At 46.2% G+C, this 72,089-nt stretch overlaps 1 protein-coding gene across 3 annotated transcripts; it reads right to left on the bottom strand.

The window, feature by feature from the left end:
- Positions 1-29,392: 29,392 nt before the first annotated feature.
- Positions 29,393-67,474, bottom strand: LOC132388297 (NACHT, LRR and PYD domains-containing protein 3-like). Of its 3 annotated transcripts, XM_059960634.1 has the most exons (11): positions 67,324-67,474; positions 53,156-53,437; positions 45,987-46,280; positions 42,774-42,870; positions 40,528-40,688; positions 37,572-37,743; positions 37,408-37,473; positions 32,232-33,969; positions 31,160-31,246; positions 30,839-31,006; positions 29,393-30,018 (listed from the first exon to the last, which is right to left on the bottom strand). In XM_059960634.1, exons 4-11 carry the CDS (start codon positions 42,781-42,783, stop codon positions 29,931-29,933), a joined length of 2,490 nt encoding a protein of 829 aa, XP_059816617.1. In that variant the 5' UTR covers positions 42,784-42,870; positions 45,987-46,280; positions 53,156-53,437; positions 67,324-67,474; the 3' UTR covers positions 29,393-29,930. The 3 variants fall into 3 exon arrangements, with proteins under 3 accessions (XP_059816617.1, XP_059816618.1, XP_059816619.1); XM_059960635.1 differs by lacking the exon at positions 45,987-46,280; XM_059960636.1 differs by lacking the exons at positions 37,572-37,743; positions 42,774-42,870; positions 45,987-46,280; positions 53,156-53,437; positions 67,324-67,474 and having other exon boundaries at positions 40,528-40,666.
- Between the last annotated feature and the right edge of the window lie 4,615 nt (positions 67,475-72,089).

Genomic DNA, 72,089 nt, shown 5'->3' with positions numbered 1-72,089 from the left:
CGCTCGTAAGATTTTGCGAGTAAAACATGCCCGTGACTGTTCAGTTCATAACCAAACTCGGAGACCTTTACTTTGATTTAAATAAAACAAAACCAATCGTTCTGAACTTTCGTTATTAGGTCAGGCACCGCCTCGTAAAGTGAACACAGCAATTCTATGATGGAGTTTGTGAATGATGTCCAGCATTTCCTTTTACGAACAGCTTGTGTCATTTGCATCAGTTTACATTGCCCCACAAATGTTTCGTTACAGTGGGACTTATTGCGTCGGAGGGGACAATCATTGTTACACAACGTTCATATTAGTGATCAGAGCACAGTCACTATCCAGTCTCCTCCTGACTCGAGTCCTCCCCTCCCGGAAACAAAAGACCTGAATCCTTAACGCGCCTGTCTAGGTTAATTACGTCCTTTCTGAGGCGGGAGACACGGTACTCCAGCTGAGGTCTCACCAAACCAGAAAGGGACAGAACGGGAACAGGCATTTCCGATCACTGCGAGTTCTGAACCAGTTGAACTGGTAATTTAATGCCGAGCTGAAAAAATCCCGACTGCCCACACAAGGTCTACATCCCTGCATTTTCCTTATATTCCCGTGGATTCTAATATCCTCCATCGGCTCGGCCTCGACCATCGCCCCTGAAACACATTGCAGACACTCACCAGTATGAGAATGAATAAAAGACTTGCATCGCGCATCTCCTGAAAACATTATGGGTCAGGTTTAACATTACTGCGTTTTACAGGTTGTTTTTTTTTCTCTCTCTCTCTCGGAACAGTCTCGGGAAAAGATACAAAATGACACTAAATTAAAAATAAATAAACAAGTATGCGAATAAAAGTACCTGCGTTTGACCCATCTCTCTTGGGACAGGAATTGGCTCAAATATACCCCCGTCGCTTTGCACATGCGCTGAAACGTATTTTTCCCAGCCGTCGGTGTGTATAACCAAACCTTCACTGTCCTGCAAGCATACAAAACCATGAAGAGATAAAAAAAAAACGTCTTTTAAGACAGTATAAGCATGTGGCTGTTAAGGAGGTCGTTTTGGGTCTCTTAAGGAGCATTAAGCGAGATATGTTTCCAGCGCCTGAAGGGATTTACTGCACATTATTGAGACGGAGGAGATGGGTATACTGCGGATTTGACCAATGCATTTGGGTTCTGCCTACACACAAGCAAGATTCCAGAAAGCCAATAATAAATGTTATTGTTAATTTAGAAGCGCGATGGGTACTCTTGAAAAACATAGACCAGCCCCACGTCAGGGGTAGGTGAGTTACTCGACAGGATTCGTAAGGAGAGATTATAGAGTTATCGAACAACATGCACACAAACTGACCCTGGGAAATTATAGGCCGGTGAGTTTGACGTCAGTAGTAGGTAAATTATTGGGAGGAGTACTAAGAGATAGGATCTACAAGTATTCAGATAGACAGGGACTTATTAGGTAGTGTCAAAATGGTAGGTCATGTTTGACAAATCTATTAGAACTTTTCCGGGAGGTTACAAGGAAAGTGGATGAAGGCAAGGCAGTGGATGTTGTCTACATGGACCTTTGACAAGGTCCCGCATGGGAGGTTAGTTAGGAAGATTCAGTCGCTAGGTATCCATGGTGACATAATAAATTGGATTCGACATTGGCTCAACGGGAGATGTCAAGAGCGGTAGTGGAGGATCGCTTCTCTGAGTGGAGGCCTGTGACTAGTGATGTGCCACAGGGATCAGTGCTGGATCCATTGTTATTTGTCACCTATATCAATGATCTGGATGAAAATCTGGTAAATTGGATCAGGAAATTTGCTGATGATACAAAGCCTGGAGGCGTAGCGGACATTTATGAAAAAAAGCTTGCAGCCGGATCTGGATCAGCTGGAGAAACAGATGGAGTTTAATGCAGGCAAGTGTGAGGTATTGCACTTTGGAAGGAAAAAACAAGGTAGAAGATACAAGGTAAATGGTAGGACACTGAGGAGTGCACTAGAACAGAGGGATCTATGAATAGAGATACAAAATTCACTAAAAGTGGCGTCACGGGTAGATAGGGTAGTAAAGACAGCTTTTGGTACTGTTACGTACCCCGTAACTGGGATAACAGACCAGCAGAGATGGAATGATACGTTGGAGTCTGGTGGTACTGTAACTAAAGGTGTTTATTAGTAAACTAAGCAATACAGTATCAAAAATGCAAATATACATATAAAACAGGTTAGCAATGATAAATACAGTGTAGGAATAAGTATCAAAACCAAGCTCTATCAAAGTCTAGGGGTAAATGAATAGTCATAAGGGAATATAGAGTTCAGTTCAGTTCAGTTGTTGTTGTGTTGCAAGGTTGGAGAGAGAAAGAAAGAGAGAGAGAGAGAGAGAGAGAGAGAGAGAGAGAGAGAGAGAGAGAGAGAGAGAGAGAGAGAGAGAGAGAGAGAGAGAGAGAGAGAGAGAGAGAGAGAGAGAGAGAGAGAGAAAGAGAGAGATGAGCAGCTGCAGCAGACAAACCTTCCGTCGTCTTCTTGTTTCGTTTTGCCGTTGGGGTCACCGATTATGACCCTTCCGTTCCAGGCTAGATTGTTGTTCAGTGATGGACTCGTCACCCAGGCAAGGGCGGATACACACATAAGTCCCCACCGGTCTGCCTTCATCCACCGTGCTCCGGACCGATTCTCCTGAACCGATCCTCCAGGCCCCGACCTTCCTGTGGGTGCCCAACACTCTTTCAGTGTCCACTGGTGTGTCTGAGGGTGTCTCCCCAGTCTCGTCTTTTATCCCCCCCTTGATGGGGTATCAGCTATCCATCAACTCAATATGTCCATGTCCATCAAACTAGTCCACTAACTGCTGTCTCCTCAGGAATGTTAACGAACAAAGAAGTGTCCTTTTAGCAAAAGATTGTTTACCTTTTCATCAGTGAAGAAGCGATAATACTAAATCATCCGACTCTTTCTCTCTCTTATCTGTGAGATGCCCCCACCTCTGTTCTTCGTCTCTCTCTCTCTCTCTCTCTCTCTCTCTCTCTCTCTCTCTCTCTCTCTCATTAGCAGCAAAGTTCCCAAGGGGGGGTGTGGGTTCAGCTCTTGACCCCATTTCCATCTGGTTTGTTCAGCAGACATAGCACCCCCACGCTTCAAAGATTTTTTACCGGGGAAAATTCACTAGTAAGGCACATTACAGAGTCTAATATAATACAGTAGTGGTCATTAACTACCAAAATAACACAGATATACTTTCGAATTAACACTTGGATAAACAATCAGCAATTACATTGTCAGTCCCCTTTACATGTTGTATTTTAATATAGAATTCTTGTAACAACAGACTCCAATTTAATAACCGCCTATTTTTATTATTCATGTTAGTCAAAAATACCAATCGGTTGTGATCAGTATAAACTATCACTGGTTTCTGTGCCGGACAAATGTAGACCTCAAAATGCCGTAACGCCAGAATAAGTGACAGTAATTCTTTTTCTACTGTGGAATTAATTCTTATCTTAGGTGGATATTACAAAATTGGAACGATACATGTGTTGTTATAATGTAGTACATTACAGAAGTTCGTGCAAATACTAATCTCTATTTTACTTTTAAACTTAACATTCAATCTACTATGACACTGTCTTTCTCTTTCACAAGCCTCGTCAAAAAATAAGTCAAATCCCGCAAAACCAGATCCTGTTATTCAATGTGGCATTTGGTAAACTCTTGCCTCTTTTCCACTTAACTCTCACGTGGTCAGCTGGCTCACCAGCCCAGATTAGGCTTTCACAGACCCCCTTCACAAGTGCCAGCGTATCACCAATGTTTGCCCAACTAGGCACCTTTGTTGTACTTTCACACCACTCGTTAATTTTAAGCAGGTCATTCATTTTATCTTCTGGATCTTTAATTATATTAGTTTCTAGTTTAACACCTGCAGGTGATCCCTTGTGTTCAAAACAACACTTCAAGTTCTGCCCCTCCAAATCACATACTTTAACAACATCAAATTGTTTATACTTCAATTTCAAAACAAACTGTAATTGATTCGCAGGCACATTGTTAACAAACCATTATTTAGTTAAAGATCCCTTCACTTTGATCAACAGTCCTGGAATCAAACCCGACTTTAAATTTACTTTATTCAAAAGTCCAGTTACACTTTTTCCCTCAATATCTTCAATAACATCCATCTCACCAGCTTTCATCTCATCACTAACTTCTAGCACAAGTGACTGAGAATTCTCACTTTCCACTGGTGCCAATTTAACCCCTTATTCATTGAACCAAGTCCATTTGACCCAAAAGGATAGCATTCCTTTTTAACCAAATCAGACACCTCAGACCTTTCCTGAGTTTCAACACAAGGTTCAGTACCTGAATCCACAGGTACCTCCACAACCTGAACACAGGCAAACTGGACATCTGCCTCTTCTATGCTTCGAATACCAGTCCCCATTTCAAATTCCAAGTTCCCCTGATCCTCCCAGGTACTCTCTGGGCAACTCCGCTCTGGAGTAAACTCCACCTTGCAGGTTAAAACAACCTCGTCTGCTAACCCAGCAGACTCCCTCAAGGTAGCGGCATGCTTTTCATCTCGGACTGCCCTCGCATCATTGGGAACACACTTAAATTCTTCAACTACAACCAGCTCTTTCAAGCTGTATAAATCATCAGTGTTCAATCCTGGACCTTCTCGCCGAAACATATTTTCTCATCTTGGCTCTGTGCCTCCATAAATTCCTTCCTCGCTCCAAAATGTTCACCTAGGGGTCTCTTATGGGCAAGATTCAAAATTTCGTTCCTTGACAACACTAAATCTGCTTCGTCTCCCATAGTTTCCTTAACCGCACTATTCCCCGCTTGACCATCCTCTAACCTCTCCTGGTACAGGGCTGGTAAAAACGTCTCAGCTAAATCAAGGTTGGACTCAGCTAAATCAGCGGTTGTTTTAGCAGCTTACCTCGACATCCGTCTGGTGACTGCGCCTCCGGGATTAACTTCAGAAACTATGGGTGGGTGCTCAGTCCTGGCAGGCTTACTCGTGAGCTGAACTGCAGAGAACACCCCCCCCCCCCGGCCAGGTCATTCCCGAGTAAGACATCTACATGGGGTATCGGGAGTGCAGACCGTACCCCGATCGTGACTGGTCCGGATACCAAATCACACTTCAAAACTACTTTACGTAACAGTACGACCGCAGTCCCTTTTCCAACCCCTTGTATCACATTTACCTCCCCAGTCTCGGTCTCAGCACCGAATTCTAACACCTTCCTTAGGATCAATGACTGACCAGCCCCAGTATCTCTCCAGATTCCCACAGGAACTGGGATTTCTCCCTCCTTCACGGAGACCATTCCTTCCGGAATAAACTTCTCGCATCCCAATTGGGCTCTATCTAACCTCGCCTACCTCATCGGTCTGTTGACCGGCTCACTGCAACCAGTCGGGGTTGTCGTCTTTCCTTTCCCTGTCTCCTTCTTCGGAGCAAAGCTTTCCCCCACGTAAAGCTGGGAGACTTATTGCCAGCCTGCTTTCCCTCCACCCTGCCTTTTCCGGTAGTCCCCGGCTTATTCTCTGACTTAGTCGGTGGGCTTTCCCCCCATCATAACACGTAAAGCTGGGAAACCTATTGCCTGCCTGCTTTCCCTCCTCCCTGCCTTTTCCGGTAGTCCCCGACTTATTCTCTGACTTAGTCGCTGGGCTTTCCCACAATCATAACTCGTAAAGCTGGGAGACTCATTGCCAGCCTGCTTTCCCTCCTCCCTGCCTTTTCCGCTGGTCCCCGGCTTATTCTCTGACTTAGTCGGTGGGCTTTCTCTACCGTCCCTACTGCCTCTCTGGTAGCGCTTATTTGAGGAAAACATTGTCTTGTGGATTAAGGCATACTCGGCTGCTAACTTGGCAGTCGCGCACAGAGTCTCTGCCTCCTTCTCATCTAGATAGGTCCGCATTCCTTCAGGGACACAACCTTTGAACTGCTCAAACAGCATTAGCTATAACAGTTTGTTATCATCCCCAGTGACCCCTTTCGAGGCGCACCAACGCTCACAATGCATGTGCATCGCATGGGCAAACTCTAAATACGTGCGGTCCCACGGCCTTCTCAAATTCCGGAACTTCTGCTGGTATGCCTCTGGAACCACCTCATAACTCCTCAGTTTATCCCTTTTTACTTCGTCATAATCTTTAGCCTCCTCCATAGACATTGCCGAATAGGCTTGCTGAGCCTTCCCCTTAAGTACACTCTGTAACAGAACAGCCCACTTCCCCTTAGGTCAGTCCTGATTCATACCAACTTTCACAAAATGGAGGAAATACCTATCGACATTCATCTCCTCGAACGGGGGTACCAACTTAACCTCCTGACCAATCTTTGGCACCTTGTTTGGGTCCGCTGCCTGGCCCCCTCCCTTCGATGCCTTTACCCTTTCTTTTTCCAGCTCAAACTGCCTCTCTTTCTCCCTGTCTTCCCTCTGCCTTTCAGCATATTCCTTCTGCCTTTCAGCCGCCTCTTTTTCCCCCTCTGTCTCCAGCTTCCTTATCTGGAACTGATGCTCACTTTTCCTTTCCTCCTCATCCAACCTTATTTTCTCCAGCTGAAGCTGAAGCTCACCCCCGTCTGGTTTACTCTCAGGGAACAGCTCCAACACCTCTACCGGGAACACCTTCCTGGATACATAATACGCGGCTATTGCTCTCTGTATCTCCGACTTCCGCGTCGCCGGTTTCACCACCGAGAGTTTCAAGCGTCGCGCAATATTCAACATTACCAACTTTCTGGCATCCTATAATGCCCCCGAAGTTGTTCCGTTAAAAATTGGATCATGTGCCTCTGTACCACCATTTGCAACTGGATACTCGACTGAGTAACGGGAAGACCACCATCTGTGCAGATTGGAAATAACATCTCCACCTGGCTGATAATCTGCACTGCGCACCACAAGAATGAGACCACTGCTCTGCCCTCTGTACACCCGTCACTGTGTCACTCAGCACAGCTCAAATGCAATTTGTAAACCTGCTGATGATACAACTACTGTTGCCAGAACCACAGACGGTGACGAGAGGGCGTACAGGAACGAGATGTACCAGCTGGTGGAGTGGTGTCGTAGCAACAACCTTGTACGTAATGTTAGTTAGACCAAAGAACTCATTGAGGTTTTCAGGAAGGTTAGAACAAGGAAACGCAAACCAATCCACATAGAGTGATCAGAAGGGAGAGAGTGAACAATTTCCATTTCCTCGCTGCCAATAGCTCTGAGGAGAATGCCTGGTCTCCATGTAGCCATGAGGATGGCAAAAGAGCGGATATATCTCTTTCGGAAGTTGAATATATTTGGTTTAGCCACCTACAACACAAAAACCTCTAGAGTTGCACCGTAGAGAGCATCACGGTGTTGTATGGTGGGGAGGGGGGAGGAACGGCCAATGCACAGGATCGATATACGTTGCATGAACTTGCAAAATAAGTCAGCTCACTCACTGTCACAAGCCTCCGTAGTGTCCAAAACATCTTCAAGAAGTGGTGCTTCAGAAAAACAGCGTTCATCCTTAAGGACACCCTCCCCCACCTAACATGCCCTTTTCTCAATGTTACCATCAGAAAGGAGGTGCAGAATCCTGCAGGTGCATACCCGGCGATTCAGGAACAGCCTCGACCTCTCTGACAGTGGATTTCTGATTGGACTCTGAAGCCATGAACACTAAACTACTAGTTTTAAAAAATATTTCAATTGTTGTAACATGTGTTTTAACTTAGCAGTTTAATGTACATACAGGGTATTATTATTACAATATGGTTTAACGACATATGTCGATGATATCCTGGTTCTTATTCTGAGAAACTACTGTGGCTACTGCTTCCCCTGACCCCTCATGGATTCAACAAGTCGAAACTAATCGCAGAGCCGCCTGTGATGCAACGCAGGGTCAAGCTGTTGTGATGAGTCCAGCTGCAGTTCATATACAGAAATACAACAGCGCAGAAATAGACTATTCTGCCCGAGCATCGAGCATTGCCCACTAAGGGGCTTGAGCACATTTCATCGTATTCATGAAAGTTGACCCGGTATTTACGGCATCATATTAATCTTCAATTACTTCCCCGCCTTTATCAATATCACAGAGATTTGGATTCTAGTATAAATTCCGCGATGTTATTTCCTGTCCACTAACTCCGTTACTTCTCTAATATTACCCCACATTCTTTTGCCGATGACATCATTCATGGAGAAGCAACAATGTAGAAACAAGGCCGTGCCGAAAGTATTCAGACGGCCTACTCTGATTAACATGCACCGGGAACATCTCTACTATCCATGTACCTATCCGAAATTTTCAAACGTTGAGATCGAGCATGTATACACCACTTGTGCCGGCAGCTCATTCCACACCCTCGCGATCCTCTGAGTGAAGAACATCCCCCACTTCTTCCCCCTTGAACTTCTTATCTTTCAAATTTACCCCATCACATCTGTTTGTAGTCCACACGAACCACAGTGGAGAAAACTTTTTTTTTGTATTTGCCGCATCTGTGCCCTCATGATTTTCAATACCTCTGCCAAATCTCCTCTCCAACTTCTACTTTGCAAAGAATGCAGTCCTAACCGATTGAAACTTGCCCTATAATCAATAATTCCATACGAGTCAATATCTTTGTGAAATGTTGTTGTACTCATTGAACCCCGTGTATACCTTTCCTGTAGAGAAATAACTAAATCTGCACACGATACTCAAATTAGGCCTCATCAAATCTTATATAACGTCACCCATGAGACCGTTTTGTCCAGCAACCAACCTATTAACCCTGGCCAACCTATTAACCCTGGCCTAACCACTGGGACATTTAGAATTATCAATGAAACTAATAAGAGGTAAATCTTTTTATTGTGAGAGGAAATCGGAGACTCCCGAGGATCCCGTGCCGAATAGGAAGGAACATATAATCCTTCTCACAGAGGACGCCGGAATTAAACTCCGACGTCCCGAATTTTACTATCGTTATGCGAACTGCTACTGTACCTTTGCCTCTATATATCTTGAGTCCACGTCGCCTATCTCTAGTCACTAGTCATAAGTTTGTATCGCATTGGCCGGTTTGGTCTCTTTTTTCCTATCAGTACTGTACCAGCCCTGATGAATCACACTGTTTTCCAGCCCTGTTTTGCATTTGCTTCCTTTTTCCATTCCCTTCAGCATGTCTGGTGCGGTGTTTTGTATCAATAGTTTCATGCGCGCCGATCTCGGAACTGATCAAGGGAAATGAGAATCCCAAACGCGGAAGGATAAATAAGTAAATGCAGAACACAATCCAGAATATTTTTTCAAGTGGTTCCGGTTAAATATCAGAGAATGCCTACAGTATGCAATCGGAAAATCTTACTGTCCGTTGACATCCATGAAAAACAGACGAGGGCACCGAGGAATGAGAGACATAAATTATCTGTGAAATTTCCTCTTACAAACCTCAATGCATGCACACTGGTGATGGCCATTTCAACCCTGTCGGACTGATACTGACTCTCTCGTCTAACCATGACTCTGAATCTCATAAATCTATAAATCCACTCGGTTATACAAATAAACGAAACCTACTTTTGTCGGAAATCGCCGAAAGCGCATGTTTTGTAATGCAGGCATCATCTGAAAAACATCACTTGCACCGTTATCAGACTCCCCATATCCTGACTGAAATACAGACCTCAATGCAATATTTCACATGCAGCCTAATTATAATTTTATAAAGAATCGTCAGAAATTTGTCGATTCCCTAAAAGTCAATTCATCGACTGATAAATGCAATCATCCCACAGCGCCTTCTCTACCAGCCTACCAACATGTGTAGCCGTTTTCAATACGGTGTGAACTTGGATCCCGAGAACCGTCTCCTCATGAATATTGTTGTGAATCTCAACCTTACGAGCCTAAGGTACAAAAAGAAAGCAACAGGACGCCCAATCATTAGCAGGACGTAGAGATAGATGTATATAGGGAGGTAAGGGGAGGATACATTAAAAATAATAGGGTGTAATACTTGATGAATTTAATCTCCGAAATACTGCGCGGGACCGCCCAAGCGTCAACAACTTCGATTGGCTGAAGTGCGTTCATTGCTCCCAGGAATGCTTTGTGAGGTTAAATAAAAATGATACTAAAAGTCAAATGGTTGAATTCGATCACCGTTGAAGGAATTAGTTTGTTCGATTGGCTGATGTGTTAGCGTGGAAGTTGTTTGGGACCGAAGGCCATCACTCTGCTGGTTTACAGGTGTTTAGACAGAAAAGATAGAACTGATTGCAGACATTGAAGTCCGAGACCTTAAACGCGCGGACCGTAATTGAGGTGACATGGGGAAGGAAATCGGAAATGACGCCGGGAAAGTGTGCAACCTTTAGGAGAACAGTGGAAGAATGTTCGTGTTCGAATCAAGGGCAGTGATGACAAAATTAAGGCAGTTCTTTTGGCAATGGTCATGGACGGTGTGGCCAGGAAGAAATAAACAGATATGTCCAGATACAGGCAGCTTGGATCAAAACAGGTCCTTGTGACGTCAAAGGGTCATGGCAGCACTTCAGTAGATCCATGAATATTCCTTTTTTTAAAAATATAGACGAGAAACGTGAAATCCTGTCTTTAAAATACTGTACGAAATTCTTGAGCATATGTACGTAGTAGGTATGTAGGGTGCCACCGACTTTTGCACCGTACTGTAATAATTTTATGCATTGAACTGTACTGCTGCCGAAAATAAATCATGACATATGTGTGTGATGATAAACCTGTTTCATACATTGACTTCTATCGTAGACTGAGAGTGGGGAGGGGGCAGGGTGAGAGGAGATTCATAATTGGGAAAAGGGGTTGGGTGAGGGGAAGGAGCGGGAAGCACCAGACAGATATTCTGTAATAAACAATAAAGATTTTTTTTTAATCAATTCTCATTGCCGGGTATCTTAGGGATCGGTGTGACCAGGAATTACATTCCTGCCACTTATCCCACAATCCTCCCGTGGCGATCCATCCTCCCCATTCCCAACATCTCTGATCCCGAGAGATTTACAAAGACATAAGAGACACTGCAGACGGTGAAAATCTAAAAAGATACGCACAATGAGCTGGAGGAGCCGAGCAGGACAGGCAGCATCTTTGGATGGGAGTAAACAGTGGATGCTTCAGCCAGAAAGCCTTCGTCTGGACTGGAAAGGCACAGGGAACGGCTAGATGTGAAGATTTCCAAACTCGTTCTCCTCTTCACATTGACAAATACAGTATTGTGCAGCGCTCTCAGGCACCCTAGGTACATATATTTACTTATGACGTTTGCACAGGACTGACTGTCTGTAGTTGGGGTAAATAGGTATCTTCAGGCTTGGTATGGAACAGACACCGTCAGCGCCATGGGTCCTCTATGTGCAGAAGCACAGAAAATGATGGAGTATTAAATGAATACATCACATCTCCATTTACTCGTGAGACGGACGTAGTTTGTGAGTTCGGTGGAGGGGACTGAGTTGCCTGAGGCAGAATGGATGAATTGTTGGAGTACTTCATGACTGTACTCAAATCCTGGACACGTTTATCCCAGGATATAATGAGATACCGGAACAGTACAGTGTGTTTTTGACAGAGATCCTTCTGTGTCCTTATAAAAAACAAATGGGTTGAAAGTGCAGGAGATAGCTAATGGTGTGTCCTAATATAAGATACGTGCCGGGGACTATTAGTTGAAAAGCTTTTCAAAGGTCGGGAGTCGGCTAATGGATGGGATTCTGGTGGGCAGGATTTACCTGCAGACACGGGTAGATTCGCCAACATGGAGTAAGTTTGAGAGAGTGGATGAAGAAGTGACAGGTAGAATACAACTTATGGAGGTGTCAGACATGCACTTTGGAGCGAAAGATTAGTAGGTCGAATAGTTTCCAACGGGAAACGATAAATACATAGGGACTAAGGAGTCTTTGTTCCAGATTCCCCGAAGGCGAGCTTACAGGCTAATTCGGTGTTATGAAGGCAGGTGCAACGCGGGAACTCATTTCCAGAGGACTCGAATTCGCTGCTTCGGAAAGTGTGGAGGTCAAGTCACTGGGTCGAACCAGGATAAGGGTTTAAGGATTTTTGATTGGAGAAGGTGCTAACGGTTTCTAGCAGGAAGGAGATTGTGGCTGAGGAACAGACCACCCAAAAAGGATAGGAGGAAGAATTAGATGGAACTCCCGTGGATTAATAGTTTAATTCCATGTCAGTTGATTGTCTCAATCAGTCATCTGGCCTTCGCCGAAAGCCTTACTGAAGTGCTTATCGCCCGGCGCCTTCTTTTGCATTGCGTTTATTAAACCTATTTGTTACTGACAAGTGAATTCCCCCTTCTCCGGATGACGGCAGTATTTCCGCTCGGAGACTCGTTTCCTTTCCGTCGCCGAGATGCAACTGCTTTGAAGGTCACTTGAGCCTACTTGAGCCACTTGAGTTGAGTATTTACGTTGTGATGAAGGATGTATGATCAAAAGGAGGGTGGCGGTAAGGAGAGCGGGAACATGGGGGAATAAATATAAGAAGTTGGATGTGTTTAATAACTGGTAGGAGGTCGGCGTCGCGAGTTGCGAGGCTTTCCCGTGCTGTCTCTCGGACACGAAAACCAGTTCTATTTTCCCCGCAACCCCACTCACAATGACAGCCCGTTCTGTAGTGTCGAGATGGAAAACACTGCCATTCCCTCTGAGAAGAACTTAAATAGTTTCTTTATTAATTAGTTGAATAATTGGCGTGAGCGGATACTTCGTTGCGCTGATAAACTGCTCTCTAAACTTGCTCTGAGTTATTCCATAAATAAAAGTGTTTGTGCAGCAACTGAATACCAGTAGTATGTCTCCAGTATGTTCAAATATGTATTCCGAATCATTGTAATTATTCTGATCCAATCCGGCGATGGTGTAATAAAGGAATTCACCAACACGCACCGACCACAGGATGATGAAGCTTCCGGAGATGGTGAGAAGTAAGATCACAGACCTCCTCCTGCTCTCCATCTCCGGGTCACTGCAGTTATCCGCTATCCCTTGACCCCTCAGCCCCTTACGGACGCGACTCGTCACTAAAATGTATCTGACTGTCAGAGCGTTGAACAGGAGTATTAACACGAACGGGAGTAACGGCGTTAGAACTGTAGAAAGCCAGTTATATCCCACCCACCCGGGATCCGTATAGTAGCCCGGCTTTGTAATACAGTCCCAGGGTATATTGCCGATCACTTTCACAGGACGATATCGAAAGAAGTAGGGCACATCCTTTAAACAGAGCAGAACGCCGGTTGTTGTCAGAACCACAGCCGCAGTTTTCCCGGTGCAATACTTTACTTTCTGCTTCTGCCAACAGATGGCGACAAACCGATCAAAGGTAAAGCTAACGGTGAACCAGACAGAACAGTCCGTGGCTGCCACTCTCACTATAGAGATCACACTGCACACGGGGGTGATGTCCAGGAATGTCCCGGGGAAGTAATAATAACTGACCCGCCACAATATGACCTGAAAGATGATGGTTAGTAGATCCGCCGCTGCCATGGCCACCAGGTGGCGAGTGGTGCAGGTGGAGAGGCCGCACTTTCCCCGGGACAGGATCACAATCGCCACTAAATTCACTGGGGGAACAGCGAAAAGAAAGAGTGAATTACTCTCTCGCCTCTCCGTGAGTCTCAGGGCAGAGTTATGCAGGAACTTTCAGGAGGTTTAACATTTTCAAAGTGGGAGACGCAGAAGCCTCAGACGTGTGCATGCTGGGTGCAAGGTGACAGTTTTCTGTACTGATAAAATGATACGTTTGGGAAGGATGCAAAGTCAACTGATCACTGAGAGCGCTTTGGACAAATCAACGTAAACCTCCTGCCATCAGCTTTTCGACTGATGTGTAAAGGCTGGATACCTCGGCAACTTTCTCAGGGGTTGTGTTCACGTCCTCATGTCCTGACACATTCTTCATAGCCTCTCCCTCCGCCTCGGTCGATTTACAAAATTGAAAGCGTTGATTTCACCTGTTCGCATGTCTTCGTCTCCGCCTCGACTCTCCTTTGTCACCCACCCACAGGCTCCTCCTCCACTCTCCTTTGTCACCCACCCACAGGCTCCTCCTCGACTCTCCTTTGTCACCCACCCACAGACTCCTCCTCGACTCTCCTTTGTCACCCACAAACAGGCTCCTCCTCGACTCTCCTTTGTCACCCACAAACAGGCTCCTTGTTTTAAATTCTGCAACTGCTCTTACCCGCGATTCCTTCTCATTGTATCAGGGTATTGGATCGGAAAATACCCAGTTTCGTTTTTTAAATATTCTGGACTTTTTAGATATCTTTCATTTAGTGCTTAAAGCATCTAATTTCTGAAGCAACGCCAATGTAGATGCTTCGCAACAGCTTCTCCTTTGGAATTTGCCTCAAAACACTGCAGCAATATTCTGAATTATTTTCGTTTCTGAGCCGAGTATCACATAAACCACAGACCCTCTGACCCTTAACAAACACCGCTGGTTTGGCTCTTAACTCCCACCCCACTTCACGAAATATCGAATATGCAAACTAACCCTAGTACAGTAAAACACCCACGGCCACTGATTTGAATTTTCTATGCTCCCGATGGTTCAGAGTTTGAATCACCAACGATGTTTATCCGTTTGCCCTGAATCTCGCCGGGGATTTGCTCTACCCGTTCCATTCAAACTTGCAGCAATTCCTTAAAACACAGTGCAATGCACTTAGATTTGAATTTGAAGCATATTGCAAGATCAATACGAAATAACACCAAGAAGGCCGTAAAGGTTCCGGTAACGATGGATTATCAGAGTTTACTTTACCAGCGAATTTGCATTGATAAATCGTAACTGTCTTCTATGAATCCAATTCCCAGATCTTACACTCTACATCTGTTTATGCTGCCGGTTTGTTTTCAGCGAGACCACCGATTAAACTGCAAGGGAATTTCTGAATGAACTCAGAGTTTTGTCACAATGTCTGCACCGCACTCACTGATACACCGGCATCACAACGCTGTCGGTAATTGACCGAATCCAAGTACTGTGCACACAAATCTGCAAATGTTAGTTCGCCTCTGTTCTTACCAGGAACACCGATAACGGAAACGATCAAGTAATATATCTTTCTCACACGGTAGAATGTTTCAAGCATGCTGTGTGCGATTCAGCCTTTCTTCCAGCTGCCCGCGATTTCGCTGAAGAAACTCTAAGCTGATGAATCTCCACGGTCATTCATTTATACTCGAACCAGCACACTGATTATTCAATGCTGCACAAGGCTGACGTTTTATTTCCCAACAGATAGGGTAAAAATAAACATGATTTCATTCAAGTGAAATCCCAATTGCGATGAGTTTTGGATAGCTTGACACAAAATTGCAAAACCTCAAAGACTATTCGAGAAGTCAGTGAACGTTGTTGGGAAACGCTCTCCGGCTCATCTCTCGGTTTCATGATTGTTGCTCATCTGGTCCATTCCAAGGCTTTGCCGTCCATCGATTTCGTCATCAAAGGTGCAACGTCATGGTCTGCTCTGTTTCACTCCAGAAACTGCCTCGGTTACAGGTCACAACAATAGAAATATGGCGTTTGTTTGTTGCTGTTAATGTAATAACCAACATAATCTATCTTTCCTCTGAATAAGGAAACAAAGAAAGAGCGGACGAATTCAATAATTCCTGTCATTTCCCAACGTGAGAGACGCCAGCAGTATGCCAGTCGAACGAGACTATCAAGCCATAGACGTTGCTATTGCTGAAGAGAAGGTGCCTGGGAGGCTGACAGATGTGGAGTTAAATTTGTCATCTGGACCAGACGGAAGAGACTAGTATTCTGAAACAGGGAAACAGGGATCTGACAGACTGTGGAAGCATTAGCGGCGATCTTTCAATACCAATTGGATTTTGGAATAGTCCACATGACTAGAATATACGAAATGTCAACCGACCCAACTCGTTAAGAAGAGAGGTAGTCAATAGACAGAACATTATCCGGCAGGTAGCCTGACCTCAGAAGTTGAAAAGACGAACCTGTGTGAACGATGAGGTCTCGGTTACATGGAGACACATAATAAAATCGGCCGAATTACGGGAAGTCCAACCTGAAAGCTGTTGGAATTCTTTGTCAAAAAGAAAAGGCAGATGAGATAAAGGGAGATTAATGGATGTTGTTTCACTGGATTTTCAGAAAGCCTTTTACAAGATGCCACACACGAGAGTGCTAAAGAAGGTAGAGCGCCATAGGTATTACTGGAAGGTGCTATGGTGCATAGAAGATTGACTGAATGACAGGAAGCAAGGAGAAGAAATAAACAGGACTAATTCCCGTCGGCGTCGTGCGAGAAACGGTCAGTCCTGAAACCCCGAGAACGGGTCCTATTCCTCGAAGAACCGAAGTCAGCGTGTAACTCCAGGACAGGGTCTTCAAAAATATTCAAAGGGAAGGAAAAAACATATTAAAGATGGAAATAGAACTGTTTCCGAAGATGCAAGCAAATGATTCGCCGTTTAGAGCGACCTTAATTTCGCTACGTACTCTCGATTTACTCTAGAGCACAGCATACTTTAGATTTTCTGCGACGCCGGCTCTCGTAACCTTGCATGATCGCAGATGTATGTCGGTTTATCGATACCTGACTTCAGTGTGTCCAAACAGCGGCTTTCTTACCTCCTGCGGTGCCTAGCAGTACCTCGACGCTTAAATTCACACAACGCCATGGATTTCCTAATAGGTTTTCCGCCTTCCGATCGGGCCACATGATCATGAGAGTGGTAGATCAGTTGTCCAAAGCGGCCATTTAATTTCCCTACCAAGGCGTCCTACTCCGCAATGGGTATGTCACCCTTTGATGTCTTCATGGATACCAACCTCCACTGTTCCCTGCGGAGGAGCCAGCGGTGAACGTTCCGTTGGCCAGAGCCCTGGTTCGCCGCTACCTCAGTACTTCGATGAGGACATGGAGGACCATCCTAGCTGCCAACTATGACAACTGCCTCCATGCTAATTGCCCTGCAGCTCAACCAGACTTAACAGGTTTGAGGAATTAATTGGCTGCTGTCCACTAGATATCCGCCCCTGCACAACTACTTTCTCTCTCTGGTTTGAAGGTAATGCAACGCATCATCCCAGTCACTTACCGTCTCCAGCCGGCACCGTCCCTCAAGATCACACCTAACAACCACAAGGTCTACCCCAAGCCGGCTGATTGTTGATCACTCAACCTACCCGATTCTGCACCTCCGGAACCTCGGACGGTGAAATGTGCTCCAGTGTACACGACTCACAGGTTGTTCAATGCACCTTAACATGGATGATCAAACAGAAGAGATGCTGTTTTTTGGGTGCCATTGTTGCATCTTGGATCCTTCGCTCAACGGTGAGTTCCATCGAATCGATCCGATCTTTTGGGACCGGCCGTCGTTGCGGGGATGCTATCAGGTCTGCTCCCGCTGACAACTCCTAGCCTGAACATGCAGGCATATCCGTGTATCTACCCGGCTAGTAGGTTTACCCTGTCACTCCCGAATACTCGTCATTTGCCGCCTATTTAACCCCAGTTCTCAACCACCGTCATTGTTCTATCATCGAAGCAGCCGTCCGCAACCGGTCGTTCCTTACTTTCACCCTGCCTACATAAAGTATACCTGGCTGCTCGTTGTGTTATTTGCATTTCACTCTTGTTTCGTGGCTCCTCGAAGTTTTTTTTTTTATTTTGTCGACTATTATTAACATGACTTATCCATTTCGAAGCGAGATCAGTTTCATTCTGACAAACTGGAATCTACTTGCATTGGGATAGCGACTTAGTTACACATGGAATGTGAAAGCCGATGCAGGGGGAAGACAGTGATCTTCCATTAGTTGCTGGCGGTGCAGTTGCAGGACAGGAGCATCTGGTCTAACCCTGGAGCTGTTATTTGCGCTGTCGCTTGGGGAAGTAATGGCAGTGCGGTCCACGAAGACAACAACTAAATACAGAAATGTATAAAATACAGGACTGCACTTACTTGATCTCTTTGATCTAGCTCGTGGGCGATCAGCTGACTGACTGTAACGATCGCTCAAGGATTTGTATAACCAGCTGAATATTCTAGAGAGGAAAAATTAAAATATGGATTCTTAGGGGTGCATTTCAGTGAATGACCAGCGTACGATATGGCATCATCACTTTGGTCAGCGACTGTGAATATCTTTATCATAATGGTCAACAATGGGCGTGGATTAGTAATGACGCTGTCAGCGTTGCCGGAAATTATATCATCATCTCAGTTTAGTGATGGCTGAAAAACAGAGATAACATCGGAGTGGCACGTGTTAATGAAAGCGCGCTGCAGACCATTCAACATATGTAACGGAAGTATCTATATTACCAATAAACCAGACCCGTCATCATTCAAACAGTTCAATATTACAGTCAGGGTGTCCGCTTTATGCCAGCTGTCGTGCAATCCCAGTCCAGGTTGAGACACTCCAGAAGACCAGACAGATGAGGGTGAGGGAAAGCGGACAGAAAAACAAACGGACTAAAAAGATCAGACAGTAAACGCCCAGTGAAGGAGTTGAGATTTGAGGCTTTGACTCCAGAGGCTTCGACAAGAAGAGATGGAGGACGAGCTTATTCCCAGTTAGTCTTTACAATGCCCCCTGAGACGGTGATGTGCCTCTCCTCTGAGATGTGGCAGACTTGGGGGATCTCCCCTCTCCCGCAGAGACAAATCTGCCAGAAATGCATACGGCTGGGTGATCTGAAAGACCGTGTGCTGAATCTGGAGCAACAGATGGATGACCTTCGACTCATAAGGGAGAATGTGGCAGTCATAGATGAGAGCTACAGGGAGGTAGTCACACCTAGGCTGCCGGAAGCAGGTCGTTGGGTGACAGTCTGAGGGGGGAAAGCGAAGGAGAGTAGACAGGTTGTGCAGAGCACCCCTGTAACCAATCCCCTGAATAATAAATTTACCGTCCTGGATACTGTTGGCGAGGACGACCTACCAGGTGTGAGCCACTGCGACAGGGCCTCTGGCAGTGAGTCTGACCCTGTGGTGCAGAAGGATGGGATGGAGAAGAGGAGAGATGTCGTTATTGGAGAGTCTATAGTCAGGGGGGCAGACAGGGGATTTTGTGGACGAGATAGGGACACCCGCGTGTTTTTTTTTTTTTTTTTGCCTCCCGGGTGCCAGGGTCCTGGATGTCTCTGACCGGGTGCATGACATCCTGGTACGAGAGGGAAAGCAACCAGAAGTGGTGATACATGTTGGTACCAACGACGTAAGCAAGAAGAGGGATGAGGTCCTGAAGTGTGAGTTTCGGGAACTTGGCAGAAGGCTGAAGAGCAGGACCTCAAGGGTGGCTTTCACAGGATTGCTGCCAGTACTACGTGATAGTGATGGTAAGAATTGGAGGAGATAGCAGTTGAATGCGTGGCTGAGGAGTTGGTGCAGGGGGCAGGGTTTTAGATTTTTGGACCATTGGGATCTCTTCTGGGGAAGGTGGGACTTGTACAGATTGGATGGGTTGCAGCTGAACTCGAGGGGGAGCAATATCCTTACTGGTAGGTTTGCTAGCATGGTTTGGAAGGGTTTAAAATAATGTGCAAGGGGGATGGGTCCCGGAGCTCTAGAGCAGTGACAGATTTACATGGAGTAAAGCCAGATCTGACATATAGAGAGGTTTTGAGGAAAGAGAAGCAGAATAAAGGGTGTAAAGGTAGTAAGGTACAAGGGCTAAAGTGTGTGTACTTCAATGCAAGAAGCATCAGGAACAATGGTGATGAACTGAGAGGTTGGATGCATATATGGAATTATGATATACTGGCCATTACGAAGACTTGGCTGGCAGCAGGGCAGGAATAGATTCTCAATATTCCTGGATTTCAGTGCTTTAAAAGGGATAGAAATGGGTAGAAAGGGGAGGAGGTGTGGCATTACTGGTCAGGGATACCATTACAGCTACAGAAAGGGTGGGTAATGTAGCAGGATCCTCTTTTGAGTCAGTATGGGTGTACGTCAGGAACAGGAAGGGAGCAGTTACTCTTCTGCGGGTATTCTATAGGCCCCTTGGTAGCAGCAGAGATATCTAGGAGCTGATTGGGAGGCAGATTTTAGAAAGGTGAAAAATAACAGGGTTGTTATCATGGGTGACTTTAAATTCCATAACATTGCTTGGCACTTGATTAGTTCCAAGGGTTTAGATGGGGCAGAGTTTATGAATTGCGTCCAGGACGGATTCCTGTCACAGGAAGTTGACAGGCCGACTAGAGGGAATGCCATACTAGATCTAGTATTGTGTAACGAACCGGGTCAGGTCACAGATCTCTCAGTGGGTGAGAATCTGGGGGACAGTGAGAATCGCTTCCTGGCCTTTAGCATTATCATGGAAAAGGATAGAATCAGAGAGGACATGATTTTTTTTAATTGGGGAAGGACAACTTATGACGCTATAAGGGTAGAACTTGCGGGTGTGAATTGGGAAGATGTTTCTGCAGGGAAATGTACTATGGACATGTGGTCGATGTTCAAGGATCTCTTGCAGGATGTTAGGGATAAATTTGTCCCGGTGAGGAAGATAAAGAAAGGTAAGGTGAAGGAACTATGGGTGACATGTGTGGTGGAAAATCTTGTCAGGTGGAAGAAGGAGGCATGCATGAGGTTTAGAAAGCAAGGATCAGATGGGTCTATTGAGGAATATAGGGTAGCATGAAAGGAGCTTAAGAAGGGGCTGAGAATAGCAAGAACGGGGTATAAGAAAGCCTTGGCGAGCAGGGTAAAGGAAAACCCCAAGGCATTCTTCAATTATGTAAAAAACAAAATGATGACAGGAATCTTAGGTAGGGCCGATTATAAATAAATGTGGGAAGATGTGCCTGGAGGCTGTGGAAGTGTGCGAGGTCCTCAAGGAATACTTCTCTTCGGTATTCACCAATGAAATGGAACTTGATGACGGTGAGGACAATATGAGTGAGGCTGATGTTCTGGAGCAGATTGATATTAAGAGAAAGGAGTGTTGGAGTTGTTAAAATACATTAGGACAGATAAATCCCTGGGGCCTGACGGGATATTCCCCAGGCTGCTCCATGCGACGAGGGAAGAGATTGCTAAACCTCTGGTTAGGATTTTTATGCCCTTGTTGTCCACGGGAATGGTAACAGAGGATTGGAGGGAGTCAAATGTCCCCTTATTCAAATAAGGTATTAGGGATACTCCGGGTAATTATAGGCCTGTGACTCTTACGTCTGGGGTGGGAAAGCTGCTGGAAGAGATTCTTAGAGATAGGATCTATGGGCAATTAGAGAATCATAGTCTGATCAGGGACAGCCAAAATAGCTTTGTGAAGGGTAGGTCGTGATTAACAAGCTTGATAGACTTATTTGAGAAACTGACCAGCCATATGGATGAGGGTAGTGCAGTGGATGTAATCTACGTGGATTTTAGTAAGGCATTTGAGAAGGTTCCACACTGTAGACTTATTCAGAAAGTCTGAAGGCATGTTGCCCAGGGACGTATAGCCAGGTGGATTCAGATTTGGATTGCCTGCAGAAGGCAGAGGGTCATGGTGGAGGTAGTACATTCGGATTGGGGGGTTGTGACTAGCGGTGTCCCACAAGGATTTGTTCTGGGACCTCTATTTTTCGTGATTTTTATCAATTACCTGGATGTGGGAGTAGAAGAGTGGTTTGGCAGGTTTGAAGACGACACAAAGGTTGGTGGTGTTGTAGATAGTGTGGAGGATTGCCGAAAATTGCAGAGAGATATTGATAGGATGCAGAAGTGGGCTGAGCAGTGGCAGATGGAGTTCAACCCGGAAAAGTGTGAGGTGGTTCACTTTGGAAGTACAAACTCCAAGGCAGAGTACAAAGTAAATGGCAGGATACTTGGTAGTGTGGAGGAGCAGAGGGATCTGGGGGTACATGTCCATAGATCCCTGAGAGTTGCCTCACAGGCAGATCGGGTAGTTAAGAAAGCTTATGGGGTGTTAGGTTTATTAAGTCGAGGGATAGTGTTTAAGAGTCGCGATTTAATGATGCAGTTCTATAAAACTCTGGTTAGGCCACACTGGCAGTATTGTGTCCAGTTCTGGTCGCCTCACAATAGGAAGAATGTGGAAGCATTGGAAAGGGTACAGAGGAGATTTACCAGGATGCTGCCTGGTTTAGAGAGTATGGATTATGATCAGAGATTAAGGGAGCTAGGGCTTTACTCTTTGGAGAGGAGGATGAGAGGAGACATGATAGAGGTGTACAAGATATTAAGAGGAAAAGATAGAGTGTATAGCCAGCGATTTTCCCCCAGGGCACCACTGCACAGTACAAGAGGACATGGCTTTAAGGAAAGAGGAGGGAAGTTTAAGGGAGATATTAGAGGAAGAGCTTTTGCTCAGCGAGTGGTTGGCGCGTGGAATGCACTGCCTGAGTCAGTGGTGGAGACAGATACAATAGTGAAGTTAAGAGAGTACTAGACAGGTATATGGAGGAAGTTAAGGTGAGGGGTATATGGGTGGCAGGTTTTGCGGGTCGGCACAACATTGTGGGCCGAAGGGCCTATAATGTGCTGTACTATTCTATGTTTTATATGTTCTATGTTCTATGGAATTCTGTGAGCAGCTGAGGTTTCCTAACTAAGTATATTTATGATACAGTTAGATAGGTTTTTACACAGAAAGAAAATTAATGGTTCTGTGGAAAAGGCAGGTAGATGGAGCTGAGTTTACGGACAGATCAGCCATGATCTTATTGAATGGCGGGAAAGTCACGATGGGCCGGATGGCCTACTCCTGCTCCTATTTTTTATGTATTTTTATGTTAGGTTTGCCCCTGCCTCCTGTCATATGAATCTCAAGTTCCATTACTCAGTAGTATAAACGCATTATAAACGTGTTTATTTCTAATGACCATATCATGTGTGTCTCTCTTCTCTGAACTGCCTTGGTGATTTCCGTTGTGAGTGGACTGCTCTCCCGAGAAACACGGGCAACATTCGCAGCCTTTGGTCTCAATCGGCCACTGTGTATTCTGACAGGATCTTTTTTGTTCAGGTTTCCCAGCGCCTGCCGCCTATTCAGCATCGCATCACTAGTGGTTCGCTGTCTGTCATGACCAGCCAGAGCTCCAGACATCCCCTGGCGATCCCCAGTCAGCGGCCGCGTCAGTCTGATCCATTGACACCCCTCAATTTCTCAAGTTTTCTGAATAGAGGTTCCGCGCCGCTGGGAAGGACGGGCTCTGGTCACCCCTACAATAGATGGAGGGTCAACCACCGGGTACAAGGGATGGTTGCTCGTACCTAATGGGATGAATGGCTGGAGGGCCGCCACCATCAGCTATTATAGACATCAGCCAGTCGCTGTAATTTGTAAACTTGACCAAGTTGGACTAGGAAAACATAAAGTTACTTGCTGAGAATATCAACTCACCATCTGTGAATCTAACTGGTTACCCTATTTACACGTGATCAGTGAACAGTGCTGCAGGTGACCTGAGAACTGGCACACGAGAAATTTCCAATATAATATGCAAATCGCTATTTTGGAAGCACTTCGTTTTTAATTTTCCCCAAACAATACATTTACCCACGTTATATTTTAATTGCCATGAATTTTCGCACACATCGAGATTCACGAAATTGCACTGGATGATCCCAGTACCCTCATAATTCCCCACATCGCCCAATTTCACCTCGCCGGGAACGCCAGAAAAGAATAAAACGCCCGATCCCGACCTAATCGACAGAATCGATACTGACAGACGGGGTTCCATTCTGTGATTGCCTGCTACCCTAAAAAAGGAATAAATTATTCCCAACATCTGTATTTCTCGTCTGACTACAAATGCAAACTCGCACATCACTGTCTTTTCCAGGGGGGAATTTATCTGAGATAATATTTGTAATTTCATACTTTATAGGGAATTAGAGAATCGTTCCTGTTTTTGCTGATGGACTTGACAGTTCACAGAGATGGGGCAGAAAAGGAATAAAAGGGTGTGGGGAGGGGTGGAGAGAGGAGCATAGGGTGGGGAGAGGGGTCGAGAGAGGATAGGGTGGGGAGAGAGGTGAGAAGAGGAGAATAGGGTGGGGAGTGGGGTGGAGAGGAGGATAGGTTGGGGAGAGAGAGGTGGGGGAAGAGATGGAGAGAGAAGAGAGTACAGGGAGGGAGAGAGGGAACTGAGGGAGCGAGAGGGTGAGGGAGTGGGCAGTGGGACTCATCTCCTCACCTCTTTCTCCCCTCCCCTCCTCAATCTGTCCCCTCCTTCTCCCCCACCCTGCAGAAAATGGTGGTGATCCACGCCAACCAGCCTGTATCGCCAGACCTCGCCTCCGTCTTCTCCGGCAAAACTGCGCCCACTCCTACCTTTGACGGGCCCCAGTGACGACACGTCCCCCTACTCCACGGGTCAGCCTGACGGATTCGGGCCCTGCAACCAGAGGCTCGCCCCGAAAGAAGAATCAAGGCGGGGAAGGAGGGCAACGGTGCTCCTGCCCGTGGGAACCCACCAGTTCCAGCTCACTTATTACGAACCGCCCTCTCCTGACCTGTGCTCCAGTCACTCCCGAAACACTCCACTCTCCGTTCCCTCGCTCACCCCTCTGTCACCGCCCTGGCTGGCGGCCATTTTGTGATGGTTACCATTGACAATTACACTCCCAGCATCATAGAATGGGACACACCCTTTTCCTCATCTTCCACTCACTTCCCTCCCTGTTTATTCAATCTCAACTCCTCACCCCTCCTCTCCTTTCCCTCCCTACTCGCACTCTCCACTCTCCATTTAATCTTCTGCCGATAGCCATTTTCTGACAGCGTGTGACCCGCCTTCCTACATCCTGCACCACGAAGCGTGTCACTCCCTCACACTCAGCGTCTTGTCAACATCCCACCACCCGCAAAACCCTCCCCTCCCCCACTCGCTCTCCTCATCCCACCACACTCAGCGTCTTGTCACCATCCCACCACCCGCAAAACCCTCCCCTCCCCCACTCGGTCTCCTCATCCCACCACACAGCGTCTTGTCACCATCCCACCACCAGCAAAACCCTCCCCTCCCCCACTCGCTCTCCTCATCCCACCACACTCAGTCTTGTCACCATCCCACCACCCGCTAAACCCTCCCCTCCCCAACTCGCTCTCCTCATCCCACCACACTCAGTCTTGTCACCATCCCACCACCCGCAAAACCCTCCCCTCCCCCACTCGCTCTCCTCATCCCACCACACAGCGTCTTGTCACCATCCCACCGCCCGCAAAACCCTCCCCTCCCCCACTCGCTCTCCTCATCCCACCACACTCAGTCTTGTCACCATCCCACCACCCGCTAAACCCTCCCCTCCCCAACTCGCTCTCCTCATCCCACCACACTCAGTCTTGTCACCATCCCACCACCCGCAAAACCCTCCCCTCCCCCACTCGCTCTCCTCATCCCACCACACTCAGCGTCTTGTCACCATCCCACCACCCGCAAAACCCTCCCCTCCCCCACTCGCTCTCCTCATCCCTCCACACTCAGCGTCTTGTCACCATCCCACCACCCGCAAAACCCTCCCCTCCCCCACTCGCTCTCCTCATCCCACCACACAGCGTCTTGTCACCATCCCACCACCCGCTAAACCCTCCCCTCCCCAACTCGCTCTCCTCATCCCACCACACTCAGTCTTGTCACCATCCCACCACCCGCAAAACCCTCCCCTCCCCCACTCGCTCTCCTCATCCCACCACACTCAGCGTCTTGTCACCATCCCACCACCCGCAAAACCCTCCCCTCCCCCACTCGCTCTCCTCATCCCACCACACTCAGCGTCTTGTCACCATCCCACCACCCGCAAAACCCTCCCCTCCCCCACTCGCTCTCCTCATCCCACCACACTCAGCGTCTTGTCACCATCCCACCACCCGCAAAACCCTCCCCTCCCCCACTCGCTCTCCTCATCCCACCACACTCAGCGTCTTGTCACCATCCCACCACCCGCAAAACCCTCCCCTCCCCCACTCGCTCTCCTCATCCCACCACACAGCGTCTTCACACCATCCCACCACCCGCAAAACCCTCCCCTCCCCCACTCGCTCTCCTCATCCCACCACACAGCGTCTTGTCACCATCCCACCACCCGCTAAACCCTCCCCTCCCCAACTCGCTCTCCTCATCCCACCACACTCAGTCTTGTCACCATCCCACCACCCGCAAAACCCTCCCCTCCCCCACTCGCTCTCCTCATCCCACCACACTCAGCGTCTTGTCACCATCCCACCGCCCGCAAAACCCTCCCCTCCCCCACTCGCTCTCCTCATCCCACCACACTCAGCGTCTTGTCACCATCCCACCACCCGCAAAACCCTCCCCTCCCCCACTCGCTCTCCTCATCCCACCACACAGCGTCTTGTCACCATCCCACCACCAGCAAAACCCTCCGCTCCCCCACTCGGTCTCCTCATCCCACCACACTCAGTCTTGTCACCATCCCACCACCCGCAAAACCCTCCCCTCCCCCACTCGCTCTCCTCATCCCACCACACTCAGCGTCTTGTCACCATCCCACCACCCGCAAAACCCTCCCCTCCCCCACTCGCTCTCCTCATCCCACCACACTCAGCGTCTTGTCACCATCCCACCGCCCGCAAAACCCTCCCCTCCCCCACTCGCTCTCCTCATCCCACCACACAGCGTCTTGTCACCATCCCACCACCCGCTAAACCCTCCCCTCCCCAACTCGCTCTCCTCATCCCACCACACTCAGTCTTGTCACCATCCCACCACCCGCAAAACCCTCCCCTCCCCCACTCGCTCTCCTCATCCCACCACACTCAGCGTCTTGTCACCATCCCACCGCCCGCAAAACCCTCCCCTCCCCCACTCGCTCTCCTCATCCCACCACACTCAGCGTCTTGTCACCATCCCACCACCCGCAAAACCCTCCCCTCCCCCACTCGCTCTCCTCATCCCACCACACTGCGTCTTCACACCATCCCACCACCCGCAAAACCCTCCCCTCCCCCACTCGCTCTCCTCATCCCACCACACTCAGCGTCTTGTCACCATCCCACCACCAGCAAAACCCTCCCCTCCCCCACTCGGTCTCCTCATCCCACCACACAGCGTCTTGTCACCATCCCACCGCCCGCAAAACCCTCCCCTCCCCCACTCGCTCTCCTCATCCCACCACACTCAGCGTCTTGTCACCATCCCACCACCAGCAAAACCCTCCCCTCCCACACTCGCTCTCCTCATCCCACCACACAGCGTCTTCACACCATCCCACCACCAGCAAAACCCTCCCCTCCCCCACTCGCTCTCCTCATCCCACCACACAGCGTCTTGTCACCATCCCACCGCCCGCAAAACCCTCCCCTCCCCCACTCGCTCTCCTCATCCCACCACACTCAGCGTCTTGTCACCATCCCACCACCAGCAAAACCCTCCCCTCCCACACTCGCTCTCCTCATCCCACCACACAGCGTCTTCACACCATCCCACCACCAGCAAAACCCTCCCCTCCCCCACTCGCTCTCCTCATCCCACCACACTCAGCGTCTTGTCACCATCCCACCACCAGCAAAACCCTCCCCTCCCCCACTCGCTCTCCTCATCCCTCCACCTGGATCCACACTCGACTTTCCATGTAACTAATAAACCCATCAGCGTTTTCGTCAATTCCGTAAACACAGCCCTGAGTTCCGTCAAACACGGAATTCAGGAATCCCCAGCAATTTCCAGGGTCACAGTCCCGTTGAGAATGAACTGGAAGGGGCCCCATTGGGAGTGCATAAGATGGTAAGAAAGGGGAAGGAGTAGGGTCCATTGGGATTTCGGGCGATGGGAAAGGGTGGAGACAGATTAGTAGCGCGGCCTGTGTGAGCAGACTGGGAGGGCCAACGTCCTCTTAGGAGTGCGGACGTTGAAAGAGGACGAGAAGAGATGAGGTCCCTTTTATGCGAAATTACCCTCATCTTAGGTTTCATCCTCGGCTACTTTCCGACCCTAGAAATCAAATGTGATTGTTAACCGCTAGGGTTCTAATATCCACCATTGCTCCCCAGCTCATGTTTGTCCCTTTGCACCCTCTCTCACTGCATGCACCACTGTATCCTTCCCAGTCGCTCAACTCCATCTCTCCCTGTCTCTCTGACCTCCTCTACAGAGGCTGGAGGGGTGGATCCCATGCTGCTGTTCCAAGCTGAGATTGTCCTTTCTCATCCATTTCAAATGGAGAACTTAATTGATATATCTCACACCACAGAGACCTTTTCTCCATGTCTGGGCATGAGAGGGCGGGATTGGACTGCGCCGCGGGTGCTTCATCCTGTTACTGGCCCCAGGAGGGTGTAATGGTACCATGTGGAGGGAGAATCTGTGTCTGACCCCGGGAGTGTGAGGTAGAATGGTGTGGAGGGAGCTTCACTCTGTGACTGACCCCAGGGTTGTGTGATGGTACCATCTGGAGGGAGATTCACTCTGTGTCTGACCCCGGGAGTGTGAGATGGGACTGTGTGGAGGGAGATTCACTCTGTGTCTGACCCCGGGAGTGTGTGATGGGACGGTGTGGAGGGAGATTCACTCTGTGTCTGACCCTGGGAGTATGTGATGGTACCATCTGGAGGGAGATTCGCTCTGTGTCTGACCCCGGGATTGTGTGATGGGACGGTGTGGAGGGAGATTCACTCTGTGTCTGACCACAGGGGTGTGTGATGGTAATCTATGGAGGGAGATTCACTATGTGTCTGACCCCAGGGTTGTGTGATGGGACGGTGTGGAGGGAGATTCACTCTGTGTCTGACCCCGGGAGTGTGTGATGGGTCGGTGTGGAGGGAGATTCACTCTGTGTCTGACCCCGGGATTGTGTGATGGGACGGTGTGGAGGGAGTTTCACTCTGTGTCTGACCCCAGGGTTGTGTGATGGGACGGTGTGGAGGGAGATTCACTCTGTGTCTGACCCTGGGAGTGTGTGATGGGCCGGTGTGGAGGGAGTTTCACTCTGTGTCTGACCACAGGGGTATGTGATGGGATGGTATGGAGGAAGCTTCACCCCGTGCTCAATGCCGGTATACCATCCCCCATCACATATTTGGGACCTAATTGAAATCAGGTCTGACGTTAGTCGATGTTTTTAACTCTCTTTGGGGGCAGTTAGCCACGGTGGGGGTAGCATGGAGATTAGATCCTGGGCACCAGACTCTTCCAGTCCGACCTCCCTCAGCCTGGAGCTGAGACGCTACTGTGTCAGTGTGAGTTGCTCCGAACCACTGTTGCAGTGCACAGGGTGCGGGGGGCAGCAGAAACCTCAAATAAAACTCGAGTCCGGCACCAGGACAGGAAGTTACAGCGGTTTATTGATTTCATCATGACAAATGTAAATTAAAGAATGTGTGAACTGCTGACGTGCGGGAATAAATAACCTGCTCCCAACTCACTCAGTCACACAAAATTAACTGACCGGCGACAAGGAGTGACCGGTTGAATAATCAGTCGCGTTTCTCACCGTCACTCTGCATCGGGGAACCGATGATTATAAAATCACACTTCAGGGACGTGTCCGGGATCGCTGCAGATCCAGGGTCACTGCCGAGGGATTTGTCCATTTAACATCATTATATCGGCCAGGCTGCCGAATGCACCGTCCTCAGCAAAGGGAGATATAGGATCCTCTCCCGGGATAATTCCACCCCGGGACACCGGTGTCCCAGACTGAGCCCCGGAACCCAGACTCTTACTGTCTGTGTAATTCCACAGAGTCTCATGTGGGGAGTCCCTAACCAGCACATCCGGTGGAAACTGCGCCGCCAGACAATAGGCGGAAATACGTCACTGCGGGAGAATGGAAAGTTCCGTTAATACCGTTGGGAATTACACCTGGCGTGTGGCAATTGAAGGTAAGAGTGGCAGTTAAAGGGTAGTGTGCGAATTGGCCAAAATGTCCCCATCCCGCGGGCGGGGATGTTCACACATTCAGATGTTCACAGGATCACTGTCAGTCCGGGTCTGGGTACCTGCAGAGATCTCAGTTCCTTCCCCCCGGTCTCACTGAACTGATTCCACCCCAGCCTGCAACAGATGGGAGAATAAAGATGAAATAAACAGATTACACAACAGTGTCAGTAACAGGGGACTGGGGTTAATGTTTCAACAACACACACAGACAAATATCACCAAAAAACCCGCGGATCCGCTGATATTTTGTCACAGTGAACATTAACACAGAACATAGAATAGTACAGCATATTACAGGTCCTTCAGCCCACAATGTTGTGCCGACCTTCAAACCCTGCCTCCCATATAACACCCCACCTTAAATTCCTCCATATACCTGTCTAGTAGTCTCTTAAACTTCACTAGTCTATCTGTCTCCACCACTGACTCAGGCAGTGAATTTTAGGCACCAACCACTCTCTGAGTGAAAAACCTTCCTCTAATATCCTCCTTGAAGTTTCCTCACCTTACCTTAAAGCCAAGTCCTCTTGTACTGAGCAGTGGTGCCCTGGGGAAGAGGCGCTGTCTGTCCACTATGTCTATTCCTCTTAATATCTTGTACACCTCTATCATGTCTCCTCTCATCCACCTTCTCTCCAAAGAGTAAAGCCCTAGCTCCCTTAATCTCTCATAATCCATTCTCTCTAAACCAGGCAGCATCCTGGAAAATCTCCACTGTACCCTTTCCAATGCTTCCACATCCTTCCTATTGTGAAGCGACCAGAACTGGACACAGTACTCCAAGTGTAGCCTAATCAGAGTTTTATAGAGCTGCATCATTACATCGCGACTCTTAAACTCGATCCCAAGACTTATGAAAGCTAACACCCCATAAGCTTTCTTAACGGCCCTATATACTTGTGAGGCAACTTTCAGAATTAGCACAAACACTCACTCGATCCGCTCCAGACACGGGAGGGTCAGTATGAGGCGTCGGAGAGCGGGGACAGATCCATCTGTCAGCGAGTTTAATCCCAGGTCCAGCTCCGTCAGTGATGGTTTTTTACTGAGAGCGGAGACGAGATCCTCGACACCAGAATCTGTGAGACCGACGCCCTTCAGCCTGGAGATGAGAGAGAGAGTGAGGGTGAAGCACACAGAGACAGGAGATGGTACAAATCCCCAGTTTATCAGTAACACAATTACTGATCACATTAATGTTCAATGTCAGACACTCAGTGACTGTAAACACAATCTCCCACAGTCTGATACTTACCACAGTTTCTGTATTTTACACTCCGGGTTCCTCAGAGCCGCAGACACCAGTTTCACTCCTGAATCTCCCAGGACATTCTGCCCAACTCTAAACACAAACAGACAGATTGATGAACAAAGTGATTCAAACCGTTGGTCTGAGGGAATTTCTCTCACTCGGATATTTCAGCATACATTAAACTCTTCAGTATATCACTGAATGGAGTTCCTATCACTGTCAATGTCCCTCACTGACCAGCTCCAGGTTATTGCCCCAATGTCAGAAATGCAGTCTGTCTTATTCCTCGATGGATAGTAAAGGGTTACTGACAGGGTCAGAAGGGGCAGGGCCGCGGGATGGGAGAAAGTCCCACAGTGAGAACGATTTGTGAATGTGGAAATGTCAATGGGAGTTTGTGGAAGAGACCCCACCTGAGGAAAAGGGACAGAATCACAAAAGCTACAGGAGGAAGGGGAATGGGAAAGAGACCCTAAAGGAGGAAGTGGAGTTGGGAAGATATCTCACACAAGAAGAAGGGAGATGGGGAAGAAAAATCACACAGGAGGGAGGGGGTGGGGCAGAGAGATCCCACAGGAGGAAGGGGAATGCGGAAAAGAGATCCCACAGGATGGCATTTGTCACAATTCTTCACAATCGGGGAAGGGCCGTGGGAGGACAATCTCACAATGGTATTTCTTTCCTTCTCGCCGGGACAGTCTGCTGACGGTCTCTTGTCCCTCACCGGGAAGGGGGTGTGAATCTCTGACCCTCCTGCTGCAGCCTGTGCCGATGTGGGTGCCAGTAACAGTGAGAAGGAACATTGTCAATGGACGTGTCACAGGCAGCGAGAAACACGGCCATTCCTGTGATTTACTACCATTAATCCAATGGCCGTTGTTCACTGATCTGATGAAGTCTCCAACACCCCTTCACAAGGAGCGACAGAACCCTCCCGTCCTTGGGGAATTACTGACTGATCCCCTGGGCATTTGACACAGTTCTTCACTATCTTATTTACTACAGTTTTAAACAAATCCCTTTTCCTTGAAACAACACAGTGGACTGTTTCACAGTTAGAGATAAATCAGGTTACTTCAACTCCTGGCACTTCTGCAGCCCAGGTCCCAGCCGCTGGATTCCTTCATACTGAACGTGGCAGTATTCAAGGTCGAGGTGTTTTATTTCATCACAGAGTCCGATGACATGAGACAGGACCGCGCAGTCAATCGGGGTCAATGTCATTCCATTGAATGAAAGAGTTTTCACAGATCCCAGTGTGGCCTGAGCCAGTCCACGATTCTGAGACTCAAACAGGTAGTGCAATGTGTTCAGGAGGCTCCTTTTACCAGCTTCACTCCTCGTGTTTCCAATCTGGCGTTTAATCTCCCCCTTCACCCAGTCAATCACCCGGCAGGTTGTTTGATGAGGAAATGGACCCAGAAACTCCTCCAGGCCCCGAGCTGTCATTGGGGAGGAGAGACCAGCAACGAAACGGAGAAATACCTCAAATCGCCCATCTGTCGTGCTGTGGGCTTCAGTGAGGAATATCAGGATATCCCCGGGATGTGGATTCAGGAATTGTGCGACTGCAGCTACAAACTCTTGGATGGTGAGGTGTGGGAATGTGTACACCACACTCCGGGCAGAATTCTCTCTCTCCAAAAGCTCCATCAGGAACCCTGACAGGAACTGGGAAGGCTGCAGATTGTACTTGATCAAATCTCCATCTGTAAACACAATCTTCCTCTCGGACACTCCTCTGAAGGCCATCTGACCAACCCTGAGTAATACATCACGGGGGTTCTCAATCTCACGGCCGTGGTTTTTCAGGATGTTGTAAATATAGTAGGAGTAGAGTTGGGTGATGGTCTTGGGAACTCGCTGCGGGTCCCTGACTCTTTGTGTGAAGAAGGGGCCCAGTGTCAGAGCGAGGATCCAGCAGTAGGAGGGGTTGTAGCTCATGGTGTACAGGATCTCATTCTCCTTCACGTGGTTGAAAACAGCTTCCGCTACCGTCTGATCTTCAAAATGTCTGATGAAATATTCCTTCCGTTCCTCACCAACAAATCCAAGGATTTCAGCCCAGACAATGATCTTGGCCTTTTCCAATAAATGTAACGCAGTGGGACGGGTGGTCACCAGCACTGAACACCCTGGGAGCAGCTTGTGCTGGATTAAACTGTACACAATGTCCGACACCTTGCACTTGAATTCAGGATCTGTACATGTGGACTGAGGTTCTCTGTCTCTCCGACTATCAGAAAAATCAATTTTGTCATTGAATTCATCTAAACCATCGAATATAAACAACAATCCCTCTGGGTTCTTCCAGACCTCTCTCAGGATATTCCCAAAGTAAGGATACTGATCCAGAATCAGTTCCCTCAGGTTTATTCGACAGTTAATGGAGTTTAAATCCCGGAATTTGAAACTGAAGACAAACTGGAATTGTTGGTATATTTTCTCCATGGCCCAGTCATATTCAATCTTTTGTACCATTGTTGTTTTCCCAATCCCCGGGACTCCGGCCACTGCTGCCGAACTCCCAGATTTGGATTTACTCTGGGAAAAACTGCTCTGGATCAACTGATCAGTCGGAATTTTTTCTAGCTCTCTGCGGAGATGTTTCTGTCTCCACTCCTCGTGGTCTCTGCCTCTTGCCAGCAGCTCATGTTCCACCAGTCTCCGATCTCGAACAGTAGAAATGACCGTGAGCTCAGCGTATCGATCAACCAGCTGGAAAACCTTCACCTTCTCCCTCATCAGGATCGTGTTCACTCTCAGTGTTTCAGTTTGTGCCCGCAGAGTCTCCTTGTGTTTCTGTTGAACATCTTCCATGGGGACAGAGAACATAGTAAAAATGTTAAATAGCTCAACTGACAAAGAATATTATAACCTCATTTCAACATTCAGTGTTTGAGATTACATGAATTAGATTCATACTTCCATGGATATTAGGACAAAGTAAAATTCTTTTCACAGACACCGGAATTGACAGAGATGAAAGTCCCAGAAAATGTGTAATCCTCATATTCTGACTTGTGAAGGTGAACATTCCCCTGATATCCTATTGCAATCCTGACTGCACTTCCGTTGCAACAACATGCCACTATATTTAAACCATTGTTTGCCTCATTAACAGACGATGTTAATGTTGATCTAGTGTGGACATATGGAGAGCAGGACACTGTGCACTTTGGCAAAGCTGCACACTGGGGAGTCACAGGTGTCTACTGCTCTTGCATCAAAACAGGAGCAGAATATGTGGGAATATGAGGTTTCGGATCGATAACCCATCGGAACAACAAGATTGAAAATGTGTGGTTTTCAGTCTCAGTGATGGAGGAGCGGAGGAAAGCTGGAAAGGAATCTCCGTGACTGGCAGAGACCATAAGCATCTCAGTGGTACACACCGTGTGTGTGGAGAGGGTGGGGAAGTTTTGGCAACTGCTACTGATCAGTCTGGCAGGTGGAGTGTGGGGAACTGTATTATGATACCTCCGCCTATCAGAGTCGACCATGGACGTTGCATCCCAGCTGACTAGATACGCAAGCCAGGACATTCTTCCATTGGTTAACTTGCTTCTCTTATGAAAGTTTCTTCATTTCTATGTGTTATGCTTTCAATTCCATTCAGTGATGTGTACCCTTTATCAGAATTGCATATGCTTGTATGGAGTGCTGAATCCTCCTTGCGTTGATGAAAATATATCCTTAGAACTAATTGTGGATTTCAGAAATGGCAAGATGAGGGAGCACAACACACCAATTCTCACAGAGGGATTTGACGTGGACAGAGTAAGCAATTTCAAGTTCCTGGCTGTCAAATTCTCCGAGTATCTAACCTGGACCCAATATATCTATGCAGCTACAAAGAAGGCAGAACAAGTGGCTATACTTCATCAGGAGTTTTCAACATCACTCGAATATAACTGTAACTGGCTGAATCACCGTCTGCTGCATGAGGACTACTGCACAGGATTGGAGTAAGGCGCACACTCAACGATTCAGGAACAACTTCTCCTCTGCCATCCAGTTTCCGAATGGACATTGAACCCATCGATCATGTCTCGCTAATCTCTTTTTTTATTTCTATTTCTACACTACTTATTTAACTTAATATTTTATATAAACACACATATGCGTAGTTATATATGCTATATATGGTTTCTTTGGAACTTAGTTCCATTATTTGAATAAATTATTTTAGCTTTACTGATGCAAGAACAACTAATATCCAATCATTCCTGTATAGCTGTGTCAAAGTATAAGTCGTTTTTTTTTCCTGATACCTGATTCTTGTCTGTTTCAGTAAATAAGAACGCGGGTTTAAAACTAGACAAAACTATAGTGGGCTTTGTAAGTCGCTCTGAAACATGCCTCCATTTATTTTGATAACAGTGGTTGTTCCTTTGCAGATGTTAATAGAGCGTTTCAGAAATCTCACAAAGATTGCGTGTATCTTAAATATATTAGAAACTTCTCTTAAACACGCGAGGACAGAATCAAATGGTTTTCGATAGGCAATATAATATTGAAAATGTTCTGCTTTCCCCAGGGTTTGCTATTAAATTTACATAATCCATTATCAGTTGTTCTTTAAATCCATTCATACCCGAACTGTATTCTTACTACTCTTCTGTATGTCTATTGTGGTTATCTAAGTCAGTGGTAATTATTTACGAGATGCACGATGGTACAATATTATAAATAAATTTGTCTTATTGTTAAGCCAATAATAACATAGTAAATGATAATTCAGTAAACTTATACATGCAGAATTAAAGTTGTTTTTGAGGCTGGTGTTACAGACCTTCAGCCTTTTATCTCTTCTGCACCATGGGAGTATGAAAGAGAGAATACTTGCGGTAGGTTATGGTTCAGTGCCAAGGGTTTGGGTGGGGAAAGTAGATTCTTGCTATCTTAATTGTATTCTTCCAGGAGGTGACAAAGGATAAAGTTACACATGGATATCAACTGTTTGGATATTAGTCGGGCATTTGACAAGATCCCACATGGGAGGCTCATACAGAAAATTGACATGCTTGAGAACCGCTTGAATTGTCCTGGCTGCCGGGGACCCACATTGGCAGAAATTGCTTTCGCTGGCGGGTGGTGGATCTGTGAAATTATTGTCAAAGACAGCTGAGGAAGACAAATCATTGGGTTTATTTAAAATACAAGTCGATATGATCCTGATTACTGAGATAATGGGGTATAGAGGAATTGAATTGAAGAGCAAATTCACTGAGCCGAATGGCTTAGTTCTGCTCCTAGATCTTATGGTTTTAGGGAGCATCTGGAGTATTGTGTTCACTTCTGATTGTCCAGCTCTTGGAAGGATTGGAGAGGGTGCAGAACAGATTCATCAGGATATTGCCTGGATTTGGTAACATCTGCTACAAGTAGAGTAACTTGATAGGCTTGGTTTGTTCCCTCTGGAGTTAGAACAGAGATCTGACAGGTGTACAAGTTTGAGAGATAAAAGTTTAAGTAAACAACCTGTATTTTGTTGTTTTTTTTTTTAATTTCACTTATGACTAGTTTCTCGTACCAGAGTGCATTTGGTTAAGATGAGATGGGGTAAATTTACAGCATGTGGGTAGTTTTTTCACATGGTAGTGGCTGCCTGGAATTTATTGCCTGTGTCATGTGAGATAGAGCTGTGATATAGATTTTCCTAGATATATACACGAAATGTGCATAAATGCAAGGGTATGGTCAATAATATAAAAGAGGATACCAAAGTTTTGCTTTTCTTTCCCAGATATATAAAGACTTAAAAAAAAATAAGTGAGAGGGTCGATATTGTACTGCTGAAGAATGACGTTGTAGATGTAGCAACGGGTGAAAAGGAAATGCTAGACAAACTCTGTGGAAGTCACTTGTGGTACTACAAAATGTAAAGAGCATCCGCGGACAAAGTTGAGTGCAGCTGCTACTACAAAGGAGAAGGTGCTTTGGAATCTGAAAGGTCTGAAGATAGAAAAGTCACCTGGACTGGGTCATACAGTGTATCAGGAGCCTGTCTGGGGTGTGTGGGCATTCCCAGATCAGTAGGACCTGGAGTGAAAGCTTTACTTTTACCAACAGCTGGATTAGTAGAAAAAATACAATGTAGAATATTCAGGCTGCAACGAGAGATTCTCTGAATTGTAACCTGAACCAGAGATCAGCGAGTGATTAATGGTGAATTTTAATTACCAGGTTCTACCAAGTCACAGTCAAACATTTGAGATCTGGTTTGAACTGAGCATGTCATCACTCACCTATCAGATGAGAGGGTAACTCAGATAACCCTTCGGCGAAGTTCATGTATTCAAGTGGAGCAGGACCTGTTTAAGTTAAAACAATGTCCATGAAAACAGAACTGAAGTAAATAAACCTGTTTATTTCAATGTGCCTTTGTGTTCAGTGTGCATTTGTAACGTACCGAGCTCCTGTATTTCTCTCAGTATTCTATCCAACTTCGGTAACTCAGTCCTCCATGTCACAAAGGCTTCCCACATCGCCCTCCGGGCCCGGGAGCCTTTGCCATTCACCAAACTGAGGAAGAGTCTGGAACTCTCTGCCCGGTTTCCCTTCTCTGTCAGCTCAGTAACTTTCTATAAAAGTGAAATAATTACATGAGTTGAGAGTTAGGGGGCAAAAGTTTAAGAGTAACACGAGGGTGGTAGCTGCGTGGAGCAAGCTTCCAGTAGAAGTGGTAGAGGCAGGTTCTGTATTGTCATTTAAAGTAAAATTGGATAGGCCTATGGACAGGAAAGGAATGAAGGGTTATGGGCTGAATGCGGGCCAGTGGGACTAGGTATGAGTAAGCGTTCGGCACGGACTAGGAGTGCCGAGATGGCCTGTTTCCGTGTTGTAGTTGTTATATGGTTATAATGTATTGTGGAGTAGACAGACAGACATGGAGAATGTGCAGGAAAATATCTGTTAATGGCCCCAGTAGCTTCAGAATTGATGCAGTCACAGGGCTGCTGTCTCATCCTCCCTGGGTTCAGTCATTAACAGAGAAACAGTAACTGAAGGAAGTTCTAAATCAATATTGTGTAACAATAAGGATTTACCGATGCCCTGCAGTAGATGCAATGTGATTAATGTCCTCGATCTGTCAATGTGCAACGTTACATCAAAAAGATGCGACAACAAAAACGGAAGAGAGAGGAGAGCGAGAGATCACAACAATCGATGGTCAGCATCACTGAATCGTGGATGAATGATCATATTTGGGTGCTTACATCCAAGGATACATATTTAGTCGAAAGGACAGGCATATGGGTTAGAGGGTTGGGTTGACTTCATTGTCATGAAAAAATGAAATGTCTTTATAATGAGGTGATATCGGACTGGACAATGTAGATGTTAAGAAACGGCATAGGAAAAATGACCCTGATGGGACAGTAACCATAATGTGGGCTACAAATTTGAATGGAGAGAAAAGAGGCATGTAAACAGTTCAATGTTAAAATAAGCATGGGGAATTTCAAAATGCAGGTAGCTTTGGAAAATCAAGTCAATGCTGAATCCCAAGTGATAAAATCTATAGAATGCCTATGAGATGGCTTTTGAGAGAATCCTATGTTTGAGCCCACTATCGGAAAGGCGTATCTGGATTTGCGATTGTGCATTGTACCAGATTTAATTGGGGAGCTTAAGGCAAATAAACCCTTAAGAGGCAGTGATCATAAAATAGCAGAACTCACACTGCGGTTTGAGAGGGAGAAAGTAAAAGTTAGATTTATCTGTATTATAGTTCAATAAAGGGATTACATAGGCATGAGAGAGGAGCTAGGCAAAAATAAATTGGCAGAGGACACTAGCAGGGGCGACAGAAAAGCAGGGATAGATGAAGATTTTGGGAGCGATTCGAAAGGCGCAGGTAGCGGAAGATAATCCCAAAGATGAAAAATTATATCAGAGGGAGGATGAGCAACCGTGGCTAACGAGGAGGTCAATGCAGCACAAAAGCAAAAGACTGTGCATAGACTACAGCAAAGTAAAGAGGAAAGCTGGAGGACTGGGAAGCTTTTATTAACCAGCAGAAAGCAACTAAAAAGCCGTAAGTAGAGAGAATATGAAATGTGAAGCTCGCTAATAATGTAAAATGGCTCACCAAAAGTTTCTGTTGATATATACACACACAATCACACACACACACACACACACATATGTATATATATATATACATACAATATATACAAACTGTTGATTAGAAAGGGTGTGGAAGAGATTTAAAAGGATGTCCCAGTTAGGGAGTATGCCTTATGAGAATAGTTTGAATGAACTCGGCCTTTTCTCCTTGGAGTGTCGGAGGAGGAGAGGGGACTTGATAGATGTGTATAAGATGATGAGAGGCAATAATCGTATGGATAGTCAGAGGCTTTTTTCCAGGGCTGAAATGGTTGCCACAAGAGGACACAGGTTTAAGTTGCTGAAGAGTAGGTACAGAGGAGTTGTCAGGTGTAAGTTTTTTACTCAGAGTGTGGTGAGTGCGTGGAATGGGCTGCCGGCAACGGTGGTGGAGGCAGATACGATAGGATCATTTAAGGGACTTTTGGATAGGTGCATGGAGCTTAGAAAAGTAGAGGGTTATGGGTAAGTCTACTAATTTCTAAGGTAGGGATAGGTTCAGCACAACTTTGTGGCCCGAAGTGCCTGTATTGTGTTGTAGGTTTTCTATGTTTCCTTCCCTCAACATCTTCATTCAGAAGAGAAACATTTTCACTCAGAGCGTGGTGAGAGCATGGAACGAAATAGCAGCACGTGGTACAAGCGGATAAAAGAAGTCCGGATAGATACATGAATGATAAGGGTATAGAGGACATGGCCTGGTGCAGTTCAATGGGAATTGGCAGTTTCCGTAGTCCAGCATAGAATAGATGGGCCAAATAGCCTGTTTCTGTACTGTACTGTTCTATGACTCCGACAAGTCAGCCACCCATTGTTTGGGAACTCAGATGGAGAGCAGACGAGCTGTGGTTAGCAGGTTTTGCTCCCTCAAGCACGGCAGTGAAGCTGGTTGGCCCAATTTACAATCTGACAGTTTAATATTCCTCCTGGATTAATGAGCTTAGGTGAATTTGACCGACAGTCTTGTAAGATGCAAAATTAGTTCGGGTTGAATGCTTGCTCAACAGTCCAAATATGCAGTCACTGCTGTTATATCACAACCTATATACAGCAGGTGTGAGAGGAAATGGTGACGCTGAACATGCAGTTCCCAGTGCTCCCCATCTTAACAGCTGAAACCACATCTGCTGGAGACTAGTCAGAAATCAAAGTCTCCCTTGCCACGTTGAACTATGCTAGAATGTGCCGGAGATGAATATTGATCACTATTCCCTCTAATACCAGCTGTTCAGTGATAATACACTAAATACACTCACCTCATTTTCTTCTCTACTGAAATGTCCCTCTTTTGTCAACATCCAACCGAGTCTTTCAACCTTTTCTTCAATCGCTTGTTTGAGTCTGTCTCTATAGAACTTTGTCAGTTGGTACAGTCGGTATTCCTCCCCCGGTGCCAGGAGGTCAGAGATTGTAAATTCTGCAAATATGAAAAGTGTATGTAGACAAGAATTCAAATCTCCCTCGTCTCCAGCGCTCTCACCCAAATCAACAAAAAAGTAAATTCTTGAAACTCAGTGATCACTTGCCTTCAGCTGGAAACATGGATTTTATCCTGAACTCCAAAACTGGCCTTACAACTGACCCAGCAATGTTCTGGGTATTACGTTACCAGAAGGACCTCATTCAATTCAAACTATTCTGGCAAAAACATTCTCCTTAATTCACATCCTGTAAATACTCTCTTCATCTGGAAAGTTGCATTTCCTCCAATGCACAGACTGGAAATCATGTACATTTCCTGTAGTGGGGTAACAGGTGCCCCACTACACCACACGTACCACACCCACACATTGCCCTCTCCTCTGACCAACCCTCCAACAAGGCCTCATTTTTACCCTCTTCCCTACCACATTCTACGAACACATCACCCCCATATTGCATCCACCCTCTCCATTGTTGGTGACTTTGCAATTCCATGTTTAGTGAGCTTCCGAGCTGACAGGCAGTCGCCTCACTTGTGCCGGTTTCAGGCTCCTGATCAGTGACTCTGATGTCACTGTCTCTGGGCTGAATTTGATCCTCCTCCTCTGCGGTGGCCGGACCGATTTCTATTGGGACATTGCTCTCAATCTGGCCCTGCTTTAGTGCATTGTTTTCGGTGTCCCGACCATCATCCCCTGCATGTAACAACTGTGCAGATAATTGTCAAAGTCTCGCTTAGAGAGCTTTGTGTGTAATTGCGGTTGCAAATCTATAGGATGGATGTGTTTAAGATGGAAAGAGTGTAGTGGAGAATGGCCAGTATGATGCCGGACTACGGTGTTGGGTTTTCTGTTATATGGCTCGGTTTTGGAACAGTTTGCCCTGGAGCATGGGAGCTTGAAGGGTGACCTTACACATGTATATAAAATAATCAGGGGCATAGGTATGGTAGAAATATCACAGTCTTTTCCCCAGGGTAGGGGATTCTAAAACTTGAGTGCAGAAATTTAAAAGTGACAGAAATGGCATTCTTTCACCTGGCGGGTGATGGGTAAAAATTACATGCAGCCAGAGGAGACTGTAAACACAAATTAAATTACGAAGTTGAGAGGATGTGGGCGGGGAAAAGGATAGAGGACTATAAGGGAACTTTGGGAAAAGCTGTCGGAAAATGGAGCAAGCACAAGAGACATTTAGATCAGATTGAATTAGTTGGATCAAAGGACCTGTGCCCAGGCTGTAATCTCTGTTTTATTCCACCTGGACTCACAGAGTTGAGCACAATCACAATGCCTATTGGGGACTGAGATATTTGGTCATTGGCTATACCAGGTTTCTCACAAGAGATCATGGGAATTTAAAATCCAGGTAGCAGATAATCTCAATAGAGAAATATTGAGAACTCACATTCACCACTTGTCCACAGCCCAGACATGGATTCAGGTATTAAAACACAGAGGCAGACTGCAAATTTATCTAGAGTGAACTGTCGTCTGGTCATCAACCATTCTCAACGCTGGCAATGTCCTCAGCTCGGCTACAGAAAACAGAATTCGGAAACTCCTCTCATCTCCTTTCTGCAGCAAGCAAGAAAACCAGGAAGGAGTGATAGATGTCCTTCCAAGACCTGAGATGTTCAGTTATCACACAATCTTTGAATTCCTGGAAATGCTCCTACCATCTGGTTCTGAATTTTATAAATGGAAGTTGGAGATATGGTACGCATCTGGTCTTGTCTAAAGGTGAAGCAGAAACCGACCCTGGTCTTTTACACAACCCCCAAGCCCGCTATTGCATTTCTGTGTTTCACTCACAGCCACCTGATTCAGGACTCTTTGTTCCTTTCACTCAGGTGAAGCTTTGCATGGTGAGTGAAGTGATTCGACCATTACCCCTCACAGGTCCCTGCGCAGGAACTGTTAGATTGATCAATTACTCAAGGTTGCTTCACCAGTGGGATCAATAACACTGCTTGATGAAAGTTTTCTGTGCCCAGTTAACATCTGTGTAAGTTTCTTCATCTTTACTAGTGTGCGCCAACAGAACAGAAGTTTAGTTATAAAGATCGCAGTGATCATACCCGTGTCCATTCTGAGTCTGACTGACGATTGTTGATTGTCGTCGTTTTGTTCACACTTTGGTCCCGGCGCAGGAAAGCTCCACCTGCTGGTGATGCCCTGAATTACACAAGAAGCAGACACCAAGTTTGAGCCAGTACGATTACTTTGTAAATATAACAGTATCTCCATCCCCTGTATCAGAGTAGCAGTTGGCTTAGAGCCAAAACATTCCCTGTTAACATGAACTCCCACGCCATCACAGTATGTCTGTCCAGTGATATCTGGTGCATCCTACTGATGGAGTCACAGAGCAACAGAGCACAGATACAGACCTTTCAGCCCAACGGGACAATGCTGATAACAGTTTTCACCGAGATGGTCCCAATTTCCTGTGATGGACCCATCTCTCCCCCACCCCCCGGCCTCTTCACTCCATCTACACATTCCAACTGCTTCTGGAAGTGTACAATTGTGCCTGCCTCATCCACTTCCTCTGGCACTTCCCCCCACATAATCAACCTTTGCATGGTAACGTAGATGATCGTGTTGGTTTTGCAATCTATTTACCACTCCTCTACCCATTTAGATCCCCTATAAGCTACGGTAGTGTTCACCGTGAACACCATCTATTTATTTTGTGTCATCTGCGAACTTACTGGTCAAGCCTTGTACAATCACATCCAAATGTTTGTACGATAGTAACTGGTCTGGAACCTGGTGGTGCCCGTCCAGAGGCACCTGTACCTTCTACCTGATGACAACAGCGAGAGAAATACATGGCCTGGACGGTGAGGATCTTTGATGATGGATGCTGCCTTTCTAGAGCAATGTTTCATGTAGATGTCCTGAATGGTTGAGAGAGTGACATACCTGTGACATACCGGGCCAAACCCACTACCTTTTGTAGGATTTTCTGCTCAAAAGCATTGGTGTTCCCCGACCAATCCATAATGCAGACAGTCAGCTGACTTTCCATCACACATCTACAGAGGTTTGCCAACGTTTTTGCTGACCTCCCTTCGCATGTAGTCATTTTAATAATTTACAGTAATTAAATTGTCAGAGCTTTTCTAGTCAACATACCAAGATGCACAGCTGGACCATACGGCCCCTCGAAACTGCTGCTGCAAATAATGAAATCATGGCTGATCGAATGTGAAATTTAATTACGGACTCCCCCATGTCCATCCCTGTGTTTGCTGTACAGATCCCGCACCCTTGCATTGAAACAGGTGGTGATTGTTCTGGAGCTGATATTAATCTGATGGATATTAATCTGAACAGACCTGATGGACAATGGGGTGCAGAGTTAACCATTCCCAACCCCCCACCTGAGAACTATGAACTATTGCTGTTGTTATGCTGCTCATAAGAGAGAGAGGGAGAGATAAAGCCCAGGCAAGAACATTTGCTACAGATAAGATGGGGAGAGAGACTGTTGATTAACTGTATTATGACTTCGATAAGGATTATTTATTTACTGCTACTTTGCTCGTTAACATCCCTCAGTGGACAGCAGCAGTGGCCTGATTAGATGGACACAGTCATTCAGAAATGATGGATAGCTGAGACCCCGTGAGTAGCGATAAAAGACAGGTCTGGAGAGACACCCTTCAGACATGGCAGTGGGCACTGACTGAGGGTTGTGAACCCACAGAAAGGTGGGGGCTTCGGAAACCAAACCAGGAGATCGGTCAGTACAACTCACAGTGTTACAGCAAGGCTGGTGTGGACTTGTGTGTGTGTCCACTCATGCCAGAGTGATGAGTCCACCACAGAAGAATGGTCCAGCAGAAGGACGGAGAGGTTATAGCTGAATGACCACGACGGTACGACGGAATAAGAAAAAAATTATTCAAGGTTTGCCTGACTGCAGCTGTTACGTCTCTCTCTCTCTCTCTCTAACGATTACAATACAAGAACCATAACTACATCAACACTCATGAACTGAACTTTATACTTTTCTATGACAATTCATTTACCCCTAGACATCGATAGAGCTTGTTTATTATTGCTTATTATTATTATTCCTACACTTTTAGGTTTATGACTGCTACGTTGTGTTATATGTATATTTGCATTATTGATATGGTTTTACTTATTTTTATTAACAAACACCTTTACATATCGTACCACCAGACTCCAACGGATACTTCTGTCTTTGCTGGTTAGACACCCAGTTACGGGGTACATAACAATCTTTACTTAAACTGTGGATAATATAAGTCATGTCAGCAGGAAACAGTCAAAACACAAAAGGCACCACAGCCAGAAGTGGCAAAAAAAACAATTATCTGCTTGATCGCTGATCCAATGCAGAGACAACTGATTGTTTGGAAATAAAGATCTGAAATAAATATCAGAAGTTGAATTATTCTCTCTTTAGTTCCGCAGAATATTCTGACAGTGTGTATGCGGTGTATCGTTTCTTTCAGATAAACCCATCCCCTGCCCCACACGGATCTCTCAAAACCATGACAAAACCATGACAATACTGGAGGAACTCAACAGGTCAGGCAGTATCTATGAATGGGTGTAAACAGTCGATGTTGCGGACCGAGTCCCTTCATCCGGACTGGACTGGAAAGGGGAAGAGGGCAGATGATTGACTGATTATGGAAGGTGCGGCTTGTTGTTCTGTGAGACTTGGTGCTCAGGGTCTGCGTGTAAGCAGCTGCCTGTCCATCACATTCCTCAGAACAGGGAGCGGCCATTCCACTGAAATCAAATCCAACCGGTTCAGCAAAACACTGTCATTCAAGCGCGAACAAAGTTTAACTCTTTGTGGTACAGGGAAGAGTGATAGAACCAATAACACGATGTAAAGTACATTAGCTGGGGTCTCGAAGGTCGACTGTTCTTTTCTCCATAGACGCTGCCTGGCCTGCAGAGTTCCTCCAACATTTTGTGTGTGTTGCTCGGATTTCCAGCATCTGCAGATTTTCTATTGTTTGAGAGAGATCGGTGACGGGTCACTGGCCTGTGGGATGTTTCACATGTCACTATCGGGGTGAAAGATGCCTTCTGCTCGCACTCACGAGAAACCACCCAGGAGAGTATTTCTGGTTGATGGCAAATACGTCGTTTCTCTTAATCCATTTGGACAGTAACTGACTCATTAACATGAACATGTCAGGACACCCTTCTCCCACTAAATTCACTCCCGATCCCGACCAAAGCCGAGTCTCACTGTAAACGCTGAATAATTGTGCAGAATCATCGACAACACTTACTTCTGATGTTGTAATCGGACAGTGTTCAGTGTGGTCCCGGGAAATCACGGTCTGACTACCCGAGTGACCGACAATGGTCCTGCACCGATGTTCTCACCCTGTACGGAGAGTTGAGTCTGAGCTGCTGCTCCCGAGGCCACTCGGCTGTGATGTGTCCGCCGCTCATTACAGATGGACAGGGCCGGGTGACCCGGGGTAGAGCGGGACTGCCACAGTCCGGGTCACACTAACTCTCACCGGCTCAGGACGGGTCTGACAGCTGGACGAGGCGGGAGTGGGGTCAATGTAGCAACCCTAAAGAGGAAAACAAACAGACTGCGTTAACCTTTCTGTCCGAATTTCCGTGTAGATCTCTCCTTTTTCTTTCATCGCAACCAGTGGGGCGGAGTTTCTCTGTTTAACTCAGCGAGTCCCAGGCTGAGAATGTGATCCAGTCCGGGTTCTGGGAGGATCTGAGCTCCGCTCCGTGTGTAAACTGGACTGCCCAGCGTAGGTACAGTTTCAGTTCCAGGGTCCCTCACCTGTTCAGGTACATGGAGCCGCATTTCTGCTGAAATTAAACCAAACACATTCGACTGTATATTTTCACCAAATGGGAAAAAACTGGTAAAGATTATTGTATTTCTATCCTGACAGCTGTTGTCACAAGAATACCCCTCGCCCCCGGTTTACAGCGGGTTTCATTTCACAAGCAATGGATGTTGATCCACATCCCGCCGGAAATACTTGATGAATTTGTTTCTCTTAAAAGTCATTTATTTCAAATGGCCTGAAGTTTTTCTGAGGTGGGAGTGATGCTCTCACTGAAAATTGTCACATTGTTTAAAATGGCCGATAGGGAAGGAATGGCACACTGATTGAAATGAGCACGGGAGGAGAGGGGAGATGTGTGTTGATTAAAAATGGGAGTCTCACTCCCCTCTATCCCTGAGCTAACCCTCACTATCCTCATCCCTCTACCCCATCTACCCTATCTATACCCCTCATGATTTTGTAGATCTCCATCAAATTTCGCCCAAATCTTCTGCGTTCCAAGGAACAAAGTCGTAACATATTCGAACTTCCCTTATAACTCAGGTCCACAAATCGCAGCAACATCCTTTTAAATTTTCGTTGTTCTCTGTCAACCTTATTTACATCTTTCTTGTGTGTTGGTGACTTAAACTGGTCACAATATTCCAAATTAGACTTCATAACCATCTTATATCATGCAGTCTCCTATACTGAATATTTTAATTTATGAAGGCCAATGCGCCAAAAATTTATTTATACCTTATCTAGGTATGCCACAACTTTCAATGAATTGTGGACCTGTATTCCCGGACGCCTTTGCTCGACCTCGCTCCTCAGTGCCGTACTCTTCACTGTGTAAGACCCATGCGGATGGATCCTACAGAAGTGCAACAGCTCACAAGGCTGCATTAAATTCCATCTGCCATTATCAGCCACTTTTACACCTGGTGCAGATCCCGCCATATCCTCCAACAGTCTTTCTCGCTGTCAAATACATCCGAAACCTTGGTGTCATCTGCAAATTTGCTGATTTCCACACTCATCTCCAACGGGTTCTGAGGGATCAACTTGTCAGTCGCTGGGGATTTATACATTGAAATCTGCCCAATATGCCAAATACTTACCTATCTATAATCTGTATACCATCCATGTCCTCACTTCTACAAATTCTGTGGCTTTTCCCGAGTGGAAAATTCCAATTAAAAATTCCTCTATCCTCCACACATACATTACCATCCAGACAATCAATTTTGTCCACTGCAATCCTATTGTCTTCCTGGTTTCTTTCTCCAGTGTTAACTTGCATTTCCGTGACTCCATAAGTACCTCATTTAGTTCCGCCCTGCTTACACCTGTTATGCACCCCGTATTTTTTTCCGCTTTACCGGGGCCTCAATATCTCCTGAAAACCAAGGTTCTCAAAAACAGGTACATTTAACCCTTTATACTGATTTGCATATAAATGCCGTGAAGTCTATAAATTTTATATTTCAATGTCTCCACTTACAAGTATGTATTTGCCAAAATATATAACCTGTCCCTATCCACACAAGTCAGATCCTTTCTGATATATTCAAAATTGACATTTCTCCAATTGAGAATGACAACCCACGGAGTAGAGCTAGCTTTGTCCACACTTACTTTGAAACTGATGACATTGTGATCACCAGACGCAAATAGTCTCCACACACAGACTTCTGTTACGTGTGTCCTGTCTCATTCCCTACTCAGACAGTAAGTATCACACGCTCTATATTTGGGTCTTCAACTTACTCATTAAGGAAACTTTCCTGAAGACATTTGTCAAATACTTCAGTGCCTCTACTCAATTTACAGTACGAGAGAGCCAGACTATTTGTGTAAGTTTAAAATCAAACTATAACAAGTTATGTTTCTTGCAATATTCTGTGACGTCTACTAATTTGTTCTCCTAAATCCCGCGATGCCAGTAACCTGAGAGTACAATTGTTTTGCGGACAGTGCTGCCGCAGCCTTGGGGATATCAGGTCATGGACTCAGACACTAGAATTTCCCTCATTTCATACCTTTCATGATTATTTCCCCCCAGAGCAGTGAAAGTAAAATCGCTGTTCAGTGGTCTTTTTTTTTTCTCAAATGTACTTGCAGTTATCTTAAGATGTTAATAAACTACCGAGAGCCTAATGTTGTGATAGAAGGAAGTGACCAGGACTGCAACTTCTGAGAGTAACTGAGACGTGAACAAGGATGAACTCGTTGAACCACTTCCCATATCACGCCTTCCCTCCTGGGAATTCCTCGACCACCGGCCGCTGGCCAGTGCCCCAGTGCGACAATCCCCATACTGAGCGGATATCAGGTGTGGGGCTTGATAATGGCCTCTTTCCCTTTTGTGTCCATGGACTGGAAGTATCTAACTGAGCTGACGATCCTACCGCCTTTCCTAATGCCCGAGGAAGCCCGGCGTCAATGGGAATGAGAGGTAAACCCAGCTCGGTGGCCTCCCCCTGTGCACGGAGAATGCGGCTGGCATACAGGGGGTTTGCACCCAGGCACGGTTGAGTCATTCTGCTCCCTCGCATATAGAGAATGGCAGGGGCAGTGGTTGGGAATGGTAATGTAACAGGAGGAGTGGGGATAAGGCGTTATTGAGGAAGAGATAGATGCAGATAGCCTTGAAGCACAGTAAGTTATTTGAAATATTACAGGAAACTCTAGATCTAGATTCAAAAGACCTGCGCCTAATCTGAAATCAGAAATCTGTGCTGAGAGCAAACTGCCGCTGTAAGAATAGACCGAAAGGTGAGTCTGTTTACGTAAATCACGACAGGCATTAGACAAGGATGTGTCTTTTCCCCTGATTTATTTAATGTGCACAGTGAAACAATATTATAAAAAAATATGAGACATCTTGGGAATCAAAGTTGGCGGTGAAAACATCAATAATTTCAGATATTCGGATGACACTGTGTTAACTGCAAGTACGGAGGAAGAACCACAAAACCGAATTGATATAGTTGTTGAAGAATGTGCAAAAATGGGTCTATCTATCAATTGCAAAAAGACAGAATGTATGGTGATATCCAAAAAGCAGAGTTCTATTTGCAGGCAGAGAATAAATGGGGAAGGCATAAAACAAGTACAGAACTTTGCTACTTAGGAAACTGGGTGACATCAGATGGCAGGAGCGACATGGACATCAAAAGAAGAATAGGGATGGCCAAAGACACATTTACAAGAATGAAGAGTATACTGTGTTGACCAATACTAAACTAGGCATGCCAACCCACCTCACAGCACTGAAACTTTACGTTTATCAAGTTTACCAGATGGCTCAGAATGTTGGACAATATCTACTATCATGTGGAAAAGAACTAAAGCAACAGAGATGTAGTTTTTGAGGATGCAAAAAAATATCATGGATGAAACGAATATCTAACGAGGATGTCATGATCAGAGCAAGCCCGAGAGAGATCATGTCTGAGCGTGAAAAGGCAACGTGACTTCATTGGGCATGCGAGTAGGAAAGAAGAGTTAGAATGCAGGGTAATTATGGGAAAGATTGAAGGGAAGAAAGCAAGAGGAAGACAAATGATGGAGACAGCAGCCAGAGAACTGGAAATTATACCAATGAATTGATCCACTTGACCCGAAGCAGGAGTGTGTGGGCCATGGCAGTCAAAGCTCAGACATGGCTGAGCACATCACCTGATGATGACGATGATCTAAATACTCTGTTGAGAGCACCAGTGGGGGCGAGGTGACATGATTAGTACTTCAGCCGTTGAGCCATCTCAGCGCGAGCCGGGCAACACGTGTATGACGTAAAGGACCACGCTTACTGCTTTAGTGGGCAGTGTGCTGTTTGTCTTCTAAATGTTTTGGGGAGGATTCTGTTTCCTAAAGCTTTAATCGGTGCAGTGTCTCTCTATTCAGTATTTTGAAAAACAACTGATTTGCTAATGTAAACCAGAATTGCCAGTCGGCTCTGCACACAGTGCATTAATCAGAAGACCTCTCGTTCCTGCAATGTATAACTCCTGGTATACTAAACACCCTGACAGTGTGGACCATAGATACCCCTTCCTCTAAGAGCCAGGGAATCATTCAGACAACTGGTCGCTGAGAGGAATTATGTTTGTAAATTGTTAAAGTTCGCCCAGAGTCAGATTGATGGAGTTGATGTAGAGATCGGGAGTGCCGGACAGCCGAGCCCACGTCTTGACCCTCCGACTTCCGAACAATGGCAGTGATGTGGGGACCTGTGGCCACTGGGGGGCCCCGCGGGGATCTCCTCTCAATTCCACAGGAATATTCTGTCAGTGTGGGTATGATTTCAATATCCACCGTTCCTTTTAACTAATTTCAACTGATTCCGCACTCTGCTCCACACGCGTTCCCTCGCTGATCTTTCGTAGCCATGGAAATGCATAAATTGCAAGAACTCAGCAGGCCTTGCATCATGCCTGGATGGAAATAAACTGTCGATATATCGGGCCGAAACACTTCATCAGTACAGGAAATGAAAGGGGAAGGGCCAGATGATTGAATGATTAGAGATACGTGGGTTGTGGTTCTGACGGACTCGGTTCAGTGTGTCAGCAGCTGCCTGTCCGTGGTCATTCCTCACATAGGAATGGCCTTTCTGATGAAATTAAATCCAATTTATACGACAATTCACTCTCATTAGGGAATGAGCAAAGTCACTTTAACTCTTTCTCCTTCTGGGAAATCGATAAAACCTATACCCTGATATGGGAGACACCACTTACACCTGATGCTGTAACTCGACGGCGTTCGGTGGGGTCCCGGGTAACCGCAGTCTGACTTCCCGGTGAGCTGCAATGGAGCTGAAACCTGTGCGGTCAGTTCAGTCTGATATGAGGCATAAATTGACATTTTCTGGCACCAATGGGAGCTAAATAACCTGCATGTCTTCTGGCGGCCGCGCAAGGTTTCCCAAATGGTCTCAGCTTGAGCCCGGAAGCGCAAGAGTAAGGAGATCCGCAAGAGCGCGCGTGTCGGGCAGTGGGCGGGGCCATGAGCTGGTGTGCGAGAGCCCCAGGGAATATGCAGCGGAATTAACAGGGAACGGGAAGCGTTCCAATACCACACTGTCCAGCTCACCGAGTTCAGCATAAATCCGACTCCCGAACACAGCTGGGGCACATATCTAACACACAAAGCTGGACGTAAATAATCAATGTTTGTTTTCAGTTCAAATACATAAATGAAATCCTATCTCCCTTCGCATGCAGTCATTATACCAGTTTACATTAATTAAGTTATCAGAGTTGTCAACATACCAACACACATAACTGGACCACACGGCCCCTCGAAACTGTTGCTGCAGATAATGAAATCGTGGCTGATCAGATCTAAATTTTCATTACATATTCCCACATATCCATCCCTGTAACACTTCAAACCCACTGTTTGTCAAGAATCCAGTGCTTAAACAGAACTACGGTCTTTGCTTCCACTGGCCATTGAGAGGAAGAGTTCAAATTGCTCACATTCAACACAGGAACAATCAAGGTATTCGGCTGAAATAAGGAAATCTGAAAAGGTGTTTACTGTACAGCTCCCGCACCTTTGCTCTGAAACAGGTGCCATTGTTCTAGAGCTGATCTTAATCTTTACCTAACCAGTGGAAAATGTAAATCATGACAGCAGGAAACAGTTGGATCACAAAAGGCACTAGAGACAGAACTGGCTTAAAAAAAAACAAATATCTCCTTGATCACTGATCCACTGCAGAGACAACTTGTTGTTTGGAAAGAAAGATCCGAAATAAATATCAGACGCTGAATTATTCTCACCTTAATTCCCCAAGATTACAGTATTCTGACAGTGTGGATACTGTGCATTGTTTCTTACAAATAGCGCCGCCCACTGCCCCACACGGATCTCTCGTAACCACGGCAACATACACGGTGCTGGTGGAACTCAGCAGGTCAGGCAGTATCTATGGATGGGTGTAAACAGTTGACGTTCCGGACCGAGTCCCTCCATCAGGACTGGACTGGAAAGGGGAGGAGGGCAGATGATTGACTGATTTGGAAGGTGCGGCTTGTTGTTCTGTGAGACTCGGTGCTCAGGGACTGCGAGCAAGCAGCTGCCTGTCCATCACATTCCTCAGGACAGGGAGCGGCCGTTCCGCTGAAATCAAATCCAAACCGGTTCAGCAAAACATTGTCATTCAAGCATGAAGGAAGTTTAGCTCTTTGTGGTACAGGGAAGAGCGATAGAATCAATGACGCGATGTAAAATACATTAGCCGGGGTCTCAAGGGTCGACTGTTCCTTTTCTCCATACGCACTGCCCGGACTGCAGAGTTCCTCCAGCATTTTGTGTCTGTTGCTCGGATTTCCAGCATCTGGTAATTTTCTCTTGTTTGAGAGAGATCAGTGACGGGTCACTGCCCAGTGAGATATCACAAGTCACTACCGGGGTGAAAGATGATTTCTGCTCGCACTCAGTAGAAACCACCCAGGAGAGTATTTCTGGATGACGGCAAAGGCGTCATTTCTCTTAATCCGTTTGGACAGTAACTGACTCGCTAACATGAACATGTCAGAACTCCCTCTTTCCACTAAATTATCTCCCGATCCCGACCAAAGCCGAGTCTCGCTGTAAACGCTGAATAGTTGTGCACAATCATCGACAACACTTACCTCTGATGTTGTAACCGGACGGCGTTCAGTGTGGTCCCGGGAAATCAGTCTGTCTTCCCGGGTGATCAACAATGGTCCTGCACCGATGTTCTCACTCTGTACAGAGAGTTGGGTCTGAGCTGCTGCTCCCGAGGCCACTCGGCTGTGATGTGTCCGCCGCTCATTACAGATGGACAGGGCCGGGTGAGCCGGGGTAGAGCGGGACTGCCGCAGTCCGGGTCACACTAACTCTCACCGGCTCAGGACGGGTCTTTCAGCGGGAGTGGGGTCAACGTAGCAACCCTAAAGAGGAAAACAAACAGGCTGCGTTAACCTTTCTGTCCGGAATTCCGTGTGGATCTCTCCTTTTTCTTTCATCGTAACCAGTGGGGCGGAGTTTCTCTGTTTAACTCAGCCAGTCCCAGGCTGAGAATGTGATCCACTCTGGGTTCAGGGAGGGTCTGAGCTCCGCCCTGTGTGTAAGAAAGACTGCCTGGCATGGATAGAGTTTCAGCTCAAACGTCCCTCACCTGTTCAGGTCCAGGGAGCAGCATTTCTGCTGAAATTAAACCAACACGTTCGACTATATATTTCCACTAACTGGGAAAAAAAACTGGAAGAGATTTTTGCATTTCCATCCGGACAACTATTGTCACAAGAACCTCTCTCGCCCACGGTTAACAGCGGGTTTTGTTTTACAAGCAGGGGTTGTTGATAGACTCCTCGCCAGAAATACTTGTTGAATTTATCTCTCTTAAATGTCATTTATTCAAAATGGACAGAGGTTTTACCAAGGGAGAGAGTGACGCACTCACTGAAAATTGTCACATAAGTTAAAACGGAGGGAATGACGCACTGATTGAAATGAACACGGGGGGAGGAGGGAGTTGTTTGCTGATTGAAAATGGGAGCCTCACTTCCCTCTATACCCGATTCCCTCTATACCTCTATTCCCTCTATTCCCTCACTATCCTCATCCCTGTACCCCATCGACCCTATCTGTACACCTCATGATTTTGTAGACCTCCATTACATCTTCCCCAAATCTTCTGCATTCCAAGGAACAAAGTTGTAACCTATTTAATCTTCCATTGTAACTCAGGTCCACCAATCGCAGCAAAATTCTGGTAAATTTTCGTTGTAATCTGTCAACCTTATGTACATCTTTCCTGTGGGTAGGTGACGTAAACTGCACACAATACTCCAAAAATAGGCCTCATAACCATCTCAAATCACGCAATCTCCTATACTGAATTCTTTAATTTATGAAGGCCAATGTGCCAAAGATTTCTTTACTACCTTATCTAGGTGGGCTGCAATTTTCAATGAATCATGGACACGTATTCCCAGACGCCTTTGTCCTACCGCATCGTGCCATCTGGTTCACCGTGTAAGACCCATCCTGACGGGTCATACCAAAGTGTAACAGCTGGCAGGCCTACATTAAACTCCGTTTGCCATTATCAGCCATTTTTATACCTGATGCAGATCCCGCTGCAAGCTCTGAATGTCTTCCTCGCTGTCAAATACATCCCAAACCCTGGTGTCATCTGCAAATTTGCTGATCCGGATAATCTAATTATCATCGAGATCATTGATAAAGTTGACAAACAACGGATATCAGCACCGATCCCTGTGGAAATCCACAAGTCACGGGTCTCCAGTCAGAGAGGCAACCATCTGCTACCACTATCTGCCTTCCTCCTCTATGCTAATGTCTACTCCCATTTAATTCCTCACCTTGAATGCCAAGAGAATTAAATTTATTGGTCAACATCCTATGCAGGACCTCGCCAAATGTCCATGTAGGAAATATCTAGTGCCTTGCCTTCAAAACTGTCCTGGTAACATTCCTTGTAACTTCTTCAAAAAGATTGTCTAGAATACACAAAGTCACATTGGATGTCCCTAATCAGTCCTGTTTATTTAAATACTCCTATATCCGGTCCTTCCAGTGTCTTCCCACGACTGATGTCAGCCGCACCGACCTATCATTTCCTGGTTTAATTTTGGATCCTTTGTTTATACAGTGGAACGAAATGAGCTATCCTTCAATCCTCTGGTAGCTTTCCTGTCTTTGAGCATAATTTAAACATAATGGTTAAATCCCTGCAATTTCTGCATCCGCCTACATCAGGGTCCAAGGACTGAACTTCTCAGTCACTGGGGATTTATGCACTCGAAGCTGCCCAATTTGCCCAAAACACTTACTCCTCTGTAATTTGTATAACTTCTCCTTTGCCTCACTTCTATAGATTATTTTCCCGAGTGAACACAGAAGCAAAGATCCAATTCAGAACTCCTCTATCTTTTTTGCCTCCATGTGTACATTGCCATTCTGATAATCCAGACGATTAATTGTGTCTCCTGAAATCCTTTTGCTTTTAAAACATCTGTATAATCCCTCACCTTGTGTGTTAGGACAACCTTATGCCTCCCTATAGCCTTCCTGGTTTCTTTACTCAATGTTATCTTGCATTTCCTTGACTCCATAAGTACCTCAATTTTTTCCTACCTGCCTACACCTGCTATGCATCAATTTTTTTCTAAACACAAAGTATACTGCAGATGCTGTGGTCAAATCGAGATGTACAAAAAAGTTGAATGAACTCAGCAGGTCGAGCAGCATCTGTTGAAAGGAGCAGTCAACGTTTTGGGTCAAGAAACTTCGTCAGGACTAAAGAAGGAGGGGGGGGCAGAGGCCCTTTAAAGAAGGTGGGGGAGGAGAAGCAGGGAGGGAATAGGCAGGAGAGGTGAAGAAGGAATCTAAGGGGAAAGCACTATGAGTAGTAGAAGAAGGCAGAGTCATGAGAGGTGATAGGCAGCTAGAAGAGGAGACAGAGTGAAGGTGGGATGGGGGAAGGGAGAGGGAGGGGGGAATTTCTAGAAGTTGGAGAATTCGATGTTCGATTTTTCCTCTGATTGGTTTTACACCCTCCCCCCACCTTCTTTATAGGGCCACTGCCCCCTCCTTCTTCAGTCCTGACGAAGGGTCTCAACCTGAAACGTTGACTGCTCCTTTCAACCGATGCTGCCCGACCTGCTGAGTTCATCCAGCTTTTTGTACGTAATTTTTTTCTATACCAGGGCCTCAATACCACGGAGCAGAGCTATCGTTCGCCATAATTCCTTTGAATCTGATGGCATTGTGATCACCAGATGCAGACAGTCTCCACACACAGACTTCTGTTACGTTTGTCCGGTCTTAGTCCCTAATGAGAGATCAAGTATCACCTACCCCTTTAATCCCTCACACTCTATCGTGTCCAAAAGAACAGAACCCCAGAATATTGAGCTGCCAGTTCTCTGCAAGCCAGTCTCAATAATGGTGACAATATCATAATGCCATCTGTTGATCCATGACTGCTCATCTGCCTTTCCTTCAATACAATACATGGTGGGAATTTTCTATGTATTTCTATCAATTTACAGAGAGTGAGGAAGTGGTGGGTGCTGTTATCACACAGATTTACAAGGATTTCAGCCACCCCGGAAAAACAGGAGTTGTATTCTGTGACTGCTTCGGAGATGGGGTCATTTTTGTTGCAGTTGGAAGTTTGAACATCCCTTAGAAGGCTAACAATTATACCAGTGCCCAGGAAGAGCAGTGTGAGTTGCATTAATGACTATCGTCCATAGCAATAACAGTTACTGTGATGAAATGATTGAGGGGTTTGCGATGGCTAGAATTAGCTCTTCTCTCAGCAAGGACCTGGGCCCACTGTAATTTACCTGTATCCACAATAGGTCACAATGCAATCTCATCGGCTCCTCACGCGGCTTTGGATTACCTTGACAATACGAATACTTACATCAGATTGCAGTTTCTCAACCAGAGCTCAGTGTGTAATGCAATTATTCCTACAGCTCTGATCGAAAGGCTCGAACTGCTGGCCTTTCTACCTCCCTCTGCAACCGGATCCTCAATTTCCTCAACAGAAAACCACAATCTGTGCGGTTTAGATATAACGCCTGCACATTGCCATCGATACTGGTTCACTTCAAGGATATGTGCTCTGCCCACTGCCCTACTCTCTCTGCACCCATGACTGTGCAGCTTGGCACAGCTCAAACGCCTGTGACAAATTTGCTAATGACACCACTATTGTTGGCAGATTTACAGATGGTGAGTAGAAGGCAAACAGGAGCGAGATACATCACCTGGATGAGTGGTGTTGCAGCAACAAACTTACACTCAACATCGGTCAGATCAATGTTCTAATTGTGGACTTCTGAGTGGGTAAGACGAGGGCACAGGGACACACCAATCGTCATTGATCAGTCAGCAGTAGAAAGAGTGAGCAACTTCATGTCCCTGTGTGTCAGCATCTCTGAGGATCTCCAGGGCCCAGCATACCGATGCAGTTACAAAGAATGCACGGCAGCCATTATATTTCATTAGAAGTTTGACGAGATTTGAGATGTGACCAAAGACTCACAGATTGCTACAGTTGTACCGTAAAAACTATTCTAACTGGCTGCACATCGCTTGATATGGTGGGATGGGGGAAGTGGTGAAGCTACTGCACAGGATAGAAATACTCTCAGCAATGTTGTCAATTCAGTCAGCTCCATCATGGGCAGTAGCCTCCGTAGCATCCAGGACATCGTCTTGGAGCGATGCCTCAAAACGGCGGCATCAGTCATTAGGGATCTGCTTCACCAAGGAGATGCCCCCTTCTCATTGGTATCACCAGGAAGGTGGTACAGGAGATTGAGGACACACACTCAACTAGTCAGCAACCGCTTCCTTCCCTCTGCCATCTGATTTCTGAATTGACATGGAACCCACGAACCTACTTCACTGAATTCATTGTTGCAATACTTATTTAACTTTCAGTAACAGATACTTATTGTAATAGTTTTTTCTCTACTATTATATATTGCATTGTATTGCTGCCACAAAGCCAACAACGTTCACGATGTATGCCTGTGATATGACACATCCTCCTGATGACTCTACGGGGATTAATCCCGATTGGGCCTATCAGGCTGAAGATCCACTTCCCGCGTACTTCTCTGTTTCCCAATAACAAACTGTGCAGACAGACGGACAAAGATCACATCCTCATCCCTGGGACTCAATCACAGCCGTCGTGGGGCAGTAATGCCGCTGCTCCACTTGTCAGTGATGGGAAACCATCTTTCTCATTTCACTTTCCAGAGAGCCAGAATCTGAGCATTGCCGATTTGAGGCTGTGTTCACAGGGATACCAGAGGCTTTTTGAAACAGACTCGCTCCACTGCCCTGAGAGGACACTTGCAGTGTGGACGGTCCTGCAGCAGCCCCTGGGTCATCAGCTCCTGGACTCAGACACTGGGCATTGGGCAACAGCAGAGCTCTGCAGAGTCTCCCCCATAACTTTCATGGTTAGTTTCTCCCCAGTGCAGTGAAAGTATGCTGTGCAAGAATGTTGTTGGTCAGTTATCAAACTGGAACAATGTGACACTTACAGCTCTAGGAGAGAGAACAGTTAATTTACTGAATTAAATATATATATAGTTCAGTACAATGTAGCAAGACATTTGGCAGAGTCCCACCTGGGAGATTAGTCAAGAAGGTTTGGCATTCAGAATGAGGTGGTAAATTGATTTGGACATTGGTTTTGCGGGAGAAGCCAGAAAGTGGTGGAAGATGGTTTGACTCTCTGACTGGAGACCAGTGACTCGTGGGGTGCAGTGGGGGTCAGTGCTAGGTTCATTGTTGCTTATCATCTCGCTCAATGTTCTGGATGATTTAATTACTGCAAGAGTTGTTTTTTGTTCAACAGTAGGTTATTTGCCGTGGTCTGTACTTATTAACTTAGTTTACAGTAACTCTGTAGTCAGAGCTTTTCTTGTGCACAGACCAGGCAGAAATTGGCCACTCAGCCCATCCAGCCTGCTGCCCCACCCAGTGAAATCATGGCGGTCACTTTCTGTAACTGGTCACCACCCCACCCACAATGTTTGTTATGTATCGAGACCTTGAACAGAATCAATGTCTTTTCTTTAAAAGGATGTTGAGGAAATCAGCTCGAAACACCAACAATAAACAGTCATGAGAAAAAAAGACATGCATTCATCTGAAGTCACAAGTTTTGGAAACAGAAGCCGTGTTGACTAAACAGCTTTTCTCGCTCTTGCTTTGGAATCATAACCCCTGATGCAGGAACTGTTTTTAACCTTGACATGAACTGAGGAGAATCTCAACCGTGCAGACAGGATAATGCAAGAACACAAATACCACGACCGACAGAAGAGACAAAGTAGGGCGAATAACTTCTTCCAATACACACAAAATGCCGGAAGAGCTCAGCAGGCCAGGCAGCATCTGGGAAAGGAGTCTTGCCAAAGGGTTTCGGCCCAAAACGTCATCTGTTCACTCTCTTCCTAGATGCTGTCTGGCCTGCTGAGTTACTTCAACATTTTGTGTGTGTTGCTCTAGCATCTGCAAATGTTCTCTTGTTTGCAAGCAACTTCTTGGTCACTGATCCAAAACACGGGTAACGTGTCAACTGGAAGTAAAGATCAGAAATAAAGAACAGAAGCTGAATTCACCTTAATTCATTAAGAATGTTCAGTCTCCCTGTGGGTATATTTTCAAGTTGTTTCCTTCTAACTTTACACCAGACCATCAGAGGAGGGTCATTTTGTAACTATGGGGGAGGGGCCGGTGTTGCTGCTCTGTGAGACTCACAGTGCAATTTTCTGTGTGCAAGCTGCTGCCTGTCTGCAGGGCTAATTCTGACACGCAGGCATTCCTCGGAGCAGGGAGCGGCTTTTCTGTTTAAAACAAATAAACTACTTCAACATTTCGCGCTCACGTTCAACTGTGAACAAAGTTAATTTAACACTGAATTTAAATATTTCTGTAACAGGAAAAAACATTAAAACACCGACGATATAGAAAAGAAAGTTCACCAGTGTCTGCAATCTGAATGTTTACTTATTACAATTGCTATTAGATGTTGAGAGTTTCCAGTAGTTTATTTTACTTCAAACACCCAATATCTGTAGTTTTAATATATATATATATTTGCGATTTAATTAAATGAATCGATCTGTGGCATAGTCCACGACGATGTTCCAAATGCCAATATCTTACAGTAGTTCTGTATTCTCAATAGTTTTTCCTGTGTATGTGAGTGAGTGTGTGTCAGGGAGTGCGATGAGGGAGAGAGACTCTTTCGCTGCCCTGTGGGGACATTTCGCATATCACTGCAGAAAGGTTTTTCTGCAGAGTCTCAGTAGAAACCAACTAGAGAATGTTTGTAGTTGAAGGTAATTGTTTCTTTTAATCCATTTGGTCAATAATTAATTTGTTAATTTAAAGATTTCAGAGTTCCCTTCTCCCACTGACTTCCCTCCTGAGCCCGACAAAAGCCAAACCCGATTGTAAATGCTCCCTGGTTCTGAAGAATCGGAGACAACACTTACTGTGATGTTGAAACCGGGCGGAGTTCAGTGAGGTGCCAGGTGAACGGTGTGCTCACCATACATAGAGATGTCAGTCTGAGCCGCTACACCCGAGGTTATTCGGTTATATAGTGTCAGTCGCTCATTTCAAAACACTCGCTTTCCTTACCGCGCTGTCCTCCCACTTGCCCCCTACCTGCTGCGCTCTTCTCCCACCCCCCATCCACTTTTCCTCCCACCCTCCTTCCCCAAGCTCTCTCCTTCCCCCTCCCGTGCTCTACTCATCCCATGCTCAACTACCCTTCCTCTTTCCCCACACCCTTCCCCGCTCTCTCATGCCTTCATCCCTCTCCATCTCGCCTTCTTTTTCCTGCCCAGCTGCCGCCTGTCAATCCCTGTCTAACAATGTAGACTGTCATCTAAACGGGAGAATGTTCAAACATCAGAGTGCAGAGGGAATCAGCTGTACTCGGGTCTGACTCCTGGAAGTTTAATTTATAGGTTGAGTCTGTGATAAAGAAGGCAAGTGCAATGTTGTCATTTATTGCAAGGGGAATAGAATATAAAAGCAAGGAGAAAATTCTCAGTCTTTATGAGACATTAATCAGGACATATTTCAAGTGTCATCAACAGTTTTGGGCCCAGTATCTCAGAAAGCATGTGTTGTCGTTGTTGAATGACCGCAGGAGATTCATGGGGATGATTCCAGCAATGAAGGGGTTCACATATGAGGAGAATTTGGCAGCTCTGGGTCTGTTCTCACAGGAATTTAGAAAAATGCTGGGGAATTTCATTGACACCTACTGACTGTTAAAAGGACTGGCTGGGGTGAATGTGGAGAGCATGCTCCTGTGGTGAAGGTATCCAAATCTAGGGGTTGCAGCCTTAAAATTGAGGGGCAACCATTTAGAAAAGATTAAAGAAGGATTTGTTTTAGCCAGAGAGTAGTGAATCTGTCACAGACTGTAGTGGAGGACAATCCGTGGGTGTTTAAGGCAAAAGCTGATTGTCTCCTGATCATTCAGAACATCAAAGGATATGGTGAGAATGGTATAGGGTTGAGTGGGATCGGGGATCAGCCATGATGGAATGGTGGAGTTGAATCGATAGGCTGAATTCTGCTCCTGTGTCTCATGGTCCGGTGACTGTCACAAACTGATTTTTTAAGGAATCATGAAAAGAATGTTTTAGAAACAAATATAGACAACGTGAGTCTGAAGGCAGAAATTATAAAATTCCAGAATCTCACAGCAAACAGAGCATCAACTGTAATTGGTAGCGTGGTTTTGGAATCATCGGTGGTGTTCTTTATATCAGCTTTCACATTCATTGACCCTCCCTGCAGCAGAAATAGTTAAGCAGACTAATAATGTGAATGTTTTCAAACCCAAATGAGAGGGAAACTTCAAACCAGTTGGATATGGTTTTAGCAGAATGGCCTAAAGTTCTGCTTTACGAAGAGCTGCCTACGGTTCTGTGGAATGTGCAGGGCCAAACAGCTGCTTACACCAGACCCTGAGCTTTGAATCTCCCAGAAAAACAACCCGCACCTTTTCCCAGTACTCTTTCAACCTTATTTATTTCTCTTCTATAGATAGATGACCAAAACTGCAGTCAATACTCCAAATTCAAAGTCAGCAATGTCTTATTCCTTTTATTCCACCGCACTCTTTAGTGCGCTATCGTTTACTGTGGAAGACCTACATAGTGCAACACTTTGCACTTGCTTACATTAAATTCCATCTGCCATTTTCAGCTCAGTATTTGCAGCTGCGCCAGATCCCACTGTAACCTGCCTCTCTGCCGACTACACCCCTGATATTGCTGTCATATGCAAATGTGCTTATCAAGTTAAACACGTTATCATAGATGACAAACAGCAACGGCCCAACTACCATTTCTGTGGCTCTCCGCCGGTCATAAACCCCCAATCAGGGAGACAATCATCTACTATCATTGTCAGCCTTCGCCCAAAGCTCCACTGTCTATGCCAATTTACTTCCTTACGTTGAACGTGGAGCAAATAAATTTTCTTTACCAAACTCCCTTTCTGTCCCTTTCTCTCTAATCATATTCCCTTCCGCTGTCTCCCCATTGTGTCCCAACATCTACCCCCCGTCTACCTACTCCACTGACTCTACTTCATCTTAGTTGCTCCCTGTCCACCTCATAGACATGTTATGAGTGATGAATAGACCTGATGGACAATGGGGTAGAGTTAACCATTCCCCTCCTGAGAAACACAAACTATTACTGTTGCTATGCTGACCATGAGAAAGAGAGATGGAAAAACAAGCAGGAACATCAGCGACAGATCAGAGAGAGGGGGAAATTACTGATTAACCATATTGTGACTCCTTTTTGAATTATTTACTGTTTCACTGCAAGGACAATAGTTTGCTCATAAACATTCCTCAGTGGATTGAAGGAGTGGCCTGATTTGATGGACACAGTCATTCAGGAGTGATGGATAGCTGAGTCCCAGTGAGTAGGGATAAAAGACAGGTCTGGAGAGACACCCTCCAGACACGCCAGTGGACACTGACTGAGTGTTGGAACCCACAAGAAAGGTGGGGGCTTCGGAGACCGAACCAGGAAGTCGGTCAGTAAGGCTATCAGTGTAAAAGCAGGGCTGGTGGGGACTTGTGTGTGTGTCCACTCATGCCAGAGTGACGAGTCCACCACAGAAGAATGGAGAGGTCATAACTGAATGACCACACCGATATGACGGATTAAGAAAGCAAAGAGAGGTTTGCCTGACTGTAGCTGTTACATCTTGCTCGCTCTCTCTCTCTCTCCAACCATTACAATACAACAACTATAACTACATCAGCACTCATGAACTGAACTTTATCCTTTTCTATGACAATTTATTTACCCCTAGACATCAATAGAGCTTGTTTATTATTGATTATTATTATTATTATTCCAACACTTTTATGTTTATTACTGCTAACTGGTTTTATATGTATATTTGCATTAGTGATATTATTTTGCTTATTTTTATTAATAAACACCTTCAGTATAGTACCATCAGACTCCAATGAATTCTTCTTTCTCTGCTGATTAGACACCCAGTTACGGGGTACATAACAGACCCTCGCCCTGACTTTTTCCCCTCTCCCTGCTCAACCTTTCTCTCTCTCCACCTCATTCTGCCCCTCACCTTTACCCTTACATCAACAATATTTTAAGGGTTATTGGCAAATTTGGGAAAGATGCATTTTTCATACACTGTGTTGTGTCTTTGTATTAAGGAATGTCACAGTTGGGAATGGCATGAATCTTTTTTTTAAGGTATCATAAAAAAAGTTTTAAAACAACTGCAGATAATGAGAGTTTTAAGTAAAAATAATTAAATTCTGCAAACTCACAGCAAACAGGACAGCAACTGTAACTGGTAATGTAGCTCGTTCAAGCCCGTTGGCAGTGTCGTTTATGACATGTTACAGGTTCCTTGCAAACTATTAACAGTTTAGCATATTTGCATATGCAGAAATAGTTAAACAGAACACTGATGTGACTTTGTTTATGTGATAGAGAGTGAAATGTCAAACCAGTTTGAATTGGTTTCAGCAGAAAGGCTGCTCCCTGTTCTGAGGAATATGCAGGCAGCTGTTTAAACACAAACCCTGAGCTCCGAGTCTCACACAAAAGCAACCTGCACCTTCCAAATCAATCAATGGTATTGCCTCTTCCCTCTTCCTTTCCAGTTCCACTGAAGGGTCTCGGTCCAATACGTTCCCGTTGTATTCAGTTCCATACATACTGCCCGGACCTGCTGAGTTACTCCAGCATTTTGTCTTTCCCTGGTTACGAAATATCCATGACAGGGAGCAGTTTAAAACCATGTCAAAACACATCCAGGCTGTTGAGTATTCTTGGGGAATTAAGGTGTGAATTATTCAAGTCTGATATTAATTTCGGATCTTTACTCAATCAAACTTCTGTCTGTGATCAAGGAGTCATGGTTAGAGAGTCATATCGAAACAGAACACAGTACAGGTGCATTGTCTGAGCCATTTAAACCACCTGTTCCCACCCACCTGCACAGTAGCCATATTCCCCCATCCATATTTTCAAAGGTGAAATCGTGCTCGCATGTACCACTCCTGTTGGCAGCTCGTTCCACATTCTCTCGACCCTCTGATTGAAGACTTATCCACTCATGTCCCACTAAAACTTCTCATCTGTCACCCATGATGCATGATCTCTGGTTGTCGTTCCACCTGACTTCAGTGGAAAAGGCCTGCTTGCATTTACCAATCTATACCCATCTTCATGTTGCACTGCTCTGTCAAATCTCCTCTCAATTTTTAGCATTTCAAGGATTAAAGTCCAAAACTATTCAACCTTTCCTTATCACTCAGGGCCTCCAGAAACCTCCTTGAAGTTTTTCCCAGTACACTTTCAAACTTACACCTCTCCTGTAGGTAGGTGACCAGAACTACACACAATACTCTAAATTTGGACTCACCGATGTCATATACAACTTCAAACTAACATCCCTTCTCCTGCAGTCAATGATTTAATTGATGAAGGTCACTATGCCAAAAGCATTTATTAACCACCCTATCTACCTGTGGCGCTGCTTTCAATGAATTATGGACCTTTATTCCCAGATCCTTTTGTTCCACCGCAACGTTAGTGCTCCACTGTTTACTGTGCAAGACCTAACATAGCACAACACTTCGCACTTGCCTGCATTAAATTCCATCTCCCATTTTCAGGTCAGTATTTCCAGCTGTTCCAGATCCCTGTAACCTATGATAGATAATTTCCCTCACTGTGAACGACACCCCTAATCTTGGCGTCACATGTAAATGTGCTTATCAAGTTAAAAACATTACCATCCCAATCATTGATATAGATGACAAACAGCAACGGACCCAACGATTAATGTAGACAATCATCAACCATCATAGTCCACTTTCTCCCAAAATGCCATTATTTACTCCAATTTACTTCCTTACATTGAACGTGATGCAAATGAATTTCCCTGACCAACCTCCCATGCAGGATTGCTAAATGCTTGCAAAAGACCATGTAAACAACATTCGCTTCATTGCCTTTATCTACTTTCCTGGTAATATTCCCAATAACCTCATCAAAAAAAAATTGTGTGTGTTGCCAGGAGTAAACAAAGTCATGCTGACTGTTCCAAGTCAGTCTTGTCTTTTCAAATACTCATATATGCAGTGCTTCTAATACTGATGTCAGAAGCACTGGTCTATAGTTTGCTGGGTTTTTTTTTTAAGCCTTTCTTCAACAGCAGGTCGGTATAACCCATGGAGAGCGGGATTTTACATCATATCCCAGGTACAATCTCAACAAAACGCGAGTAATTGTTAATGTCATTTCACTCTTACACCCAATAACTCTTACAATAAATACAATGTACCTTTCACCTCCCTCTCTACCCTCTGCACTTAAACTCTCCATTTTAACACTCAGGATTTCAGTTTCTCCTACAGAAGTGGGTGATCTCACATTTCCCACACTGGACTCCAGCGACCTGTTGTTCCCACTCAGCCTTTTTGCCTCCATTACCCCAAAACCTCTCCACAAGAGACCCAGAACATTGAACAGTACAGCACAGTGCTCAGTGTATTCAATTAAGGAATATATATCGTTTCAACAACGAACGGGGAGATAAACCACCATCCATCCGGGTGGGGGGGGGGGGGCGGCTGTGAGCATGCGCAGGGTGATTACTACGTCTGAGCGGAGGGTCTCCCTCCCCAGGGAGCAAATTTCAGTGAACGACCCAGCAGACTCGGTGAGGAACAACATACACGCCCCTCATATCTCCATTAACCTATCCCCTTTCACCTCAAATGAATGGCCTCTTATCTTAGAAATTTCAACCCTGGGAAAAATATATCGTCTATCCCTCTCGTAATCGTCTAATCGTCCATCCAGTCTCACCCCAGCCTGCGCCGCTCTGGAGAAAACAACACAAGTTTATCCAGCCTCTCGTTATAGCTCATGCCCTCTAATCCAGGCAGTGTCCTGGTAAACCTCTTCTGCGCCCTGTCCAAAGCCCCGACATCCTTCCGAGAATGGGGGCGACCAGAACTGTATGAAACACTCCAGATTTAACTAGCTTTATAAAGCTACAGCACAACTTCCCGACTTTTGAACTCAGTGCTTCAACTAATAAAGACAACCATGTCATTTGCCTTCTTAACCACCCGATCAATCTGTGCAGTCTCTTTCAGGGAGCGATGAACTTGGAGTCTAAGATCCCTCTGATCATCAACACTGTTCAGAGTTTTGCATTTAACAGTGTATTGTCGCATACATTCGACCTACCGAGCTGCCAAGATGATCATCACTAATCAAATCTCACTGAGATTTCTCAGGTCCTGTTGAATTTATTGCCAAGTGCACAAGTACGGGAAGGTACAGGTACAGAGAAACACTGACGTGGCAGCATCACAGGCAAGTACATTCAGATAACACACAGAACAGCAATTATACAATTCTCTGTCAGTAACAATATAGAAACATGTTTACGTTATCCTGCTAATAGGACCAGAACAACACGGGCTGGGCGGCGGCTCATCTCAGACGGTTCGGTGTGAAGGTCTCACAACCCGAATCTGACCCCGGCAGATTCTGTGAAGGAAGCAGGGCGAGGCCGCCAGTTCTGGAAAGTTCACCCCCTCCCCCTTCAGGTTTCACCGATCACCTTGTGGTTCTCTCCCTTCCCCACCCCCACCTTTTATTCTCCAGTCCTGCCGTTTGAATTCGGGACCTCCCCGCTCCGGACCTGCTTCAATACTCACCGAAAGGAAACTGTTGTCGTCGCCCCGCAGAGAATAATCCGTCCCTGGCTCCCCAGGGGGCGAGGGTGAGGACCCCCTCCCGATCCCGATCCCACCGCCGACCCGCTTCAACAAAGAACGAAAAACAACACCGCCCTTCCCGGACTGAGCATGCGCGATGTCGCCAGCGCGTCACCAGGTAAGTGGGCGGGGCCTCTGAACCTGCCTGTCCAGGTAGACCCATTGTCTCAGATTGCTCCTGCCCCACCGAACTCATTTCTGCAAACCTTGACCCTGTCTTATCTCCCCTTGTTCAATCCCTTCCCATGTATTTTCGTGACACTTCTCACGCTTTGAATTTTTTCAATGAAAAATTTTTCGCTCTCACCGCCTTATTTTCACCATGGACGTTCAGCCCTCATATTCCTCCATCCCCCACCTGGAAGGTCTCAAAGTTCTCAGCTTCTTTTTGGATTCCAGACCTAACCAATTCCCCTCTACCACCACTCTCCTCTGCCCAGCTGAATTAGTTCTTACTCTCAATCATTTATCCTTTGGCTCCTCGCACTTCTTCCGAACCAAGGGTGTAGCCATGGGCACCCGCACGGGTCCCAGTTATGCCTGCCTTTCTGTTGGCTTTGTGGAACAGCCCATGTTCCAAGCCTATACGAGTATCCATCTCCCTCCTTTCCTTCGCTACATCGACGACTGCATTGGCGCTGCCTCCTGCACGCATGCTGAGCTCGTTGACTTCATTAACTTTGCCTCCAACTTTCACCCTGTCCTCAAATTTACCTGATCCATTTTCGAAACCTCCCTCCCCTTTTTTAATCTTTCAGTCACCATCTGTGGAGACGGCCTATCTACTGATATCTACTATAAGCCTACAGACTCTCACAGCTACCTGGACTATTCCTCTTCCCACCCTGTCTCTTGCAAAAATGCAATCCCTTTATCGCAATTCCTCCGTCTCCGTCGCATCTGCTCTCAGGATGAGGCTTTTCATTCCAGGACGAAGGAGATGTCTTCCTTTTTTAAACAAAGGGGCTTCCCTTCCTCCACTATTAACTCTGCTTTCAAACACATCTCTCCCATTTCCAACTCCCATGCCCTCACCCCATCCGCTCGCCACCCCACTCGGGATAGGGTTCCCCTTGTCCTCACCTACCACCCCACCAGCCTCCAGGTCCAACGTATAATTCTCAGTATCTTCCGCCACCTCCAACGGGATCCCACTACCAAACACATCTTTCCACCCCCCCCCCTTTCTGCTTTCCGCAGAGATCGTTCCCGACGCGTCTTCCTTGTCCATTCATTCCCACCGATCTCCCTCCTGTCACTTATCCTTGCAAGCGGAACAACTTGGAAAGATCCGAGATGGCGGCGCGACGCAGCTTGCAGCGGCCACTCCGGAGCTGATTATCTGTTATTTGTGAAGTGGGGTGCCGTGCGCCATCATAATCGATTGAAAACGGACGTGGAAGCACGGAGAAACACCGGGAAATCCCAGGAAGTTCTTCTTCTTTGTTGCTGCTGCTGTGAGGTCCAACACTCTGTTGGGAAGAACAGGCCCCCAGTCCTCGGGGTCGCATTGGCGGGGCCGTCTTGATACACTCGGCAGAGGATGGTGCTCGGAGAAGCTGAGCCGGAGGGGATGGTCTTTGGCTCGGAGGTTCGACGGACTCGGCACATTCGGTGTGTGCTGCGTCTGCGAGGCTGAGTCGGGCGGCGCCGTGGAAGCCAATAGCGGGGGTATTCCCTTCTGCCGCCGGCGTGGGATGGCGAGTCTGTCGGGACCTTGGGGACTCGTGTAAACTGTGTGGTGATTTCTTTTGAATTTACAGTCCTTTAAAATCTTGGACTATTTTTACTGTGCCCATAGTCTGTTTTTTTTTAATCAATTATGATATTGTTTGCACTGTTGTAACTATATGTTGTAACTATGTGGTTTTGTGCAGGTCTTGTAGCTTTAGTTTTTGGTCTTGTTTTGTCTGGTGGTTTTGGAGCTCCTTTCCGGGGAACGCGCTAAGATGCTAGCCTGATATTAATACACAGCAGCCTCTCCGGACTCTGGATTGGGGATTGCCAAACGGTATGTGGATTTTCTGGTGTACTCTGTTTTGTCCTGTGCTTTTGTGATATCATTCTGGAGAACATTGCCTCATTTTTTAACTCATTGCATTTGTGGTTTCTAAATGACAATAAACAATCTGAATCTGAAGTGTGTTACGAAGGTGAAGCAACTCTGAGGGGCCGAAGGGTACAAAGTAGCCCCCTCATTTTGGAGAATCGCAAGATCGCTATTAATTCGAGTCTGGGACCCAGGAAATGAGAGAGGGACACTCAGAATACACAGGGTTTGGAATGTGTCCTGGCCTCAGCGAAACGGAGCCACGGATAACGGCCATTGTCTCTGGGAAACGGAATTGTGTATTGAGTACTGTACTATTCATTGAAGCCCTCAGGGAATGACCAGAGTGGGCTGGTTGAGGGATTGCATCATCCCAACCTGATTGACATCTGAGACCCCGTGAGTGAGGATAAAAGAGGGTCTGGGGAACGACCCCTTCAGACGCACCAGGAGAAACGCTAGGAATCCCGTGACAGCCTTTAATAGCGACAGTCGGTGGGGTTCGTGTGCGTCCTTTCCCTTGCCTGGGATTGGCGGGCTCACCACGGAAGAACGGCTTTAGCTAAAGGAGAGGCCACAAGTGAACGGCCACACCAACGGGACTCCCGAAGGATCGAAATCATAAAGGTTGGAAAACCCGTAGCGGTAACTATTCCATTCTATTCGTATTTCTCTCTCTCTCCAACCAAGTGCAACACAGCCACAACCAAAAGACGACAGCTTGTGGAACTTCAGTGAACTGTATATTTCCATTGGACAATTCGTTATCCCCGAGACAACGATAGAGCTTATTTCTTATTGATTATTAATATACCCGCACTTTTAGATTTAGTATTGACGACGTATATTATCTGTATATTTGCATTGATATTATTTTGTGTATTTTTACTAATAAATACTGTTAAAATAGTATCATTAGACTTCAACAGACATCTCTATCTTTGCTGGTAAGTGACCCAGTTACGGGGTTCGTAACAAGTGCTACACCTGCCCTTACACTTCCTCCCTCACCACCACTCAGGGTCCCAGACAGTCCTTCCAGGTGAGGCGACACTTCACCTGTGAGTTGGCTGGTGTGGTATACTGCGTCCGGTGCTCCCGGTGTGGCCTTTTATATTTTGGTGAGACCCGACGCAGACCGGGAGACCGTTTCGTGGAGACCGTTTCGTCCGCCAGAAAAAGCAGGATCTCCCAGTGGCAGCACATTTTAATTCCACGTCCCATTCCCTTTCTGAAATGTCTATCCATGGCCTCTACTGACAAGATGAAGCCACACTCAGGTTGGAGGAACAACACCTTATATCAGGCTGGGTAGCCCCCAACCTGATGGCATGAACATTGGCTTCTCTAACTTCCGTTAATGCCCCTCCTCCCCTTCTTACCCCATCCCTGACATATTTAGTTTTTTTGCCACCCTCCTCGTTTTTTTCTCTCTTTCTGCCCGTCACTCTGCCTGTTCTCCATCTCCCTCTGGTGCCCCCTCCCCCTTTCTTTCTCCCGAGGCCTCCCGTCCCCTGATCCTTTCCCTTCTCCAGCTCTGTATCACTTTCGCCAATCACCTTTCCAGCTCTTGGCTTCTCCCCACCCCCTCCGGTCTTCTCCTATCATTTCGCATTTCCCCCTCCCCTCGTACTTTCAAATCTCTTACTATCTTTCCTTTCCGTTAGTCCTGACGATGCGTCTCGGCCTGAAACGTCGACAGTGCTTCTCCCTGTAGATGCTGCCTGGCCTGCTGTGTTCCACCAGTGTTGTGTGTGTGTTGTCTGGAGAAGGGAAGATCTGATTGGGGAAAGAGGTAAAAAGCTGGAGAACAACACACACACAAAATGCTGGTGGACATCCTGACGAAGGGTCTCGGCCCGAAACGTCGACAGTGCTTCTCCCTGTAGATGCTGCCTGGCCTGCTGTGTTCCGCCGGCATTTTGTGTGTGCTGCAGATGCTGCGGATCCGCGGTAAAACGGGATCACGTGACGGGTGGAGGGTCTCCCACGTGACCCGGTGACTCCGCTCCTCGCCCCTCACACGCTGCCCGACCTCCCCACCGCATTTCCCACATTATTCCCTATTTACACCGGGTACATGTTTAACATTTTCCCTCCGTATATTCCCGTCCCATCCCTCCACCTCCCTGGGTTAGGGGCTACAGGTTCGAATCCCATTCCGATCCGACTAACATTTTAGATCCAAACCAGAATTGTGCAGGTTTCATGTAAATCAGTCGATGTTTATAAACACTAATTTCTATTCACATTCCTCCGGCCTCACTGGACAGGAACACTGAAACATCAAGTGAGAAACAGCAGTAGGTGGCCATTTAGCCCCTCTAACTATCAACAAGATGGCGGCTGCTCTCCCATCTCAGACACATGTTTCTGTCCGATCCTAATTTCCTCAATCCCTTCGGTCTCCACACATGAGTAGGCCTCTGTTTTACGTGGGGACGATCACCGAGTCTTCAACAACCTCTGAGGTGGGGTTTACAGACATTCACCACCCTCGGAGTGGAGACATTTCCCCTCATCTCAGTCCCGGACAGACCACTCCTTTTTTCAGAGACTGTGATCCCTGGTTCAGCCGGTATTGATGTTGTACATTTCAATGTGTCTCAATCCTCGATTCTCTAAATGAAAGGGTTATCACATTTGATCTTTATTC

The sequence above is a fragment of the Hypanus sabinus genome, unplaced genomic scaffold (assembly GCF_030144855.1).
Source record: "Hypanus sabinus isolate sHypSab1 unplaced genomic scaffold, sHypSab1.hap1 scaffold_294, whole genome shotgun sequence".
NCBI classification, from domain to species: Eukaryota; Metazoa; Chordata; class Chondrichthyes; order Myliobatiformes; family Dasyatidae; genus Hypanus; species Hypanus sabinus.
This window is presented reverse-complemented; position numbering and strand designations above follow the sequence as displayed.

Excerpts from the sequence above, each read along its gene's own strand:
- LOC132388297 (XM_059960634.1), bottom strand. Across the intron at positions 37,744-40,527 it reads TCAGTAGAGAAGAAAATGAG|AAAGTTACTGAGCTGACAGA; the intron begins GTGAGTGTATTT and ends TCACTTTTATAG. Across the intron at positions 33,970-37,407 it reads GTTACCCTCTCATCTGATAG|ATGTTCAACAGAAACACAAG; the intron begins GTGAGTGATGAC and ends TCCCCATGGAAG.